This window comes from Pan paniscus, chromosome 3 (genome assembly GCF_029289425.2).
Source record: "Pan paniscus chromosome 3, NHGRI_mPanPan1-v2.0_pri, whole genome shotgun sequence".
Taxonomy (NCBI): domain Eukaryota; kingdom Metazoa; phylum Chordata; class Mammalia; order Primates; family Hominidae; genus Pan; species Pan paniscus.
The window spans coordinates 172,232,662-172,304,750 of NC_073252.2; the positions used below are offsets into that span (position 1 = coordinate 172,232,662).

At 37.6% G+C, this 72,089-nt stretch overlaps 1 protein-coding gene across 2 annotated transcripts; it reads right to left on the minus strand.

Moving 5' to 3' along the window:
* Positions 1-17,122: 17,122 nt before the first annotated feature.
* HPGD (15-hydroxyprostaglandin dehydrogenase) lies at positions 17,123-51,892 on the minus strand. 2 transcript variants are annotated; one of them, XM_055112013.3, is made up of 7 exons: positions 49,402-51,892; positions 48,987-49,110; positions 45,020-45,126; positions 35,749-35,845; positions 22,491-22,567; positions 20,096-20,259; positions 17,123-19,039 (listed from the first exon to the last, which is right to left on the minus strand). In XM_055112013.3, the coding sequence occupies exons 1-7, from the start codon at positions 49,492-49,494 to the stop codon at positions 18,901-18,903; spliced, it is 801 nt and encodes a 266-aa protein (XP_054967988.1). In that variant the 5' UTR covers positions 49,495-51,892; the 3' UTR covers positions 17,123-18,900. The 2 variants fall into 2 exon arrangements, with proteins under 2 accessions (XP_054967988.1, XP_063460070.1); XM_063604000.1 differs by lacking the exons at positions 17,123-19,039; positions 20,096-20,259; positions 22,491-22,567 and adding an exon at positions 35,039-35,166.
* Positions 51,893-72,089: the final 20,197 nt, after the last annotated feature.

Below are 72,089 nucleotides of genomic sequence, written 5' to 3' on the forward strand. Positions count from 1 at the left end.
GAATTGTTTCATCTTTAAATATTTGGTAGAATTCACCACTGAAACAACCATCTGGGCAAGGAATGTTCTTTATGAGAAGGTTTTTAATTATAAATTAAATAAATTGACGAGTTTGCAATCTCTTTAGTAGTTATCTGACTAATCCAATTTTTCTGTTTCTTCTTGTGTCGGTTTTGGTAAATTGTTTACTTCTAGGTATTTGCTTATTTTATATAAATAATCAAATTGACTCATAAATTTAATAAAATAATTGAACTTTTTTAATTGTCTGTATGACCCATTTTTATTCTTGAAATTATTTATTCATAATTTACCTTTCTTTGCTAATAGTGTGAGATGTTTTACTCTAGTTTCATCTAATTTTGACCCCATCAACAGGGTATTTCTGAGCAAAATAAAAAAAAAGGAACAGCTGTAGTTAATAGTCATTTGATAAATTCTAATCTATTGGTATTGATTTCAGTAGGAAACAAATGGCACTCTCAAACTGGGCAATTTTAAGTTAATTTATTAAAACAATTATTTATAAAGTTATCTGCAGGACTCAGGGAAATAGCAGAAATAGCACAGGACCCTGGGACTAGTAACTGCAGGGAGGTGTTACCACTTCTGGACCTGGAGGACCAAAGGAGGGAATGATAACTAGAACACAATGTGAGTAGCTGTGCAAATGACTGCCTGGTAGATGCTGAGATAACCAAACCAGGAATGAAGTCAAGGAAAAATATCTTGATCTCGCTTTTCTCTAGATCTCAAGTCTCTTGAGAGCCTCCTACTGATTGAACTAAATCAGGTGCTGAAAGGCAAAGGAGTAGTCAGTCTTTAACCTGGAGCTCAAAGCAATGTTAAGAGTGAATCTAGAGGGCAAATCAAGCTATCCAATGTGTTTTGGAAAGCCATTTTGTTATATTTCTTAGCAATTGAGAAACTCATAGACTCCTAAGAATAGTAAATCATTTTGCAAGAAAGTTGCCTTCCAAATTTTGCTTTCAAAAATTGGAAACAGATACCACCTGATAAATCACTAAAAAAACTTATTTTGAGGACAGATTACTATGTGTTTTTGCAATATAATTTAGAGGGAGCTCAAAGAACTGAGTAGTACTATTACAACAAAACTTTCATTTTCATCGGCTTACTTATGTGAACAATTTTTCTTAAAACTTATTGCTATAATGAGACTAGAATCGATCCTGATCCTTATTTTATCAATAAATAATATTTATCCTTGACTGTATTATTTGAGGGAAAAGCTCCATTCATATTGGTAAGAATGCGTTTCTGATACATTTTAATTTCTAATTTAAAATAATTTTTCATAACAATGTTAATATTATAGCTATGCTTCTCCCTGGAATATTACCCCAGTGGCCAGGAAACTGCCTGTGCCTGCTCCTGGGAAATCAGAGCATGGACTTGCCTGACCCAGCCCCCACTTGGCTTTGCCCCTCCACACACCTTGGTAGTGTAGCACCATGGACAGGGTCCTTTGGGCTCTCCATGGCCTCACCCATTGCCCAAGGCACTGGAATACCTCCTTTCGGTAACATAAGGCAAGCACAAATTTCACAGCTACTACCACTGGTGCTGTTTTGCAAGTGCCACGTCGTGGCTGGAAGCCAACTGCCTCCAGTCTTTTACAACATCTGCAGGAACAATCACACAGAGCCCTGGAGAAAGAAAACTTTTGTGTGACCTCAGCCTTCACCATTGCCTGCATCACCCTAGCTAACCAGTAGGTCTTGAGTCTGTCCACATGCCCTGTACATTACTACTACTGCTGACATTTGAAAAAGCCAACACACTAAGGCTATTTATAACTAAGGAAATCTCAGAGTCTACGTCACTGCCCTCCTACCTCCATCAGAGCTGGTGCTGGTGCCCACTGCTGTGAGACTAGAGGACATGTCACATCACTGGATCCCTTGCAGACATTCCCTAGTACCAGCCTGAAGTGTGGCAGCCCCACTGGGTGGCTAGACCCAGTAGAACAGCAGCATTCACAGTAGTCTTGTTCTCAGAGACTCCTACTCTTAGAGGGAGGGGGAGTGCACCACATTAAGGAACACCCCATGGGACAAAAGAAACAAGACCGCAGGCCTTGAGTCCCTGAACTTTCCACTTGTGGGAAGTTTCTTTCAGCAGAGGCACAGGTACAGTTCTGGGCTTAGTGAGGAAAGTCTGTGGCTCTTAACCCAACAGTCAGGCAGCCCTTGTACTCATGAAGGGTCGTGGAGAAGGGGACCTCTTCTCCCTCTCATCTACCATTATAGACACAGCTGGGGCAACTCCTACGGGAGCATGGCATGGGTAGATCTGTAGACACCCTTTCTGGAACATTTCAGGACCATTCCTGAACATTTCTGGAGGATTCTTAAAGGAATATTCTCAAAGGAAGAGTGCCATCGAGGCTTGTTTGAAATGTAGAGTCACAACCCCTCTCTACATGGAGCATGAGCCTTCCTGCAGATGAAAAGAGGTGCCTCTCTGATGTGAACAGCTGGAACACTGAGTTAGGGGTGTGATGGGAAGGTGGATCACTTTTCTGCTGGCCTGGAAGCAGAGCTGTGGCAGCTCCCTATCTACCCTTGAAAAGACCTCAGTGCATCTCACTGATAACTTCCCCAGCCACTGCTGTAAAGGCTGGGATCTCTGCCTATACTAGGGTTTGTATTTATCCGCCTGCTTTAGCCATAGCTAGTTTTGACCTGTGGGCACCTCAAACTGGCCAGAAGCCTGAATTGTTCAATCCAGTGAATAAAAAATACTAGGGAAAAAAAATTTTCAGTGCACATCTCTGGGGAATGAGATAAGCTTCATAAGACCCCTGCCATTCCAGCCCAACAGGGGACAACGAACCTGCTCACACACCCAGCACGTCATTATTGCAGCCAGCATCGAAGAAAGCCATCACACAAAGATTCTCCATAACCAAGGAACTCATACAGAGTCTTCACCACTGAAAGCACTCAGAGCTGAAGCTAGGTGACAATAAACTATAAACATTAAAGTCACATCCTCAAGGGGAAACAAGAGATATAAAAAACCAGTCTAATAAAAAAATAAATTCAAGAATAATAATAAATAGTTTACCCAAATAAGAAGGAACCAAGAAAATAATTCTGGCAATATAAATAAATACGGTTCTATAACACCCCCAAAAGATCACACTAACTCTCCAGCAGTAGATCCAAATCAAAATGAAATATTTGAAATACATGACAAAGAATTAAAAAGGTTAATTATTAAGTTGTTCAAGGAGATACAAGAGAAACAAACATAAAGAAATTAAATCAACATAAAGAAATTAAAACCAACTTAAATTTTAAAAGCCAACATAAAAAATTTTAGAAAATCAGGATATAAATGAAAAATTTTCTAAACAGATACCTATTTTAAAGAAAATCCAATCAGAACTTCTGGAAATGAAAGACACATTTAGGAAACTACAAAATGCAGTAGAAAGTCCTAACGATAGAATAGACCAACTAGAAGAAAGAATTTCAGAGCCTAAAGACAAGGCTTTTGAATTAACCCAATCAGATAAATATAAAGGAGAAAAGAATTAAAAGCAATAATCAAAGTCTCCAAAAAATATGGGATTATATAAATTGGCAAAACCTAAGAAATATAGGTGCTCCTGAGGCTGAAGAAAAAGTTAAAATTTGGAAAACTTATTTGAGGGAATGATTGAGGAAAATTTCTCTGGCCTTGCTAGAAATCTAGACATCCAAATATGAGAAGCAATTTTTTGTTTTTTTTTTTGAGACAGAGTCTTGCTCTGTCACCCAGACTGGAGTGCAGTGGCATGATCTCACTGCAACCTCTGCCTCCCAGGTTCAAGTGATTCTTCTGCCTCAGCCTTCCGAGTAGCTGGGATTATGGGTGCCCACCACCACACGGCAAATTTTTGTATTTTTAGTAGAGACAGGGTTTCACCATGTTGGCCAGGCTGGTCTCGAACTCTTGACCTCAAGTAATCCTCCCACCTTGGCCTCCCAAAGTGCTGGGATTATAGGGCTGATTCACTGTGCCTAGCCCAGAAGCTCAATATTAATGTCAAATGCAAATAGTCTAAATGATCAACTTAAAAGATACAGATTGGTAGAATGGATTCAAAAAGGGCATCACCAAGGCATATAGTCACCAGGTTATCCAATCAATATGAAGGAAAGAATTTTAAGAGTAGTGAGACCAAATATCAAGTAACATATAAAGGAAAACTTATCAGACCAACAGCAGACTTCTCAGCAGAAACCTTATAAGCCATTAGGGACTGGGGTCCTGACTTCAGTCTCCTTAAACAGAAAAAAACTGTCAGTCGAGAATTCTGTATCTAGCAATACTAAGTTGAATAAATAAAGGAGAAATAAAGTCTTTCTTAAACAAGCAAATGCTGAGAGAATTTGTCAACGATAAACCAATTCTACAATAAATGCTAAAAGGGGTTCCAAATCTTGAACCAAAAGGTGTATATACACCAGAATGGAAACTCCTGAAAGCATAACATTCACGGGGCTTATAAAATAATAACACAATTATAAAATCAACACATGGCTGGAAGAATATTTCACATCTCAATATTAATGTCAAATGCAAATGCCCTAAATGATACATTTAAAAGATAGATTGGCAGAATCGACTTAAAAAAAATCAAAGACCAAATATCTGCTATCTTCAGGAGACACAGCTAACATATAAGGATTCTTATAGACTCAAGATAAAGATGTGGATAAAAGTATTTCATGCAAATGGAGACCAAAAGTGAGTGGGAGCAGCTATTATTATATCAGATAAAACAGACTTTAATGCAACAACAGTAAAAAAAGAGAAAGAAGGGCATTATAAATTGATGAAAGGATCAATTCAACAAGAAGATATAACAATCCTAAATATATATGTATCTAATGCTAGAGCTCCCAGATTCATAAAGCAATTACTAGACCTAAGAAAGGATATACAGCAACACAATAGTGGAGGACTTTAACACTCAACTGACAGCACTAGACAGATCATCAAGGCTGAAAGTCAAAAAAGAAACACTGGACTTAAACTATACTCTAGAACAAATGGACCTAGCAGACATTTACAGAACACTCTACCTAAGAACTACGGAATATACATTCTTCTCATTAGCACACAGAACATTCTCCAAGATAGACCATATGATAGGTCACAAAACAAGTCTCAATAAATTTTAAGAAATAAAAATCATAGGCCAGGCACGGTGACTCACGCCTGTAATCCCAGCACTTTGGAAGGCCGAGGTGGGCGGATCATGAGGTCAGGAGTTCCAGACCAGCCTGGCCATCATGGCGAGACTCTGTCTCTACTAAAAATTAGCTGGGCATGGTGGTGGGTGCCTATAATCCCAGCTACTCAGGAGGCTGAGGCAAGAGAATCACCTGAGCCCGGGAGGCGGAGGTTGCAGTGAGCCAAGATCACGCCATTGCACCACTCCAGCCTGGGCGATAGGGTAAGACTCCATCTCAAAAAAAAAAAAAAAAAAAAAAGAAAAAAAGAAAAAGAAAAAAAAATCCTATCAAGTGTCTTCTCAGACCATAGAGGAATAAAACTGGAAACCAATTCCAAAAGGAACCCTTAATACTACAAATATACATGGAAATTAAACAATCAACTCCTGAATGATTTTTGGCTTAACAATGAAATCAAGATGGAAATTTAAAATTTTTTTGAAATGAATGATAAGAGTGACATAAGTTATCAAAACCTCCAGAATACAGCAAAAGCAGTAAGAGGAAAGTTTACAGTGCTAAACGCCTACATCAAAAATTATTAAAAGTCACAAATTGACAACCTAACATCCTAGCTAGAAGAACTAGAAAAATAAGAACATACCGAAGACAAATCTAGTAGAAGAAAATGAATAACTTGGGGTCAGGGGTGGTGGCTCACGTCTGTAATCCCAGCACTTTGGGAGGCCAAGGTGGGCGGATGACTTCAGCTCAGCAGTTTGACACCAGCCTGGGCAACATGGGGAAACCTCATCTCTACTAAAAATACAAAAATTAGTTGGGCATGGCGGTGTGTGCCTGAAGTCCCTGCTACTTGCTGGGGCTGAGGTGGGAGGATCGCTTGAGCCTTGGAGGTTGATGGAGGCTGCAGTAAGCTGAGATTGCACCACTGCACTCCAATCTGGCTCACAGAGCAAGACCCTGACAGAATAAATAAATAAATAAATAAATAAAAGAAAAGAAATAACAAAGATTAGAGCAGAGCTAAATGAAATTGAAATAAAACATATACAAAAGATAAATGAAACAAAAAGCTGGTTCTTTGAAAAGATAAAACTGATAGACCACCGGCTAGATTAACCAAGAAAAGAAGAGGAAAGCGTCAAATAAGCTCAATTAGAAGTGAAAATGGAGACATTTCAACTGACACCACAGAAATACAAGATCATTCGAAACTACAATGAACACCTAAATGCACACAAAACAGAAAATCTAGAGAAAATGAATAAATTCCTAGAATCATACAACCCTCTTAGCTTGAATCAGGAAGAAATAGAAATCCTGAACAGACCAATCACAAGCAATAAGATTGAATCAGTAATAAAATAAATTGCCAACAACAACAAAAAGCCGACAGCCAGACAGATTCACAACCAAATTCTACCAGACATTCAAAGAAGAATTGGTACTAATTTCACTGAAACGATTCCAAAAGATTAAGAAGGAATCCTCCCTAACTCATTCTACAAAGCCAGTTTCACCATGATAACAAAACCCAAGAAAGGCCATAATAAAGGAACAAAACTCCAGGCTAATTTCCCTGATGAATATAGATGCAAAAATCCTTAACAAAACACCTGCAAATCAAATCCAATAGCATATCAAAACAAAAATAATTCTCCACCATCAGGTGGATTTCATTCCATGGTTACAGGGATAGTTCAACATATGCAAGTCAATAAATGTGATTCAGCTGGGTGCAGTGGTGCACACCTGTAATCCCACCACTCTGGGAATCTGAGTTTGAGACCAGACTGGGCAACATAGCAAGACCTTGTCACTACTACTACTACTACTACTACTACTATTACTCTTACTACTACTACTACTACTAAACTAGCTGGGTATGGTGGTGTGCACCTCTGGTCCCAGCTACCTGGGAAGCTGAGGCAGGAGGATCTTGAGCCCATGAGGTTGAGGCTGCAGTGAGCTGTGATCATGCCACTGCACTCCAGCCTGGGCAACAGAGTGAGACCCTGTCTTAAAAAATGTGATTCATCACATAAACAGAATTAAAAACAAAAACCATATGATCATCTCAACAGATGCAGAAAAGTCATTCAATAAAATCCAGCATCCCCTTGTGATAAAAACCTTCAACAATCTAGGCACAGAAGGAACATACCTCAAAATAATAAAAGTCATATATGACAAACCCACGGGCAACAGCATACTGAATAGGGAAAAGTTGAAAGCATTTCCCTTAAAAGCAAGAACAAGACAAGGATGCCCACTGTCACCACTTCTATTAACATAGTACTGGAAGTCCTAGCCAGAGCAATCAGACAAGAGAAATAAGTAAAGGGCATCCAAATCGGAAAAGAGGAAATCAAATTATCTCTGTTTGAAAGTGATATGATTTCACACCTAGAAATCCCTAAACACTCCTTCAAGACTCCTAGATCGTATAAATGAACTCAGTAAAGTCTCAGTTTACAAAATCAATATACACTAATCAATAGCACTGCAATACATCAACAATGACAAAGCTAAGAATCAAATGAAGAACTCAATCCCTTTTAAAATAACTACAAAAAATAAAATACCTAGAAATATACTTAACCAAGGAGGGGAAAGATTTCTACAAGGAGAACTATAGAACTGTGCTAAAAGAAATCATAGATGGCACAAACAAACAGAAATATACACCATGCTCGTGCATTAGAAGAACCAACATTGTGAAGATGACCATACTGCCCAAAACAATCTACAGATTCAGTGCGATTCCTACCAAGATCAGTTTTCACAGAATTAGAAAAAAAAAATCCTAAAATTCATGTGAAACCAAAAAGAGCCAAATAGCCAAAGCAATCCTAAGCAAAAAGAATAAATCTGGAGGCATCACATTACCCAACTTCAGATTATACAAGGCTATAGTGAGCAAAACAGCATGGTACTGGTAAAAGATCAATGGAACAGAATAGAGAATCCAGAAATAAAGACAAAAACTTACAACCAACTGAACTTTGGCACAGTGTACAGAAACATAAATTGGGGAAAGGATGCCCTATAAATGGTGCTGGGAAAATAGAATAGCCACATGTAGAAGAATGAAATCGGATCCCTATCTTTCACCATATACAAAAAGTAACTCAGGATGGATTAAACACCTATATTTAACATCTGAAACAAACAAACAAAAAATTCTACAAGAAAATCTAGAAGAAACGCCTCTGGACATTGGACGGGGCAAAGAATTTATGATTAAGACCCCAAAAGCAAATGCAACAAACACAAAAATAAATACATGGGGTGTAAGTAAACTAAAAAACTTCTGCATAGCAAGAAGAAATGATCAGCATAAGCAGATGACCTACAGAATGGGAGAAAATATCTGCAAGTTATGCATCTGACAAAGGACTGATATCCAGAATATACAAGGGACTCAAACAAATCAGCCAGAAAAAACAAATAATCCTGTAAAAAAGTGGGCAAAGGCCACGAATACACATTTTTCAACAGAAGATATACAAATGTCCACAAACATGAAAAAAAATGCTCAACATCACTAGTCATCCAAGGAAATGCAAATTAAAACTACAATTAGATACCACCTTACCTCAGCCAGAGTGGTCATTAAGAAAAAGTAAAAAAAAAACAATATATTTCCATATGAAAATGGAATGCTTATACACTGCTGGTGGGAATATAAATTAATACAACCTCTATGGAAAACAGTATGGAGATTTCTTAAATAACTAAAAATGAAACTACCATTCAATCCAGAAATCCTACTACTTGGGTATTTACCCAAAGGGAAAGAAGTCACTATATCAAGAAGACACCTGCATGCATATGTTTATCACAGCACAATTCACAATTGAGAAGATATGGAATCTAATATATATTATATTATCCACTATATATATATATACACACATATATATTATATATATAATATCTCCCATGGAATACTACTCAGTCATTAAAAAGAATGAAGTAATGTCTTTCGCAGCAACTTGAATGGAATTAGAGGCCTTATTCTAAGTCAAGTAACTCAGGAATTGAAAACCAGATACAGCATGTTCTCACTTATAAGTGGGAGCTAAGCTGTGGGTATGCAAAGGCATACAGAATGATATAATTGACATTGGAGATTCAGAAGGAGGGCAGGATGGGAAGGGCATTTAGTGTGAAAAACTACCTATTGGGTACAATGTGAACTACTTGGGTGACAGATACACTAAAATCTTAGACTTTACCACTATACAATTCATCCACATAACCAAAACCCACTTGTACCCCTAAAGCTATTAAAATTTAAACAATTTTAAAAATGTTAATATCATTATTATTTTGATCAATTGTATATTAATTATTTTAACTATGTCAGATCCACTTAGACCTTATGAAAAACAAAATTCAAAATTCAATGTGTGTGTGTGTGTGTGTGTAGTGTGTATACTTGTTGCAGAGAGGTATAATCTTAAAATTCACAGAAAAATATTTAGAATAAAATTCTGTAGAGGAAGCAATTATGAGTTAAATGATAAAACAAAACAATACAAAATTTCTGACTCTTGAGAAGGACCATGTTCTCGAATTTTAAAGTGGTTCATAAAATGGTTATAGTATTTATCACCCATTGGACATTTTTAAAGCCAATATTGAAAATATACAAAAGTAATTACTTTGTCATGAATTTAAACTTATATATATTATATTTAAACTTAAAAATATGAGAGAGGTATGGCAGAAATAGCCAGCTCTCCACCAAAGATAAATACTTACCTTTCCAAAGGGTAGCGCTGTTGCTGGAAAGTGGGTTTCCAGGCAGAATTTACATTTCCCAGCACTAGAGCCCAGCCTTGCACCCAGGTGGGGCCGTTTAAGCAGCTCTACAAAGTGTATCTGCACCCAGGTGGGGCCGTTTAAGCAGCTCTGCAAAGGGTATCTGCACCCAGGTGGGGCCGTTTAAGCAGCTCTACAAAGGGTATCAGAAAACGCTGAAGTGATTAAGGAGCAGGTGTGCCTTGTCCGCCCTCTGAGTAGATCCCAAGGCTCTGAGTGATAGTGGAGCTATAAAATGTAAAGGACCTGAATCTTTCAATCACCCACCTTGGAATGCTGCCCACTCTACACCTGCATTGAATTCTTGCATCTGAGAGTAATAAATTTTTATTTTGTTAAGCCCCTGCGATTTGGGGAATTATCTCCTATAATACCGAGCATTACTTTAGCTAATACAGATTGATTCCAGAAGTGAAATGCCGCCAAGCAACAACAAACCTAACGTATCCGGCATTGGCTTCCCAGGTGAGTTGTGGGCAGTGAGGCTAGAAAAGTGGAGGACCCTGTTAAGCAAAGATAAAACATTTGGTGAGTATGTTGCCTCCCATGCCTACCAAGACCAATTCCTCTGTGAAGGGGTTCAAAGATAGAATGATGATGGTATGTTTTGGTGTTCTCTGATTACATCTAGCAAATTATAGAACCAAGAGGTGAGCTCAGGCTGGAATTGGCTTGTTTGCAATTAAAACTTAAAGAAGAGATAATCCAAAAATGTGGAGCTTTTTGGGTTGGAAAAGTCAACTGCTTCTAGTCTCTAAGCACAGAAAGATAAGACTCAGAAATGTTTTCCGCATGAATGATCCATTAACCCTTAGTTATGACACAAATTGCAAGTGTGAGTTCTATCCAAGTCTGCTTTTCTCAGTGTACTCCCATTACGTTGAAAGAAGAGAGGAATAATGAGTGGGTAGGGTGCAAAATAAAATATCAGGCTTGAAAATTATGACTATTAATGACTTAATTGTGACTTTAAAAATATTTCAGTGTTTTAAAGCAAATGAAATTCACTAGAAGTAAACAGATCAGAGCCTACTAATTTTTTAATACGATGCAGAGCTGAAGAAATCCCAAGTCAGAATTTAAAAGCTTTTAACTAGGCCCGGTGCGGTGGCTCACTGCCTGTAATCCCAGCACTTTGGGAGGCGGAGGCGGGCGGATCACAAGGTCAGGAGATGAAGACCATCCTGGCTAACACGGTGAAACCCCGTCTCTACTAAAAATAAAAAAAAATTAGCCCGGCGTGGTGGCGGGCGCCTGTAGTCCCACCTACTCGGGAGGCTGAGGCAGGAGAATGGTGTGAACCCGGAAGGCGGAGCTTGCAGTGAGCCGAGATCGCGCCACTGCACTCCAGCCTGGGCGCAGAGCGAGACTCCGTCTCAAAATAAAAATAAAAATAAAAATAAATAAATAAATAAAAAATAAATAAATAAGTTAGCTGGGCCTGGTGGTGCGTGCCTGTAATCCCAGCAACTTGGGAGGCTGAGGCAGGAGAATAGCTTGAGCCTGGGAGGCAGAGGTTGCAGGGATCAGAAATCGCGCCATTGCACTCCATCCTGGGCTACGGAATGTGACTCCGTCTCAAAATAATAATAATAAAAAAGCTTTTAACTGTTTAAGACTTAAGCCTTGGGTTTCAAAGCAACTTGCAATGATAGGACACAGTATGTGTAAACTCCACAACTTCCCAGAAGATTTGGCACCAAAAGATGGAGGATAAGAGACAAAGAAAAAATTCACTAAGTTAGAGAGAGAGGCTTCTGGGCACGATGGTAAAATCACGAATCCCAAACTGAAGATTTCAATATCAGCAAGGAAATTCCCCACTGCCACGGAAGAGAGACCTCATAATGCCTACAAGGTAGGACTGTCTCATTGCTATTGACCACAGACTGGTGTGTATCCCATTCTTTTCTTTTCCAAATGAGGTATTTTATTGCAGTTTTTCTCTTCTCGCTCATCATTAGAGTGTCCGTGTTTGTGTGTGTGGACACACATAGCAGATAAGAGAAATTGCCTTATAAGTTCATAGGTCACTAGATCATGAGAAGCCATGTGCATCCTGACAGGGAGGACTGTGCATCTGTTGGTGATTCTAAATCTAAATTGAGGATAGTAACTACATAGGATTTTGGGATGTTACCCTTGAGTAGGAGTAAAATGTATTCAGTGTGAGGAGCAAGGGATTTATAGGGATATTAAGTGTGGCAAAGACAAATGATTTGTCAATCAAAAACTCAGCCTCCCTGTAGTGTGTAGAGTTGTTTCTGGGAGGCATCACCCACAGTTTCTACATTTCCCAGTATCCCTTGCATTTAGATAGGGCCATGGGACTAGTCTCAACAGAGGACTATGAGTAAAAATAATGCATGTTACTTCCAGGCTGAAATGTTCAAGAAGCAGGTATGCCTGCCCCATTCTTTCTTCTTCAGTTCACTGGCTGGAAGTAAATGATTCGAAAGCTATAGACAGGGGAGCTATAACGTAGAAGGATCCTGAACAACCTCATGAAAAGCTGCTCACTGAATACAGCACTACATTCTTGTGTGTGTAAAGGAAAAAAAAACTATTGTGTTAAGCCATGAATTTCAGGGGTTTATCTGAATTCTCTGCTACTCTTACTCAATGATTACAAAGAATACATAGTTATAAAAATTATTTTGTGGGTATAGGAGCAAAACATTTGAAAGCCATTGATCTAGTTCAGTTCTACACACACACACACACACACACACACACACACACCACACACGAATTTAGGGGCAAATAAAAATTTACGTAAATGTATACATTAAATTTTAAATAATGGTATATCATTAGCATGAAATTACTTTAGGGCAACCTAAATGCAGGAATTTACCAGTTTATCCTCTTTTGATTTAAACCTAGCAGATTGAGCTTAAAAATGTAGTAGGATCTAACAAGACAGTCAACATGTTTTATTTATTTATTGGTTTATTTATTTTTGAGACAGGGTCTCACTCTGTCACTCAGGCTGGTGTGCAGTGGTGTGATCTCAGCTCACTGCAGCCTCTGCCTCCCAGGTTCAAGAGATCCTCCCACTTCAGCCTCCAAGTAGCTGGGACTACAGTCACGCACCACCATGACCGGTTAATTTTTCTGTATTTTTTGGTAGAGATGGGGTTTCACTATGTTGGCCAGGCTGGCCTCAAACTCCTGATCTCAAGTGATCTTCCTGCCTCGGCCTCCCAAAGTGCTGGGATTACAGGCGTGAGACACTGCGCCCGGCCCAACATGTTTTAGTAGCCTTGTTTCCTTCATAGCACTTATAAGTGAGAATGAGACAGTGTTTTTTTTAACACATACTTAAGTCACGGTAGTAAGACAAATGATTTTAAGGATTAGTGATAGGAATTAGTAATAAATCCATACATCTGGATAGCAAAATGCATAGGCTGTTAGTTACATGCAAATGACTACATGACCATTAGCTACTGTGGGACTAGACCCCAGAAACATCACACCATTGAATAACTATGGAGTTAGAGTGATATCTTTACTCACGATTCTTAAAAACAAGCTTTAGGCTAGGCACGGTGGCTCATGCCTGTAATCCCAGCACTTTGGGAGGCCAAGGTGGGTGGATCACCTGAGGTCAGGAGTTCAAGACCAGCCTGGCCAACAATAGTGAAACCCCATCTCTACTAAAAATACAAAAAATTAGCCAGGTGTGATGGTGGGTGCCTGTAATCCCAGCTACTTGGCAGGCTGAGGCAGGAGAATCGCTTGAACCCAGGAGGCGGAGGCGGAGGTTACAGTGATCACAAAGGCCAAGATCACACCATTGCACTCCAGCCTGGGCAACAAGAGTAAAACTCCCTCTGAAAACAAAAGAAAATGAAAACTAAAACAAGCTTTAGAAGGGAGTAAGTGGCAAGTCGAAATCCTTATTGTAGCAGGGAAAAATGTAAAATGTATGTCATCTGCCTGTTTGTTCTCAAATCCACAGCCTTCCCTTGTGCTGCTCTGCTGTGTAACATAAAGGGCTGGCCCTGAAAATGACGTTTTTCGTAACTCCCTTCCTGGCTGAGAGATACTTAATAGGATATTGCAGGGGGAGATTTCAGGGTATTTCCTCCCCCTCCACTCTCTTGGGGTGGCATCTCTGACAGTGGCTGTCTCCTCCAGAATTCCACCTCCCACCTGACAGCCCCTGCTCTGCAGCCCCAGCTTTGATTGGCAGCCTCCCATTGGTTCCTTGGCACTGGTAGTACCCTGAATTGCACCAGTTCTTGAAGTGATAGAGCCTTCCTGCTGTTGCTGGGTTGCCTCATTACCCATGTTTGGCTCTTTAGCTCTTCCAGGATCTTTGTAACTATTAATAGTTCCCCATATTACATTTCTTCAGGACTCAAATGCTGTTTTCCATATTGGACCTAATAATTGATACATGTCTGCCCTAACATCTACATAGAATATAATATACTTAAACATGTATATATAAATTTACCAACAACACAATTTCTCGATAATTATTTGTGTTTGTTTTGTTGTTTGTTTTGAGACAATCTTGCTTTGTTACCCAGGGTGGAGTGCAGTGGTGTGATTTCGGCTCACTGCAGCCTCCACCTCCCGGGTTCAAGCAATTCTCCTGCCTCAGCCTCCTGAAAAGCTGGGATTAGAGGCACCTGCCACCACATGCAGCTAATTTCTGTATGTGTTTGTTTGTTTGTTTGTTTTTTAGTAGAGACGAGGTTTCACCATGTTGGGCAGACTGGTCTCGAACTCCTTGCCTCAAGTGATCCACTTGCCTCAGCCTCCCAAAGCGCTGGGATTACAGGCAGAAGCCACCGCACCCAGCCAATTGTTATTTGTTGAATGAGTGAATGTTATGTGTGGAAATATTACTTGAAAACTGTGGGGAAAAGACAGTTTCATTGTTCAAAGATAACCTTAGAAATCTTGTAAAATTTAATGTAATTGTCAGGCCTCTGAGCCCAGGCCAGGCCATCGCATCCCCTGTGACTTGCACGTATACATCCAGATGGCCTGAAGTAACTGAAGATCCACAAAAGAAGTAAAAACAGCCTTAACTGATGACATTCCACCATTGTGATTTGTTCCTGCCCCACCCTAACTGATCAATGTACTTTGTAATCTCCCCCACCCTTAAGAAGGTACTTTGTAGTCTCCCCCACCCTTAAGAAGGTACTTTGTAGTCTCCCCCACCCTTAAGAAGGTTCTTTGTAATTCTCCCCACCCTTGAGAATGTACTTTGTGAGATCCACCCCTGCCCACCAGAGAACAACCCCCTTTGACTGTAATTTTCCATTACCTTCCCAAATCCTATAAAACGGCCCCACCCCATCTCCCTTCACTGACTCTCTTTTCGGACTCAGCCCACCTGCACCCAGGTGAAATAAACAGCCATGTTGCTCACACAAAGCCTGTTTGGTGGTCTCTTCACACAGACGCGCATGAAAGTAATTATATGCTGACAATGAGATTTTAGTAAGAAGAATTAGAAATGGTACTAATACCAAGGCAGGAGGATTTTAAAAAATACACAAAAACTAGCCAGGCATGGTGGCGCATGCCTGTGATCCTAGCTACTTGGGAGGCTGAGGCCAGAGGATCACTTGACCTCAGGAAGTTGAGACTGCAGTGAGCCACATCATGCCACTGCACTCCAGCCTGAGTGACAAAGTGAGACTTTGTCTCAGAAAAAAAGAAGGAAAGAAGGAAGGAAGGGAGGGAGGGAGGGAGAGAAGGAAGGGAGGGAGGGAGGGAGGGAAGGAAGGAAGGGAAGGAAGGAATGAAGGGAAATAAAAGACAGAAATGAAAGAGAGAAAGGAAAGAAAGAAAAGAAAAGGAAAGAAAGAAGGAAAGAAAGAAAAGAAAAGGAAAGAAAGAAGGAAGGGAGGCTAATAAGCTTGAATGTAATGGTAGAATTAAGGTGGTCATATATTCAGAATCTCAAAAACAAAGCAAGTCTAGAGGCAATGATTGCAGTTTTGCAGTCAATATTAAATCAAGTAGCTTTTGAACCTTTTTCACTGTGATTCACAATGAGAAATATATTTTATATCAAGAATGAGTACAATCATATATGCATGAGATGCCTCCTATATTTTCCATTCATTGTCTCCTCTTTTATCATATCCTATCCAGAGTGATTCAGTTTTTCACACACTTTGAAAACATGGATCTAGGCATGTTATAGGAACCAAGATAGTATGCAAACTTATCCAAAGGATTAAGACATAACTCATCTTTTATCACTCTGTCTTTCTCTACAGTGGCTATTGTTTTTGTCACCTCAGCATGCATTCACCTACTTTCTGGTAATGACAGCATAATTTTCCTTTTGGAAATTTTCCTTCTCCTTGTCTTAGTCCATAGGACTCAGGTCAATGCCCTGCCCACCTCTCCTGTCTCCCTCCCACTCCATAATTCTGCCAGCTCTGGGGAGGCATGCCATCTCCTTCTGGGCAGGCAGAGTAGCTATCTCTCTGACCACAAGGACTGTCTCAGTAGTGGGCATATAACCTAGGCAAGGCCAAATCAGTTCTTGTTTTGGTGGACTGCAAGCTGCTGGGAATCAGGCCTGTAGATCCGGGAAGTGATCATGTGAAAGAGCTGCCTAGAAGGGACACTAACAAGAGAAAAGGAGATGGAGACCTTATGACAGCAACTGTGACCCTGGATCCAATCACCTTTTCCTATGCACCAATAAATTTCCCTTTTGAAATTCTAATTTAAGAAAAACCATCTGATGATGTTTAGTATGTGAAATACCTTGAATTTTTTTCAAAATTTGCATTCTCAGATCTCTTCAGTATGCTAAATTTATAGAGAGCAAAAGGAGAAATTGTCATATAATCACTTGAATGTTAAATGATATTACAAGTGTCTAAATTTATTTTTACATGAGAAAATAAAATTTGTAGGACACTTCAATGTCATTGTCAAGTCTTGACCTTTTTCTCAATGTCTACGTATTTCTAGTGTTGCTGTTCTGAGAGTACCAACTTCATTTTACTAAGAAAAACACATTGGAAAAATATATATACCATTTACATTAGGATATTCACTGAAAAATACAAGAAACCAAGGTCCCCCTCCCCTAACTTCCGTTTAATTATTTTCTCAATCAGTATACACCAGAGATATCATATAACCATATGAATTTATTTAGAGCTACCTATAGAAGGTAAGATTTAAAGTAAGTCTTTAACTTATGTAACTCACATTTTTCAATTCTACTTGATATTTGATTTTAAATGTCTACATAATTTATTGATTTGAAAAAATTAATTCAAAGCAGAATGTATATTGAAGGCTACTAGTCCAAAAAATTGTCCATAAATGAAAAGGTTATACTATTTACACGACAGAGGAAAAATACAGAAGATAAGTGATACTGGGCAAACCGACATCATTTACTGATTGGTCACTGCCAGAACATACAAACAAGCTTATGCCTGATTACAGTTTATCTCTGTCAGATGTTCATTGATGTTCACTACTTTGTCTTTAATACATTATATGAAAATCTAGACCAGAGTTATTAATATTCACATTACTCCTTAAAAGTGAAGGCAATTGTTTTCTATAGCAGAATTAAAATAGGGCAAGATATGACAACATTCCAGTACTTCTAGGAAATCCATATCAATCTCACGTGGAAAGATTTTGCTTCAAGCTGGGAGGTCTGGAGTTAGCAGACAGGATGAGTCACTTATACGATATTTTTTTGAGAAAACGACTGATTTGGAAATCTTGTGCTTTCACTGTTACTAGTGTTAATTACTGCTTGCAAAGAGTGTTACCCAAAGCAGGTGTATTTAATGATTCTTAAGATAGCTGACAACAAAAAAAGCAAAACCTCACAGCTATTTTTATGTCTGTGTTGTTATGAGTTTCAGCATGGGTACAAAAACATTTACAGTTGTGGCTGTGGCAAAATTGGTTTCGTTTCCTTGATAGCTATACATAGAAGACTAAGTAATTTATGGAGATCAGAATAAAAAAGTTTTATTGAAGGGTAGGCACTTTTGAAATTTGGACAAGTCAATAAAGAAGTAATTTGAAAAAAATATTACATTTGCATTTTTTTCTTGTTGAGCATCTTAAATATAATATTTTTGGAGTACTAACTATTCTTTATTGCTGTAACTGTTAAAAGTTTAATTCCTGAGATTTTTGGAGTCGGTAAAAGTTCTTAAAGTGAGCAGAGGAAAGAAATGTCTTTCCCAGATAGGAGGCTGAACTGTGAATCAACAGTATCAATCAGTTACTTTCTGTCATTTTTCCATACAGCAGTTTTCATCTGGGATATGTTTACACTGTAGTTTATTCCTTGACTGCCCCCAAAATATACTACTCTAAGAAGCTCTTGGAAGAACTGAAATGTTCAGTTGAAAGATGGTATATAAGTAGAAATTATTATTGTGAAATATTTGTCATTGTTAAGTAGCTTTCCTCTTTTAAAGTATGAACTTGTATGTGAGTGTTTTACATCTGGTTTGATTTAAATAACAATTCAAGTATCTCCTTTAAAATGATGTTCTGAAGAACATTAATATTTATGAAGCACAGATATACATACACTTTCTGAAAGGCAGAATATTGAATATTCCTTGAAAATCATTTGTTTTGATCATTTTTTAGACTATCAAGATTACAACCTAGCCTTTGGTCCACATCACATTTTTAATAGTTCATAACTTTTTATCCATATACTTAACTAAAAATTTAGAAAACGTTTATCACCAAGTGCATGAAGGAAAACTTCAAACTGTAACATTTCATTTAAAAGCTATATTCAAATGAAGATAGGATCTGAATATAAGCTATTGTGCTTATTTTCAGCTATGGCTAACACATAAGCTGTTCATTGGGTTTTTGCTTGAAATGGAGTTGCATCATAGTCTTGAAAATGAATTCCCTTAGAAGTTGTGATCTTCATAATAGCACCATTTAAAGCATCATCTTCAATGAGTGTTATCAATCCATTGGCAATCAATGGTGGGCTAAAAATAAAGAAAACAGTATTTTGAAATGAAAGAATGAGGCATATTACCACTTCATTTTAAGATATTTTCTGAAGAATCTATTAAGTTGAACATGTTATAGGGAAATGTGTGTCATTAAACTATTGCTACTTCCAATTTTTATTTAATTCCATATTAGATATCTAGATTAGATATCTTATTTATCTAATTTATTCAATTAGATTTCTTTCAATTGGATATTAACTAAATTATTTGATAAATTTAGCTGTAACCTTCCATCATTTTAGCAGGAGGAATTCATACTCATTATTTTCACTGAGCAAATGATCATTTTCTCATCTTTATTGTGTCAGTAGATCTTAGACTTACCAGATATAGATGTTATTAGTGTAGAAATATGATTGATAACAGCTAGCGTTTCCTGAAAATTTTATTTTTTACCAGTTACCGTTTTAAGTACCTTGTATGTATCATTTTATTTAAGTTTTTCAAAGACCCTAAGTCTGTTGTATTATCTCTATTTTATATGTGAGAAAATTGAAGCATCTAGAGGTATGATGGGTAAGTTCATGGTTTGTGGTAGAGCCAAGATTTGATCTCAGGTCTGATTCCTTCAACATGATAACTACGATTCGTGAAATCCTCAGTTGCTCGAATTCAGACATAATTCACTGAGAAAGTATGTGTCCATGTATGTGTGTGTATCAACTATTTCTTATAAAAGTGGTTGAAGTCATGGAAACTTGCAATATTTCACAGCCTATATTTGAATATTGCTTGGAATTTAGGCAGAGAAGGTATCATTGCCTTCAAAGGTGACTAAATATCAACTTTATGACTGAAGGTAGTAATGAAGCATTTTACATATTTCAAAGTAACATTCATAATGTATAAACTTACATTCTATTTATAAACCCAGAAAAATATATTTTCTCCCAGAGAGTTTGCCAAACCAAAAGTTTGAAGCTTGTGTTCATTTCTCAACTGTATAAGCTTATTTCTTCCCTTTTTATAGCTTGTCTAAATAATACTTTGCTTCATCATTTAAAAGAAAATAGATATAGTTTTACTTACTCCAAAATTCCATAGTATTTAATCATATCCTTGATATGATCCTTATATTCTATATATTGTCCCATGTTTTCTTCTTTTTCAATTGATTCAAGGATGGCTGTGTTAACAAAGCCTGGACAAATGGCATTCAGTCTCACACCACTGTTCATAAGATTAGCAGCCAACTGCCAATTAGAAGGTTGTAGGTTTCAGCAGTTTCATAAACATATAGCACAGGACAAACTGATCATTAAAGCATCTTACAATTTTCTGATGTAAAAAATACTAATTAGATATCCTCCCAGCTATGTAACAATGACTGGTAAATAGATAGTAAAATAACACATACATAAAGTATTGTATTAATTCCTGAAAGTCTCACCTAATTAATTTTTTTAAAAATCAGTATTACTGGACAACTCCTGGAAACAATTATGTAAGCTTCTCTTATCTACTGAACTCTGCAGGAGCCTGAAGCTAAGCAGCTGAGACTTAGAATTGATATCCCAAGTGTTATTTCAAATATGGTGGTTGTATAACAAATAATACTTAATTAAAAAGACTTTTAGTGAAAATGTTTAGAACTTTGATTCTAAAGACACTCTTAATAATCTGTCCTATCTGGAAGACAATTTAAGTATTTTCAGACTAACATTATTTGGCTTAATTTACAAACTACTGATTTTATTTGCAATTATTAAAAATTAGTCAATTCTCATTATTCATGGATTACATATAAACAAATTTGTTAAATTTGCTTGCTAAAATTTACTTGTAACCCTGGAAATCAATACTTGTGGAGCATTTGTAGTTATTTGTGGACATGCACAGGGCAGTGAGATATTTGAGTCACCGATGTGCATGTTCCTGCTGAGGTCAAGTAAGACTATACTCTGTCGTGCCATGTTTTTCTAATTTTGTGCTTTTTTATTGGTGATTCTGCTGTTTAAAATGGCTGCCAAACCCACTGCAGAAGTGCTGTGTAGTGTTCTTTAGTGTAAGAAGACTGATGTCCTGTACAGAAAATATTTGTGTTAGATAAATTTTGATCAGGCATGAGTAATAAGTGCTTTAGTAATGAGTTCAATGTTCATACAACATATGATAAATAAGGTTCTTTAAACAGGAATACACATAAAATAAGGTTATGTATTGACTGGTTGATTGGAGTTTTGTGACCAGAGGCTTTCAGGAACTTAACCCTCTATTTCCCCTAAAAGCAATGGTTCAGTAGTCACTAATGTAGTGTTTGTAAGTGACTTCATGGAATGTAACTACCATGCATACTGAGAATTGACTGTAGAAGTTTCCAGTCTTGTAATTTTAAATATAAAATTTCTGGTCTTTCAGGTTTACTTTGCTTTGTAAGAGAGCTTTATGTGTTTATAAGAAGTCTGTCTGAAGATTATGTCTTTGCAAATTAAGCAATAATTTCCAATCAATTTAAGAGTGTGAGAACTACTTATCTTCCATTTTGACTGAACAGTTAACATTTGTGCATCTCTTTTCTCTGTCTCCTACTAATTCTTTGATTACTAATATTTTTCTCTTCATCTCTCTAGCTGCTCTCTTTGTCTCTCCTAGATGAACCACCCAGAGACCCCCTACAACTGTTCTTTCCGCTTTTACACTTGTCTTTTGTAACACAATTTGCAAAAGCAGACAGAATGGTCTTCTTAAAAAGGAAATCTGATCTTATCACTCCTGTGTGTAAAAGCCCCATGGATGGTTGCCCTTGAAATAAAATCCAAGCTCACAACAGTGGCCCATAGCTGCTTTTGGTCTAGCTCCTGTGCTGGTGTCTTGAGTCATACCTCAAACTACATTCCCTTTGCTTGCCAGGCCCCTTTCAAGCCGCTCTTTTGTGAGTTATAAAAAGGCAGGCATTCTCACCTCATGCTGTCAATGCATGTGATCAATTAGGTCTAAAGTATTTTTCTAAGGTCTGTGCACCTTTCACCCTAGGCCTCCATGGAGACATTATCCTTGACCACTCTATCAAGTAAATGCCTGGCCCCACCCCTCCTTCCAGCTCCATGTTCTCACTCATTTTCATCGTATCTCTGGTGACAAATAATGGCTGGGGCCTATTGCATCTTGCATTTCAGAAAAGCTGAAGTTAATAATATTTCCATTTGGGGTCATTTTTGGAAATAAGTACTATCTCCCCATTACTTATCCTTAATACATTTTTTTAAAATAACACATCTGTATTTAGAATCCACTTCATTTAAAAATGATCTATTATTTATTTGGTTCTTTATGTGATCTGATAACTTTTTATAATTGAGATGGAGGTATGTCATTTTTCCACCTTTCATCCAAGTGATTTCTCAAGTGATTCCTCTCTACAGAATTCATGTTTTATAAATGTGTACAAAGAGAAAATGAGATATGACGGTTGTTGTAGCCTCACCGCTGCTGAGCGTGTGAATCCAACTATGCCATGCTTTGAAGCACAATAAACCGGCTGCTGTGCAACGGGCATGAGTCCTGAAACAAACAAATACAACATTTAAATGCTTTGATGAAAAAATAAGTAGACTATACCCAATAATGAAAATGCAAATGAATATTTTGTGATAATTTCAATTTAAGATGAATCTGAATAACACAGTAACATAAAACCAGATAGCTTTGTGAAACTCAGTAGCCTAAGTGTAGTTTATTTGCTCCATGACCCATGCCATCCAGAATTTGTACTAGCTAAGTTACACAGAGATACAGCCAAGAGTTATATGTGTTTTTCTGCCTCCCCAGGCCTTCTGGAAAGTCAAGGAAAGTAAATGGTATCTAAAACACAAAGAAAATCATCTTTAAAGTCAGTAAATTACCACCTAAGTTTCCATTTTTAAGTCTGGATTTTAAAAAGTATATATTCTACATTTTTAAAGCTTCCTAATGGCTGAAGGAATTTGAATCTTCAGAGAGTCTTGGAGATTATTAGTCTTCACTACAAATTAGTATGCAATTTCCTGTCACCAATCTGTCTTGAACAATGCCTCCAAAAGTGTAAGAAAATTAAAAGTTAACTTCTTTTTATTTGATCTATTGTAGATGCCTAGATCTTTTTGTCCTATGACTTAGGAAGACAGAAATAAACATTTGTGGTCCTATTTTATTTCCTTTCATAATTATGTAGTCAACTATGAAATTCAATCAATTACAGAATGTTTTATTTTGTAATTTTCCACATATGCACAACAGTAACTGATTAAATTCACGGTCTGGAGAGAAAAAGCAGTATTATAGCATATACCTATAGCATCTCTTCTCCCCCAACTCCAGCCTAGCTCAGCTCTCCAAAAAGACACAAAACAACAACAATAAAAACCTATTTTACTGTAGTAACTATTATTATCAAGCTTATTTCTCATAATTGTTAATTATCTAATCAGCAATCAAATTGAACCGGAGTCATTCTTGTATTTGTTTTTAACTAATTTGGATTAACTTGTTTTAATGCTTTTTAAGTTTGTGACTTCTCTGAGTCAAGTAACAGTGATCCCTGATTATTATACTATATTTAATATCAAATGTAATGCTAATAATACCAAATTATTCTGCTGAGACATGCTCATCTCCACCCAGCTAACTATTCCCAGAATGCCACCAATCATTTGAGGGTGTTGGGCCAAAGTTCAGCAATAAATGCAGACCATAACCACTCCCTGGGTGCCTGCCAGGTTTCAATTTATAAAGTATGTTTGCACAAGGGCAGTTTAAATCCCTGAGGATGGTAGATCACACCTAGTGTGTCCACTCAATGATTTCAAAGTATTGTTAATATGTTGCTTCTCTTGTCATTGTTGTTGTTAAGTAAAATGTGTAAGTTAATTAAGTTTGTCAGTGTCAGTCAACAAGAATTTATGATGTTTCCACAGGCTACATAGGTATACTAGGAGTGGAAGATAAAGGGAATAAAAAAGTATAACCAGGAGTTGCTGCTTCTGGTTCTTGTTAGTCCCTGCTTTACCCATTCCTTAAATGTTTATGAGACAAAGGCAGTGGTTTCAGGACAATGTTCATATATAGCAGGAAATGCAGCATGAACCTTAATCAGAGATAAACTAGTTCACACAGCCGCAAGAACTACAAAGACATTGTTCATAAGAGTTGTCAAAGATGAATTTGAAATGAATTTTTGTTACATATGCAGAGGTGATGAACTTTGGAACCCTAGCTAGTTCAAGGTGTCATAGAGGCAAAAGAAATATACTGCTTTGTGGGTTCTGGTAATAAGCAAAGACAACATACATACTTTCCTTAAAGGTAGATTCGTAAATGCAACTGGAATGTGAAAGAAATTGCTTGCAGTTTTTAAATGGCAGTTGGTTTTATGAATCTTGTAACATTCTAATCACATTTTCACTGCTATTCTGCAAAATGTTTACCCTTGCATTGCTTTCACTTTCTTTTCTTTCTTTTTCTTTCTTTCTTTTTTTTTTTTTTTTTGAGACAGAGTCTCGCTCTATCAACAGACTGGAGTGCAGTGGCCTGATCTCTGTTCACTGCAACTTCTGCCTCCTGGGTTCAAGGGATTCTCCTGCCTCAGCCTCCCAAGTAGCTGGAACTACAGGTATGCGCCACCATGCCCAGCTAATTTTTGTATTTTTAGTAGAGATGGGGTTTCACCATGTTGGCCAGGATGGTCTCGATTTCCTGACCTCATGATCCACCTGCCTTGGCCTCCCAAAGTGCTGGGATTACAGGCATGAGCCACCAGGCCCGGCCTCACTTTCTCTCTCTCTCTTTCTCTCTCTCTCTCTCTCTTCCCCCCGCCCCATACCTTCCCTCCCTTCCTTTCTGCCCCCTTCTCTCTCTTTTGAGACAGAGTCTAGCTCTATTGCCCAGGCTGGAGTGCAGTGGCAGGACCATGGCTTACTGAAGCCTTGACCTACTTGGCTCAAGCAATCCTCCCATCTCAGTCTCCTGAGTAGCTGGGACTGCAGGCATTTGCCACTACGCCCGGCTAATTTTTGTATGTTTGGTAGAGATAGGATTTCACCATGTTGCCTAGCTGATCTTGAACTCCTGAGCTCAAGCAATACACCTGCCTTGGCCTCCCAAAGTGCTGGGATTACAGGCCTGAGCCACAGCACTGGCCCCTCACTTTTTAGTATTAGATGAAAGCCTACACAAATCAATTTCAGACATTCAGAAACCAAGTTTCCTTTTTTCATTTTTTTTTTTACAGCTTCATGGAGATCTAATTGACATACAATAAAACTGCATGTATTGAAAGTATACAGTTTGATAAGTTTTGACATATCTATATACCAATGAAACCATGACCAGTCAAGATAATGAACATGTCCATCACCCTAAAAGTTTCCTTGTGCCCCTTGGTAATCCCTTTCTGCTGCCCCTCTCCTCCCCACAGGCAACCACTGATCTGCTTTGTGTTACTATACTTTGCATTTTCTAAAATTTATATAATGTAATCATATAGTATAAATTATATTGTTGTCTGACTTTTCACTCAGGATAACTGTTTTGAGATTCATCCATGTTGTAATGTGTAAGGAACATTCTATTTTTTTCAATTGTTTCATTTAGTCAAGTTGTTAATTGAACAGTTTTTTTTTTCTTTTTTTCCCTAATATAGGTAGATTTTAACTGGTGCTTCTTATGTTTTGAACAGGCAGGGTGGATTAGTGATTTGCAGTGCTTTCTCTCCAACTTGCAAACTGACTCTCAATGTAGAAATTTACTACCTATACTTCAGTTTGTTGCTTTGAAAATGAAGCCTAAATGGAGGGAGAAAAGCTCTTGTTGTTTTATTATTTTTGACAATGATTTTAGTTGGGGGTGGACATTTTTTAGGAATCCAACATTTTCTACTGCATCTGATTCATTTTTCTTCTGTAGGTATAGTATTATTGCTATTGTGGTGTAGCTTCAGGATTGGTTAACCATGCTTCCACTACTTACTGTAGGCCCACAACACCAACATAGATTTTGTTTCCATGTGCTTCAAATAAAAATTGTGTTCTGGGGCTGGTAATAAGGGTCAGCTCATAGAGTTAGACTAAGTGTGCACGGTATGACTCTGGGGACACAATTTACAAGGTAGTTGGTGTAAACTATGCCCCTTATGTTCCTACAATTTACAACCTGCACAACTATACATGGTAGTCATCTCTTGGAGAGGAGGTGACTGAGCAAAAGGACAGAATAAACCAGCACAGGTAGGAAGAGAAGCAATTAAGTGTTGTGTAACAGAAATTAAGGATGAAAGTATTTTAAGAGACTTAAAATGGTCACTGATATCAAGTGCAGAAACAGAATCACTCTGAGATATAAACATATCTCAGTTATTACCCATCTAAAAATAATACTTCTTTTTTCTCCAGCTACCACCTTGTTTCTCTTTCCAATGGAAAGTCCTCAGAAGAGTTATTATATGCCTTGCATTGTCTCCACTTTCTTGACCTCCTATTTGCTCTACAACTCATTCCAATCAGGCTTTCATCTGATCACTCCAGTCAAACAGATCTTATGGAGGTTGCCAATGAGCAACGGCTTGCTAAGGCTAAATCTCTGTCTCATTTTCCTTGATCCCTTCCTCAGCAGCAACTAGCACAGCCATGCTTTCCTTGAAACATCTCCTTCTCCAGGCTGGTCTCCTATCTCACATTCACTGGCAGCTTCTTCTTCATGTCTTTGGCTGGCTCCTCTTCCTTGACTAGACCCATAAACATGCTGGAAAACTCCAGAGATATACCTGGTCCTCTTTGCTTTTCTATGAACACTCTTTCCCTACATGATTTTATTCACTCCTGAGGATAAAAATTAATTCTCTCAATTTGTCTCTCTCAATCTTTTGTATGACACACACACATACACACACACACATACACACACACACATACACATACACACAAACACACTCAAATTTAAAATACTTATCTCAAGCCAAGACCTCTTACTCTGCCTTGAACTCTAGAGAGGGAGCCTTGGGTTACTTCTTGTAATATTTCCTAGCAGTTTTCTCTCCTTAAACTATAGTGGGTGCTCAGTCTGGGCAACACAGTGAGACTCTGTCTCAAACAACAAACGAAAATGAAAATATGATAAATATCAGATGTTATAGGAAATTTCAAATTAAAACAATGAGATTCTACTACACACATTAGAATGGCTAAAATTTAAATGCTGAAGACACCAAATACTGATGAATATGTCAAGAAAGAAGAACTCTAATTCATTGCTGGTGTGAATGCAAAATGGCACAGCCACTTTGGAAGACAATTTGGCAATTTCTTTCAAAAGTAAACATGCAATACAATCCAACATTTAGTTCCTTGGCATTTACTCCAAGAACTGAAAACATGCTTGCACAAAAATCTGTGTGTGGATGCTTATAGCAGCTTTATTAATTGCCAAAACTTGGAAGCAACCTAGTGTCCTTTAGTAGTTGAATGAACAAATAAACTGTGGTATATTCAGATAATGGAATAATATTCAACTCTAACAAAGGGCTATCAAGCCATGAAAAGATATGGAGGAAACGTAAATGCATATTACTAAGTGAAAGAAGCCAACCTGAAAAGGCTACATACTGTATGATTCTAACTATATGACATCTGGAAAAGGCAAAACTATGGAGACAGTTGAAAGATCAGTGGTTACCAGGAGCTGATGGGAGGAAGGGATGAACAGGTGGAGAACAGGGTTTTTAGGGTAGTAAACCACTCTGTTTGATATTATAGTGGTAGATATATGTTATTATACCTTTGTTCAAACCTACAGACTGTATAACATCAAGAGTAAACCAGACGAAACACCTCAAATAATTATTTTATTGACCTATTTATCGGTTCATCCACATTGTACTTTTTAATGAAAATGTATCTTTTGCACTAAAATGCCACAAATCTGGTATAGTGTCCTAACTTGGTTTGATTTCTGAACCTTGGCAAACTGGACTGTTTCTAATCCTAAATCAACAGGCTCTACAGAAGTAAATTCACATAAGAACTATGTGTTTAGTTCCTTTTAAATGCAAAGTATAATGAAGTAATATTTTAAATATACTCAATTGAAATGTGTAAAACCAATGGGAGGAACCCTGTTGCAGGACGAAGGTGGAATTTTACCGGTTGAAGAGCCAGATACCAGTATAATGACTATAGGACCAGTTACTGTAATGAATATGGGTTTTTTTTAATCTTGCCAATTAATTCTCAAAATTAGGGAGCACATGGAAATATTCTGTCACAACATTAAGTTGCTATTAAGAATAGCAACAACAATAAAACAAAGGATTGTGACCATGTGAGAGCAGTCTCTGCTTTTAAAGAAATGGCATTTTGTTTAACATTGTGAGAAATCCTGTGTGCTTAAAAATAGATACCTTATATTAAAATAGTTAAGAAGAGTATTTTTCAGTACCTCTGATAGGCCCACCATTGTGCAAGTTTATTTATAGAAATACACAATGGCTCTTTTTAAAATATACCAAGTATAATTAGTAGCAGATTTATGTCTGTCATAACTGTAAAGTTACAGAAAAAAAAAATCAGTAGAGGGAGAAATTCTACCCACAAAACAAAGAAATATTTTCTAAAACCACTCAGGATAATAACAGTAAACAATTAGACTGACGAGATAATATATATAGCATTTAAAATACCTGAAAGCATTTAAAATATCTGAAAATTACATGTGTACTAATAGAACAAAGAAAGTCATTCAGAAAAATAAAATGTAAATTCCATCTCTACATTAGTTCTTCTATTCTTCATAATCTTTCTACCCATATTTACAAAAGCCAGTTTTAATCATTTCACAGAAGGTAAAAAAGCTCAAAAAGATTTTTTTGCAAAAACAGAAACCTCCTCAGACAGGGCAGTCATACTAAATCCGCAAACAGGATTTGCTTTTAAGGAGAGAGAAACCATGTAAAATGGACTATATAAAAATGCTGAAAATTCAACTTAGGGAAATAAATTGTGAATCTAAGGATGCTGATCCTCGTATGATAACCTGGAGTTCTGTAACTACGCTAAAAAAGCAGGAATCTAAAGCTGTCACATTTTCTTTACAACCAACAACAACAAAAAAATGTGTACCCGTCTGTCTGTTTTAACCACCACTTCTCCAACTTGAAGAAAAAAGGGAGAACTAGCAAGAAATATTTATCTATGATTCGTGCATACACCTGACCAAAGTAACTGGTGAACTTCCTCATTTGTGATTTTCCACATAATGGAACACCTTATCTGATGGCTGTTTTTTTTCTCATTCTTATGGGTGCCATTAAGTTATGCTTTAGAGTGTGACACGACATTAAAAAGTGACACATGCGGCCGGGCGTGGTGGCTCACGCCTGTAATCCCAGCACTTTGGGAGGCCGAGGTGGGCGGATCACGAGGTCAGGAGATGGAGTCCATCCTGGCTAACACGGTGAAACCCCGTCTCTACTAAAAATACAAAAAATTAGCCAGGCGTGGTGGCAGGCGCCTGTAGTCTCAGCTGCTCAGGAGGCTAAGGCAGGAGAATGGCGTGAACCCGTAAGGCGGAGCTTGCAGTGAGCCGAGATCGCGCCACTGCAGTCCGGCCTGGGCGACAGAGCGAGACTCCGTCTCAAAAAAAAAAAAAAAAAAAAAAAAGTGACACATGCTTTCATAAAACCACTATATATTCTATAACAAAAATCTTCCCAGAAAGATATGTTTAATAGCAATTCCTAGTGACTCAGACAGTTGCTACTAGTGTTCAGTCATTGCCTAGGCTGTGGTCAGAGGAAACTGACAGAAGCTCCCTTACCCATTCAAAGAATATCCATCCCTATGCATACTAGTGGCTGGCTTCTTAAAGTGTGGTTCAAGGAGCGGTATCACCTGGGAGCACAATTTCAGGAGCCATCTCTGTCCTACCGAAATCAGAATCTGCATCTGACAAAGTCCCTAGACATATTAAATCTGAGAAGCACTGTTCTAGAAGACTATTCGTTTCTCAGTAGCCCTCTCATTCCTATGTTAAGAAACCTCAAATCTCTCATCTATCCTTCAAAATGCCTCATTTACAAATATTTAATCATTCCTACTGATTACTTCTACTATGTGTCTTTTTAACTATTTTAAGCCAAAAGAGAGCAAAATGGACTCCGCAGAGTCCATTTGGGAGAACTTTGCCAGCACTAAGCAGGAAGGGTGGCTCCCATACTCATGACAGTTGGCATCTGAGCACTTATGAATCACAGCATAGGAACAGTACATGCACTCTATGACACAGGCTAAAATGGAGCAAAATAAAATTGCTTTTATTACCACTGCTAATTCCCACATTCTTCAAGATCTGTTTGAGATTCATTGTTCAACTATAAATTGGAGATAATTAAATTGACCTCTATTGTAGAGACTTGTAAAAGTTAGATGTGGATGTCATAAAGCCAATAGTTTACCACAATGCCTGGAGCTTGGCAATTGCTCAATATGTGTTAGGCCTGCTTCCTTATCACGAGAGCAGTAGTAGAGGGTGGTGCCATGCGATTTTCTTACTTTTGGCCCAGAGATAGAAGAAGATGATCAATGTTTTATTTCACCTGGAATTTCTGGATATTCTAGTCCATTCTTCGGCTATTGGAGTCCCAAGGCCTTGCAACTTAAATATCATGCTTCTGGGTTTTTTGATTTTTTTTTTTTTTCTTTTGAGAGACAAGGTCTCACTATATTGCCCAGGCTGGAGTGCAGTAGTGCAATCATAGCTCACTGCAGCTTTGAACTCCTGGGCTGAAGAAATCCTCCCACCTCAGCCTCCTGAGTAGCTAGGAACACAGGTGTGCACCACCACACCCAGCTAATTTTTAAAAATTTTTATACAGATGAGGTCTCATTCTGTTGCCCATGCTGGTCTCTAACTCCTGGCCTCAAGTGATCCTCCTGCCTTGGCCTCCCAAAGCATTGTGATTATAGGTGTGAGCCATGACACCTGGCCAATGCTTCTGTTTAAACAGTTTATGTCATGGAAATTATTTGGTTCTGTCATCTTGATAAGAGACACTGATATACAGCTCTTGGGGTAGAAACTTTGCCTAGTTACTTTAATATCTCCATTTCCCTTCTGCAAATGCTCAACATATGTTTGATTAAGTTGAATTTTTTATTTAAGGTAGTAATTTTAGCACTTCTACCTTAACACAAATTATGAGCTAATTATATTATTGTAGATAAAACTTATAGCACAAGCGGATATGCCACTGGGTTGTTACTTAAGACATGCTGAAAATTTTGTATGATTTTTAAATATTTTCTGGAGACTCCAATGTTTTGACTTCTGAGTAAATAAGACCCTCATGGTATCTCTCACAAAATGCTACTGAGTGACAGAGCATGTCCCCAGTGAACACCACAGCCTCACTAACTGAATATGTAGCAGGGTCGGTAGGTAGGCTCCTTTTCCTGTGACAATAACTTTTCCTTTCCCACAGTCTGAAGCAATTAAATACTTAAGAACTGTGCCTGTAATCCCAGCACTTCGGGAGGCTGAGGCAGGCAGATCACCTGAGGTCAGGAGTTCGATACCAGCCTGGCTAGCATGATGAAATCCCGTTTCTACTAAAAATACAAAAAAAAAAAAAAAAAGCCAGACATGGTGGTGTGCACCTGTAATCCCAGCTACTGGGGAGGCTGAGGCAGGAGAATTGCTTTAACCTGGGAGGTGTTGGTTGTAGTGAGCCGAGATCGCGCCATTGCACTCCAGCCTGGGTGACACGAGTGAAACTCTGTCTCAAAACAAACAAACAAACAAACAAACAAACAAACGGAGTGCATTTGACTCATGAGATGTTTTAATGGAGCATAGCTGTTTGATTATCTGCATTAAACCAGACTTCGTTCTTCTATTGTTCCTTCCAACTTTGTTTTAATAGTTCAGGATGGATGTGGCAAAATTAGTGTCTGTTTGTATATTATGTTTATAAATAAAAACTCGTATAGAAAAGTCCATGTGGGTTAACCACACTCAGAACAACTTGTGGAACTCCAGACTACAGCATACCCATCCCATAATCTGCTGAGGAATCATTGTCTACTTAACAACTCCTGTTTATTAAACCTATTAATTGCATTTGATACTCTGTCTGCGTCAGTGGTCATTACTCATTAACTTCTCTACTCAAACCAGTGTGCCAACTTAAGGTTTTACTGTGACAGTGAAGGACTCCACTGTATCCACGCTAGAGATCATGAGGATAGGCCCTGTTGAGTTGAATACTGAATATTACCCACAGCCATTCCTTCAATAGAGTAAGCAGTACAGAGAAAAACAGGAAAAAAAAATCTGTGAGGAAGCAAGGTTTGGAAAACACAGAGTAGGCAAATATTAGAAGTACTCTGATAACTCCTTAAAGATTATTTTTGTGCTCTCACCTCTTCCTACATGCTATGACTCAAGGGCATAAAATTGTTGATACCATTTCTGAGGGAATGATGAAGACGGAGGGGTCCTCTTTTGCCTTCTCCCATTATTACAATATCCTGAATTTTTATCAAACTAATTTCATTATGGGAAGAATTGGAGGCTGTCCGTTGGTGGATAAAATACAAGGCAATTCATTTGAAGGCTTTGTGAGTTGAAGGCATGTTAGTGGGAGCCCTGGATGGGAAAGGAAGTAGACTGTCCACATTGGCCAGTGGCAACGAGGAAACAGTATAAACACAAGAGGTGCAGAGGCTGGAATTACGAAGGGAGGGTGCCAAGGACAACTTCTGAAAATGGAGAGAGTAATAAGCCAAGCAGAGGGAACAATGACAAACTTAAGCTATTTAACCGTTTTACATAGTGTTGCCTTGTACATGTGGAGGAAAATCAGAGGGAGAAGCAGTTTGTAATGCAATATTATTCATTAAATTGTACCAGTGCCAGGAAAGTAATTTAAAACCAAAGCAATCTTATCACTGAATTTATATCAAGTCATCGTTTTCTCTGCATGAATAGAGAGAAATGCCCACACATGATTGCAAATGTTGTATCTGACATAGGTAAGAAGAGGATTAACACCCGGGGTTGGGGTGAGGTGGCGGTGAGCGGGATGACAAAGCAAGCTCCTAGCCAACAAAGCAAAGTGGACATCAAATTGCAAGCCTTAAACTGCTCTGCTCAATGGCATGTTTTGACTTGTGACACTGGTAAGCTCCCCAGATATTTTTAGGACTTTACTGGAAGTGTCAAATGGGGCAAAAGCTTAAGATTTCACTGAAGGTTATTAATGCAGCCATGAGATTAGAGCTGTGCCCATGAAGCCTGAAGAGACTAGCAAATTGCAAGGGTTTATTCAATTGAAACGATTTCAGTTGCTTTTACTTTTCTGTTAGGCTGGGATAAATACAGGTAGATTAACAAATAAATGCATAGATATTAGAGATAGATAAATAATCTAGTGGTTAAAATTCTAAGAAGACTTGTACCAGGCTATTTGCATGTGAATTCCAGCTCTGAGGCTTACTTGATGTATAAGCTTAGGCAAGATATTTCACACTTCTCCTGCCTTAGTTTCCTCATTTTCAAAACGGAAATTATAGAATTTACCTCCCAGGGTTGTTGTGAGGATTAAATGAGATAATGTACAGTGTTTAAAATGATATCAGGTAAACAGTGCTCAATAAATGATATTATATATTTGAATATTTTAATCAGATAAAAGGCAGTAATTCTACATTGTATTTCTTTATTCATGCTCTTTGGGGCAAGGAAGCACCCTCTTATGGTAAAGAATTTCTCCCAGATCGTCCTAAATTGTTCCAACTCTGAGGCTTTCAGCCTTGTAAAGAATGAAATCAGTGCCTCCAGTGACATAAAGGCCAGGGGCTCCCTGTAGAATATTCATGGTACTGACCCTCTTAGCTTTATAGAAAGAATACAGAGAATTATCAGTCTTGATCACAGCCCCAGGTTTTTAAATATTTAAACTTTTAAGAAAATACTAAATATCTCTTTTTAATTCTCCAGTCACTTGTTTTTTTCTTATGATTTTATTTCAAAATAGTATAGATTTAGCTTTGCCAATTTGCTTTTAGGGTTTCAGTCTCCCACAGCTTAACATTTGGCCCTCTCTGGAACACATATCCCTTTCAAATATTGCCCGTGCGCTCACCTTTTAAAGTATCATTAGAATTAAAATGTTATAATTTATAAGTAGTTGGTACCACTAGGAAAAAGAATCTGATTACCCTGAAAATTTTATAGAAATAGGTTTGTAATAGCTTTAGGGACATGATTTTGACTTTAAGCGACCCAGAAAATGAGATGCTAGTCTATTTTTGAGAACTTCTAAAGGAGATTTCTAAATCTCCTCTGGTGGCAGCTTTACAGTGATATAAAAGAACATTTGATAATCATTCCTAGAGGGATGAGACAAATGCTGAGAATCAGACAGAGGTTCAATCACAGGTACCTCCAAACCCAACTTCCCAAATCACTGGAGCTGAGATGCCAAGGTTGGGGTGGGGCGTGGGGCTGAAATTTCTATTCTGAAATCACCACATTAACTAAAACCAAACAGATAATTTTTAAAAGTCTCACTTTTTTGGACAAGATAGCTTAGATTTGCTGTCCATGTTGATCAGACTTCTTAAACTTCACAATTTCACTTGAACTATTGATTTTTTCCTAGAGTTTTAAAAAGTAAAGTCACTTGACTCAGTTGCTCCAAAAAGTCCAGTCAGAGGTTTAAAGCTAGTATTGAAGGATAAGATATCAGCTGATACTAAATCACACTACTCTGAAAATACTATAGTTTAGGATTGCATGCTGTGGAAAAGATGATTAGCTGCCCTCTGAAATCCATTCTTCTCTTAGGCACACAGCTAGACTGCATTTCCCAGACAGACTCGCTTATAGTTAGGTGAAACATGAGCTCAAGTTCTATACTGAAATGTGAGCAGAAGGTCTGCCATTACTGGGCTGGGGTTCTTAAAAGAGTAGCCATGCCTCCTCCATGTTCTTTTTCTCTTTCTGCTAGAGAAAAAGGAATCCAGCAGTTCTAAAGTAACCCTGGGAGCTCCCTGCTGAAGATGGCAGAACTTCTGCCAGCCAGGTTTTCAAATGTCTGCATACAGAAGAGGTACCCGCAACAAGGATCTTGCCTTGGACTGATGTACGAGTAAGGAATATGCTTATACTACATGTAAGTTTGGCTTTATTTATTAGTTTAGCATATCTTAACATTATATATATATATGGCTTTATTTATTAGTTTAACATATCTTAACATTATATATATATGGCTTTATTTATTAGTTTAACATATCTTAACTATGATATATGCCATATTTTAAAATTACACACTGTTACTAAAATCACATGGGAGCAGAGACATCTTAACTTCACTTTAGTGCTTTTTACTTTGCCAAAGGTGCTTTCACATGCATTATTGCTTAAGAGTCTCACCACAACCTTTGAAAAATATTGGCTCTAAAAAAAATTATATATATTTTTTCAAATATTACTGCAGTAAGATAACTTTAAAAGCCACAAGTTAAATTAAGAGAAATAAACATATTTTTCAAACTTTTGATATTTTGCAATAGAAAATTCCATGGAACTATAAAACGATCAGATTTTTAATTTCAAACTTGAGCTGATAATAAATATGCTTTGAAGATTTGTTTTTGTGGTCCAAATTACCAATAAGAAAATGTTATATTTAATGTAATAATTGCCCTTACCTGCTAAAGATGACATATTGATAATGATGCCGCCTTCACCTCCATTTTGCTTACTCATGTAATCCAAACCAAGATAGGTTCCACTGATAACAGAAACCTAATCCAGAGGCATAAGTGAGAAAAGGAATATAGTCATTATCCTTTCCCATATTTTCACACACCAAAGGTTTTCCAGATACCTAGGGAGATTTCTGCAAATATTATAAATGAAAGGTTTTAAAAGAGCTTTGTTTTTAAAGTTAGTCATTAAACCTGGATTCTCTGGGTTTGCCTAATCACTGTGGAGCTTGTCATATATCTGCAAAACTTCACTTAGTTGCCCAATATGAGATTTTATGCTACAGGTTGTATTCCAAAAATGTCTATTACTTTCACTCAATTCTCAACATCTTCAATAATTCCATATATTCTTTTTGTTTTCTAAATGTTGGATGCAAAATTTATTTACCCTTCTTCTCTGCATATGGTTCTCATGTCTCAGTATTCCACACTTAACTACTCTGTTCAATTCTCTTGGATCTTGGAATATAGAATAGTGCTTACTCTTGATTTCCTAGAGGTTTTATTTTCTCCTTTTTTCTTTCTAATAAAAGTTCTATTTTGCTCCTGTATCTACCTCCTCTCCATATAATACAGAGGAAGGTGATCTCCCCAAATTTAATGTAGACACTGATTAATTAATTTAATTCAGTCATGGAAATCCCATTCTCCTTGACAGTGGCTGGTTTCAGAGCCAGCAGGTGACCCAGTTTTGGTCAGTGAGACCTGGGAGGCAATCAGCTAGAGATGGGAACAGGATGGATGCTGCTGAGAAATTTTTTGTTGCTCTTAAGAAAACCTGAAGAAATGGTTACATTGCCTGCTTTATATGAATGTTGTAACTTAAATGGACAACCCCTATTTCCTAGTATCCTGAAGATGAAACCAACATAAAGAATGGTCGGTGGGAGGGATGACACAACCCTGGGCCCGATATCATTGACCTGTAAGATCAAGCAATCCTCAACTCCGTGTTGTGTGAAATCACATAAATGTTTTATCCAGTTTAAGTGGTGATTGTCAGTTAGCTGGACATCTGGTCTTTAGTAATGTCTATAACTAAATTTTATTAATCACTGCTTACAGCTATCCTTTTGATAGTTTACTGTTTTGCCACTTATATCCATGTGTAGGCACTTTTCCTGTTTTTGTTCAAATCACTACCAAAAAAAAAAAAAAGAAAAAAAAAACCTGTGCAATCAAATTGATATTTCAAACCTTACTTTTCCTTTTGGATTTAAGAATTCCTATCCCTTCCAGCTCAGACTTTTAAAAAAGGAAAATTCTTTTTTGACATCTTAATTCCTATTTTTTTCATGCTTTACAATACTGCAAAGAAAACGATACAATAGGTAATGCGTCTGAAACGGAGGTTACACATGTACTTACCTTCTTTTTCTCTTAAAAATTTCCTTTTGAAGTTTTCTTTTTTTTGCAAGGATTCAGATATACTTCTCCTACCTAACAGTAGCTCTTGAACAAAAAAGGAAATTGGAGGTTCTATTCACTTAAGCCATGTGTCAGTTTGACAGTAAGTAGGCTTAGGGAGAATGAATAAAATCTCCACATGATTTTCTTTAGAAAGGAAAACCAAAACATTAATTGTTTATATAAGAAGAAAGAGATGTAGATGGCTGAAATTAATGAAGCCAGTTAGATTCTGTTAGTTTCTGCAGAAGGCTTCAGCATGTCTGAACAGAATTTCTGTTTGTGCGTATTGACACTATGCTTTTATTCTCAGGTATTACAGCTTTGCTGACACCCCACTGTTGTGTTTTCGACATGAACAAGATGAAGCCAGATAGAAAATTTGGGATTTTTTAAGATTTATTTTTAATTTTTTAAAAAAGCAATATTTATCTTTAGGTCTTTGGTGGAGAAAGGCAAGGGATTATTTTTCTCATCCATTATCAGGTTAAGAACTGGGTAATTTTTCAAATGAAAGAGTTCAAAAGATAAATCTACAAGACAGGGTCTAATGCTTTGGCTGTGTAGAAATGATATTTTTCACTTTTCCTCCTTTACTATAACAATGTAGTCCTTATTCTAGATTATATATGCATGTGTGTGTGTGTCTATATATTATATATTTCACCATGTTGGCCAGGCTGGTCTCGAACTCCTGACCTCAACCAATCCGCCCACCTCAGCCTCCCAAAGTGCTGGGATTACAGGCCTGAGCCACCGTGCCTGGCCAGAAAATGTAGATTTTGATGCTCTGGAAGGGAAGTGTAATTTATTGAATAAATTCTATGCAGTGGCACTGTGCTGGATATTCACATAAACTATGGTTTATTTAAGCATAACAGTCCTTAGAGATAGGGAGTTTACCTTCCTCCCTGGGAAGCTCAATATGAGAGAAATAAAATAACAGTTTATAAATTATAGAGATAAGACTGGATTCTAATTTTGACTAATCCCAAAGAAATGTATTTCCCAGGGCAAATCTTTAGTCAATAAGTGCATTTCAGGAAAAAAAAAAAAAAAAAAAAAATGACTAGCAACATTCATTTATTTTGTTTAAATCTTATTTGAATATATTGACCCACTTATGCCTAGTGTTCCATTATTGGAATACTAAGCACGTGAGAGTTATTTATATCCCACTGTTCAAGGTCTAATTTTTAACTCATGCAAAAATTCAAAATATTGCACCCTCTGGCATAAAGGAGTTAAGGAATTCAACATATATTAGTTAAATGTCAAAATTAGACTGTAAGTTCCACATCAGTGGGGATGAACATATTTAGGTTTATAGAAACTTCAGAAAGTTACAAAACTACATGACAGAATTACCATTCCAATCAATATTCAAAGTTAAGTTTACCTCTGCCCAATTGCCAGCATGAGTGTTGATAGTTTTGCAAAGACTCATTCTTTCCTGAACATTTCTTTTTTTTTATTTTATTTTGTTTTTGAGACAGAGTCTCGCTGTGTCGCCCAGGCTGGAGTGCAGTGGCGCGATCTCGGCTCACTGCAAGCTCCGCCTCCCGGGTTCACGCCATTCTCCTGCCTCAGCCTCCTGAATAGCTGGGACTACAGGCGTCCGCCACCACGCCCGGCTAATTTTTTGTATTTTTAGTAGAGGTGGGGTTTCATCGTGTTAGCCAGGATGGTCTCAATCTCCTGACCTTGTGATCCGCCCGCCTCGGTCTCCCAAAGTGCTGGGATTACAGGCGTGAGTCACCGCTCCCGGCCTGCTGAACATTTCTTCTGTGTTCTGAACAGCTATAAATAATGCTGCTGTTGTTGGCTTCAGACTAAGGAGGAAGTATAAAATAGCCTAATGGAAACCAAAGACTGGGAAAAGGTTTAGTGGGAAGAAGGATGAGATCAGCAAAGTGAAAAGTAGGGAGTAAATTTGATAAGGAGTAAAAGTAGAAGGACAGATGATACTGTTTGGAAGAACTAATGTATTTGGAAAGCAATGTACTGAGACATAGAAGTGAATACTCTCATGTATGCAAAATATCATATACAGGTAATGGCAGGTGACCCAGTAACTATTAACTAACATCTGTAAGGACACAAGACAGTAGTTTTCTGCCTTGAAAGAACTTGTGGTTTACTAGCATGAATAGCATGAATTATGTATATATTAAAATAATTCTAATAAAATTAAAAAACTGGTAAGCCCTATGAAAATGGTATAAATATGTTGTATAATATTTTAGAAGAAGGAGATATATATGGTAAAGTCCTTTAAGAGGTTACTCTCTGACATGAGCAGTAATACAGAAAAACATGCAAAAGAACAAACATGGAATTGTATAAGACCCAAGGAGGCAAATTAAATCCAGAGCAGAGTTTCAAAAAAGAGTTATATAAACTACACACAAATATTTGCATTACAGTAACAGAGATAATCAAGTTGGAAGTTAAATTATTGGTCAGATTCTACTCTTGCAACGGGTTTAGGTAGGAGGGAAAGTAACATATTTTTAAGTAATACATTGGTAACAAAGGTTCCATGGTGTTTTCTCTATGTAAACATATATCATCAGTTCCTGATGTTAAGCTAAAAAGTGGCCTATGTCAGCAGAGTCCCAAGAAAAATAAAGGCTGGATAAATTTCAATGGAGAAGGAACTAGGCCTGTTAGTTATAACTAAAGGATCACAGTAAAATTCCCCTGGTCTTCCAGAATTTCCTATTTGCCCATGATATTGGCACTTTCCAGCTCAGAGCAGGTATTCACACAGGCTACATTAAAGCAAACATGCCCTCTCAGCTGGATGAAGACATCAGTCGAATTCTGTAACTTTGTAATATTTGCCTCAATATTTCCATGTTTCTTTACGTTAGCTGTAATCATTGCACACTGTTTCTGACAGCTGATTTCTCAGAGAAAAGACACAGCAAGTGTCCATTAGGAAGTCACCAAATACAGGAACTATATACTCTATTAATTTTATCTGTAAAAATATCTGTAGATATTACCGATGAAGCTATTACAAATATCAGTAGTAATGTTAAAGAGAGAAAGCTGTTGTGCAATTTGTGCTTTTTCACTGGGATAGCCTGGTTCAAAGAAAATCTCATCATTTAATGTGGTTTTGGAAAGTGGCATGAGTCTATATTCTTAAAAATCCTTGCAGTTCCCAATTAGCTATATTTTCAAAATTTTTGTTTTATCAGGCTACCAAAAGATGTAATGAAATACAACTCTTAATAAGTCAGGGATATCCTCCAAAGAGTAAATATAAAATGCATAGTTTTTTTTTTTTTTTTACCAGCATAAGAAAATTAAAGCTATATAATGCATTTAGGTAAGGAACAGAAAAAGAATAAAAACAAAAAGAAAACAGTAAATATTAAAGTATAAAACGGAAGAGTAAAAATAAAGATAAATGGCTTAAACTCACAAATATTAAAAAGGCAGATGTTCCCAGTTGTGTCTAACTACAGATTAGAGGATTCTAAGATCTCACAATAAACCATCAGCAACAACAAATTTAACATAAAAGGTTACTTATATTTTTAAAATAAAGTAATGGAGAAAGGTAGGTGAATGTGAATCCAAAGAAAATGATAGGGTATTAATTTTATATCTGAAAATATAGAATAGATTAAAAAATCACAGACAGCAAATCAGAAGTTTAACTTTAAAAAAATTTAAAAATCAATAAATTGCAATCATTAGGAACTTATGCTCTGAATATTATAGATTTATACTATATAGAGTCTAAACTTACAGAATTACTAAAAGAGGTAGGCAAACTGACATTTGCCATTTGAGATAAGAATGCCTCTGTTGAGAAACGAACAGATCAAGGACATAAAAGGAAGCCAAGATATAGATGACACCCAAACCAAATAAGAACATTATAAGAAAAGAAAATTAAGGATAGTACAATTTGTAAGTACAGAAGCACAAATACTAAATTAGGAATTAAAAAAATTCAATGGTATATTAAACATTCATATACCATAATAATGGAAGATTTAGCCAAGAGATGTAAGTATGATTCACAGACAGAATATCTCATTTGAATACATTTCTACCCTAAAGTAGAAGAAGATCACAGAACTGTCTCAACTCAGGAAAATCAGCTATCAGGTCTCTCCAAACACACGTATGTATATTTGCAATTAGAATCCCAAAAAGATTTTGAGGGAAGCCTGACAGTTTCAAGTTATTTTCAAATATAATGAAAGAGGTACACTGGAGAAAAAGTTTTAAAAGAACTGCAAGGAGGGTATCCATACTGTAAAATAGAACCTTCTTTCTTAATTAAAAGATTTTAGGTAAAATTCAACATCTTTTCATGTTAAAAAATCCTCAACAACATAGGCATCGAAGTAACATAAAGCAAACATCTTACTGAGTGGGAAAAAGCTGGAAGCATTCGCCTTGAGAGCTGAAACAAGACAAGGATACCCACTCTCACCACTCATATTCAACATAGTACTGGCAATCCAAGCCAGAGCAATCTGGCAAGAGAAAGAAATAAAGTGCATCTAAATAAGAAGAGAGGAAGTCAAACTATCTTTTTTTGCAAACGATATGATTCTATACATAGAAAACACCATAGTCTCTGCCCAAAGGTTCCTAGAACTGATAAACAATTTAAGTTACGTTTCAGGATACATAACCAATGTACAAAAATCAGTAATGTTTCCAAACACCAATAATGTCCAAGCTAAGAGGCAAATCAAGAATGCAATCCCATTTACAACCACCACAAAAAGAATAAAATACCTATGAATACAGCTGACCAGCAAGGTGAAAGATCTCTACAATGAGAATTGTAAAACACTACTGAAAGGAATCAGAGATGTCATTATTAAATGAAAACACATTCCATGTTCACGGATAGGAAGAATCAATACTGTTAAAATGGCCATACTGCCCAAAGCAATTTACAGATTCAATGCTATTCCTATCAAACTACCATCATCATTTCCACAGAATTAAAAAAAACTATTTTCAAATTCATATGGAATCCAAAAAGAGTCAGAATAGTCAAAGCAATTCTAAGTAAAATGAACAAAGCTGGAGGCATCACACTACTCGACTTCAAACTATACAAGGCTACAGTAACCCAAACAGCATGGTACTGGTACAAAAACAGATATATAGACCAATGGAACAGCATGGAGAAGCCAGAAATAAGGCTGTACACCTACAATCATCTGATCTTTGACAAAATTGACAAAAACGAGCATGGGGAAAGGATGCACTATTCAATAAATTGTGCTGGGATAACCAGGTAGCCATATGCAGAAGATTGAAACTGGACCCCTTCCTTACACCATATATAAAACCTAAAACTATCCAAATTCTAGAAGAAAACACAAAACACCCCATTCTGAAGACATGCCGTGGCAAAGATCTCATGATGAAGTCTCCAAAAGCAATTGCAACAAAACCAAAAATAGACAGATAGGACCTAATTAAACTAAAGAGCTTCTGCACAGCAAAAGAAACTATCAAAGCAGTAAGCAGATAACCTACAGAACTGGAGAAAATATTTGCAAACTATGGATCTGACAAAGGGCTAATATACAGATTATAGAAGGAACTTTAGCAAATCAACAAGCAAAAACCAAACAACCCCATTAAAAAAAGGGCAAAGGACATAAAGAGACTTCTGTGAATACTTCTCAGAAGAGGACAGACACATGGCCAACAAACATAAAAAATGCTCAATATCACTAATCATCAGAGAAATGCAAATCAGAACCACAATGAAATACAATTTCACAGCAATCAGAATGGCTATCATTAAAAAGTAAAAAATAAATAATGGATATTGGCTTGGCGAGGTTGCAGAGAAAAGGGAACACTTATATGCTGCTGGTAAGAAAGTAAACTAGTCAGACACCATGGAAAGCATTTTGGAGCTTTTCTCGAAGAACTTACAACAGAACTACCATTCAACCCAGCAACCCCATTACTGGGTATATACCCAAAGGAACATAAATCATTCTACCAAAAAAGACACAGCGCTAATATGGTCATCACAACACTATTCACAATAGCAAAGACAGAATCAACCTAGATGCCCATCAACGGGGGACTGGATAAAGAACATGGGTAGGTATACAGCATGAAACACCACACACCCATAAAAAAGGAAATCATGTTGGTTGCAGCAACATGGATGCAGCTAGAGATCATTATCCTAAGCAAATTAATGCAGGAACAGAAAATCAAATACCTCATGTTCTCACTTACAAACAGGAACAAAACATTAAGCACATATGGATACAAAGGGGAACAACAGTCACCAAGGTCTACTTGAGGATGAAGGGTGGGAGAAGGGTGAGAGTGGGAAAACTATCTATGGGTTGCTATGACCACTATCTGGGTGATGAAATCATCTGTACACCAAACCCCAGTGACACACGATTTACTCAGGTAACAAATCTGCACATGTACACCCTGAACCTAAAATAAAAGTTGAAAAAGAAAAACCAACAAAAATAATTTAAAAATTTAAAAAATTAAAAGAAAACTGTATTTTAGTTATCTGTCAAGTTTAGGGAGCAATTTTGTACTCTTCTCAAGGTAGGACTTACAGATTTGGCTTTTTTGTGAAGAAGTGTCATCCTCATTGCCTCTATCAAGTTATTATAGCAGTTAGGTAATTACTCATGGGCATTTCAATTTAAGTAAAAAATGTATTGACTAAGCACTATCTTCAAGATATTATGTTGATTACTGAGAGAGAAACAAAGAAAAACACAACCCAGTTCTTGTTTTTATGGAGTTTATAATCTACTAGGAGGATATCACGAAGTAGGAGGTCACTCCCTGTACCTTTATACATACACAGTGGCCAAATTGTACTCTACAATTACCTGCCTTGTAAGATTGGTGAGAATGACCTTAGCAAGGTCAGGGAGACCCCAGGCACAGCCTATTTGACATTTAGTTTTAGTTAACGTTTGATTTTTACTAAACTCCAATATCTTATGTCAAGGGTATTTATAGAATGAGGTAACCCACAAACTCGTGACTTAATGGATAAAAGAGAAAATTTTATTTCTTAATTCTACCATTTTTAGGAGCTAAGTCATTATCAAACATTATGGAAATCACACACACACACGAACCACGAACCTTCAGGATAAAAAGTCCTACTAATTACAAAGTTCAATTGTCACTTTAATTTTGTTTTCTGTTACATTCTGGCATTTAATTAAGATTTACTTTTAAATAAATAAGTCAGCGGTTGACCAGCTTTTTCTGTAAAGGGCCAGATTGTAAATATTTTAGTCATTGAATGCCACAGGATCTTTTACAAATATTAAACTTTGCCCCTGTAGCATGAAAATAGCCAATGACAATTCTTAAATGAATGACTGTGGCTGTGTTCCAATAAAACTTTATAGACACTGAAAGTTGAATTTCATATAATCATATTATTCTTCTTTTGAATTTATCCACCATTTAGAAATGTAAAATGGTATTTTTAGCTTGCAGGTCATACCAAAAGAGTTGGCAGGCTATTTTGGCCTGTGGGTCATAGTCTGCCAATCCCTGAGTTAAGCAATCACTTATATTTTATTCATGCTTCTTTCTAATATTTTAAGATAGACTTACTTTCATAATTAAATGTCTTCCTTTTTATAAAAGAAAATGCTTTTATCCAGCTTTCTGTAACTTTCCTTTTTCAGTATTGTAGGTCATTGTTTTGTTTCCTTGACTCCAAGAACCTTTTTTTCTTTATAAACATCATGTTATTAAATAATTATAGACAAGAAACATAGCTAAGATAACTTACCAAATTAATTTGCAGAGTTCTTTCCCAGTTTTTCTCATTATTCACTCCAGCATTATTGACCAAAATGTCCAGTCTTCCAAAGTGGTCTACAACTTTTCTAAAAGTGTCTAATTATAAAACAAGATATTAGTGATACATTCTTATTTTCCATGTATACATTTAAATCATGTCCTATGCCATGAGAGGAATTTCAGTTTATTTACCCTCATAGTGAAAGTTACTAAACTCATGGGCTGAGTGTAATTAATTCCTTGTTTCTCAATGTGTGGTTTGTGGACTAGAAGCATCAATCTGGCAGCTTGGTAAGAATGCAGAATTTTGCAGACACCACAGACTAACTGAATAAGAATCTTAACTTTAACATATTCTTACATGATTTGTATGCACATTGAAGTTCTATAAGCAGTAACTTAATGGGGTACATTTTAGAGAACTGAGCTAAGATCCTAAGCTAAGAGCTCGTTGAAGTCAGTTAGGGCAAGCAATGTCTCTTAGTCCCTGAGAAGCTACTGAAGCTCTGTAGCTTAGACTATTGGTAAACATCCTTTTCCATAAGCCATATTAAATTCATCAAGTGTTATGTTAATACAAATATTCTTGTGTATTCAGATCTATTATGCATGTTTGGGGGAGTTTTTATATCTTAGTAAAAGTCTACTTTTCATTCAGTTGATTTTATTTGATTACTGAAACTTCGATGTTTACTATTTCCTTCTTCTTTCTCACTATTATTACTACTTCACATTACTAGGATTACTAGTTTGTATAAAACTATGTTCAAACAGGATAAAGTTGGCATGGATTCTGAGGCCTGAATGTCTTTCATTACACTGTCCAATCACATGTCTATTGTTTCTCAAAGCAGCCTTTGACATAGTTCTAATTGATTTAAACTGTTTCCCTGGGCCTTTGATCATTCATTCTATTATTTTACACTATGGATAAAAATTGTGGTTGTTTTTCTACATGACGGAAATATATTCTCAGGTGTCCAGACCAACATATCAAGTCCTTTAAAAAAAGTAGGTCAGCATAAGCTTTATTTTGATTGAAATAAATTCATATAATCATTAACAACCACCAGACATATTGGGGAAGACATGGATTAATCAGTTGCCATATAGAGAAATTACTATGCTAGTTGTTTACTAAAAACATTTTCAAGATTTCCTAATATGTACCTTTTACACTCACTGTACGGGAATGGAAGAACAACAAACACAAACTGTTTATTTTTCATGGATTTTTTTTTTTTTTTTGAGTCGGAGCCTCGTTCTGTCCCCCAGGCTGGAGTGCAGTGGCCTGATCTCAGCTCACTGCAAGCTCCGCCTCCCGGGTTCACGCCATTCTCCTGCCTCAGCCTCCCGAGTAGCTGGGACTACAGGCGCCCGCCACCACGCCCGGCTAATTTTTTGTATTTTTAGTAGAGACGGGGTTTCACCGTGTTAGCCAGGATGATCTCTGTCAGGCCTCTGAGCCCAAGCTAAGCCATCATATCCCCTGTGACCTGCACATATACATCCAGATGGCCTGAAGTAACTGAAGAATCACAAAAGTAGTGATACTTAAATGGCCTGTTCCTGCCTTAACTGATGACATTCCACCACAAAAGAAGTGAAAATGGCCGGTCCTTGCCTTAACTGATGACATTACTTGTGAAATTCCGTCTCCTGGCTCATCCTGGCTCAAAAAGCTCCACCACTGAGCACCTCGTGACCCCCACTGCTGCCCACCAGCGAGCAACCCCCCTTTTTCCTTTACCTACCCAAATCTTATAAAATAGCCCCACCCCTATTTCCCTTTGCTGACTCTCTTTTCCGACTCAGCCCGCCTGCACCCAGGTGAAATAAACAGCCTTGTTGCTCACACAAAGCCTGTTTGGTGGTCTCTTCACACAGACGCGAGTGAAAGTCTCGATCTCCTGACCTCGTGATCCGCCCGCCTCGGCCTCCCAAACTGCTGGGATTACAAGTGTGAGCCACTGCACCCGGCCTTTTTTCATGGAATTTTAAAAATGTTTCTTAGAATCTCAAATTGGGTCCAGAAAAGGTCCCCCAGTATTTTTTTTTTCTCCTTCCATTCTGAGTATGTTCTAACTCTTCATAACTCCACAGAAACAACCTTCACCTTTTGGAAAATGAGGGTGTTAAATATGTATGTCTAATTGCTGGTTTAATTTTCTTTCCTCATTCTGTTCTCCACCGTATTCCTTATACTCTGCCCTTACCAATGTATAGTATACCATCTTGTTTTCTGACATCCCATTGAATTCCAGGCTCAAGCAACGTACAGTCTACCTCTTGCTGACATTTATATGCTATGGTACTCTTTGTAATTTACCTAAACTCTCTTGGCTGTGATTTGTTCATTTGGAAAATAAGTTATGTTTAGATTATCTCCAAGAAACTTTTCATCTCATATTTTTATAATTTCCACACTGTCTAAACAATTTTAAAAGTTATAGGCAACATTAAATCCTGAAACTGGAAGAATCAATGTCATGTTTTCTTTAGATGCAAGCAAATGCTCATGTCCAGACAACATGTGGATTTCTCATGACCAACATGCCTTCCCGGGTCACTTATGTGTCTGAGTTTTTTTCCTCCTCCACAATCATTTATCCTTAAGGAATGTGTTTATAGCCAAGGTATTAATTTTAAATACTGGGAAAAAAACAATTGTAGTTAAATGTCATTTATGAAACTATATAAATTGAGACAGAAATGGCTTTCAGATTGTTTATACTGTTCCTTATTCCATCAGCATGAATGTTGAGATCTGACCTGGCTCTATCCTTGATGCAAAATATCATGTGCAATCAACATAATTGTCCTCTGGTACAATATGTTCCTCTTGCATTGTGTTTACAAATCTGTTCTGCTCATGCTTGTCATCTGTGTTATAGGTCTTTATTAGCATTTTCAGATTTCGGTGATGTAATTTCCTTTACAATTTCTCTTAACTGTGGGTACACCACTTCCTTCTAACACGTCAGTTCATTTTCATTCTCTTACAGAATATTTAAAAATTTTAAAATAAATGTACATTTGATGTCCCTTTAAGAACAGGAGCACTGGAATAAGATTTGCAAAAGTTTTCAGACCCCTTGATTAAAAAGTGCCTTACAATTTACTCAGTCTCTTTGAATAAAACTTTGTGAAATACAAATATCTTACTTTTCTAGTTTTTCTCCAGAATTTTTGTTTCCTGTAAGTTTATTGGGGCACTCTCAAGTTCTCCAATAGATGTACAAAAAAAAAAAACAGCTTTATAATCAAAGCTGTTTATTGTGTATGCCAATATTGTCCCTGATACTTCACAAGTAGATTGGTCTATTTTAAGTGAGTAGCCGGAAACAGGAAAGCATTGAGGAAAGGCTGATAGAGATGTTTCTACTACAATTCTAACATTGTATACTTTATTATGATTACTATTATTATTATTTTAAAGTACTGTCTCATTGGGGAAAAAGCCGGAGAAAACATATGGTCAAAAGCATCTAGCACTTCTGTGATGATGCTCCTTGAACTTGTATTCTGATATGTTTAAACGAAAAACACTGCCACATTTGATTGTCATTGGACTCCAGCTTTCTGGGAGAAGTTGTTTGTCAACAGTACCTTACTTAACCTACTTTAATTTTCCAAGTTTTGTCTGCAATTTCAATCATTTAATAATTACTGCAGCAGCACTGTCTTTGAATACATAAAGGAATTTTGATTACATTAATGCTGCCAAATGACTACAATAAAAGGATTTCTCCAGCAGTCTTGCCTTTCTTTCGGTTTTACAGCTATTGGGCTGTCAGAAGGAAACGTATCAGTCCAAATTGTCTTTTGGAGCTTCAAGGTAGCTGCCCTCGAGGAGGCAGCGGAGGCGGCACCCAGGGCCCCCTGGCCGGGCTGCCTTCAGGTTGTTGCTTGTTGAGAGCACGTTCCCAGTTGACAGATTGATTCCCCTGTCTTACCTCTCAGTTGTTGCTGGTCAGCCACATCGCACTGGATGAACAGAGTCTTCTGAGGTTCAAATTGCTCATCCAGGGCAGCTTTACACTGTACACCTGCTTCAAGATTCCAATCCACCAGCGCTACCTATAGACAAGAGGAGAGGAATCGCGGGCCTGCGCAGCTCACGAAATAGACGGACAAACAATAAACACACAAGAGGCTCCCCTCCTGGACCTGAAATGTGGCAATTAGGTTTGGGTTCCCTCCCAGCCACTTCTGAGGTGTGCTCACAGCCTCAGCTTCAGCAAATTTTGGAAGTGGCAAAGTGGGCACGCCGGGCGCGGCCTCCCTGTCTCCGCCAGTGCACCTCGGGCGGCGGGGCGAGTCTCGGAGTGTGTGGGCAGAGAAATTTCCGCGGCTGGGCGCCGGGCTTACCTTGGCGCCCTTAAGCAGCAGCGCCTCTGCAAAGGCTCTGCCTATGCCCTGAGCCGCGCCGGTCACCAGCGCCACTTTGCCGTTCACGTGCATGGTGCAGCCACTGCTGGGGCGGGCGGTGGGCGAGCTCCGCGTCTCCGCGCGGCCGCGGCTTTTATGTCCCCCCTGCGCGCGCGCGCGTGCAGCCCGGCGGGGCGCTCCCCTGCCAGTGGGCGGGGAGGAAACTGTCAAGCCAGCGCCCGCCGGGTAACCCGCGACTGTGTCACCTGCCCCCTGAGCGTTCTGGAGCGCCAAGCTTCGCGATCTTTGCCTTCCGGACTCGCAGACCGGCTCAAAGCCTCCCCTCAGCCTCTGGCTCCGTGATTGGCAGGCAGCTGACAGAAGAAAAGTTAAAAGGTTATTTCTGAAGAAGAGTTTCCTTCAGTAACTGGATAGAAGGAGAGCGGAGCAGAGGCTTGGAAGCTTGGATTCCTCCTCCTGCACTCCCTCCCGGCTCCGGAACAAAACAAGCAAACAATAAAGCAAACTCGTTGCTCTTTTGTCTCAAAGTTTTGTGTGAGTTCCCATCTCGTAATCAGTGGGGTTGAGGGTGACGGGGAGCAGAAGTAACTAATACCATTGTGTTTTCTTAGTTACATTTTGGACACATTTTTACGGATACTGGAGATGAGAAGTGGACTCTGCTCTGTCCTGAAAACCTGGAATCATAACATTTCATGGCTAGGACTAGAGTGTCCTTGGCGCTGTGTTTCTGATCAGTGTCAATTGTGTGTCATATTGAGATGCCCCCACAAAAACTGTCACCATCAACAGGCGCTCCAGAGCCGCTGGTAGCCTACCAAATTGTTGGCTCAATGGAATGCTTACTTGTTGAAATACACCAACTTTGGAAGCTCTGAGTCAAGTTTGGGACAGAGGTTCCTTGCTGTCCAGGAACTCCAGGGCTAGCTGTATGCGGACTTGCATAAATAGCAAGGGCTATTCCACTGACTTTGTCTCTTTTTCTCAGGTTGTCAGCGGCAGGCTGCAATTTTAATTCTGTAAACGTAAGTGGTTGCCTTTTTTTTTTTTTTTTTTTTTTTTTATCTTGAGACAAGATCTCGCTCTGTCTGTTTGGCTAGAATGCAGTGGCATAATCCCAGCTCACTGCAACCTCAATCTCCAGGGCTCAAGCGACCCTCCCACCTTGGACTCCCCAAAAGTGCTAAGATTACAGGCATGAGCCACTGTGCCCAGCTGGCATTTATTTTCTTAAAGAAAAAAAAATCTAAATACTTGGGAGAAATGGGAGTTGAGCAAAAGACTGACACTAACAGCAGAACGAATCATTTTTATATCTTCTTTACCTTCTTTACTGGGAAAGGTGGCTGGCTCAGCGGGGAAGGAGTGTATGAGGAGACTGTGTAAAATGTGTCTTGTCGCGTTGTTGGTAAGCCGCCAAGCAAATGTCTTTAACATTAATTTGAAATTAGGTCTTGACAAAATCTTGAGAAATTAAAACAGGAAAATAGATATTTGTACTCTAGGATGATAATTTAAATTGTAATATGAAGAGTAAATTGAGGGGCCATATTGAAAGGGAATAATAGTAGAAGACAAAAAGAAAACAAGGAACCAAAGAAAACTTCAGCTCCTCTAATGGCATGCACAGGACATAGAAGCTTCTGACGAAGGAACTGGCAAAAAAGACAGAAAAGGAACTGCTGAGGTAAAATGGCAACACGCTGGGAGAACACAGGTTTGCAGCTCTTGTGGGAGAAACAGTTTCAAGAAGAAAGAAGTAGTTAATAATGCAAAATACTCAGGTGAGCACCAGGGAATAAAGGATGGAGAAATATTTTGAATTTTTCAGGACAATATTTAGTGTGAGTAAATTTAGAAGGCACAAAAACTGAACAGCTGAAATGATCTGTGAGAAGATAGACATTGTCATGGACTGAAGACCAAGGTTACATGGAAAGAGAAATGGACTGGATAGTAGTTGAAAAGATTAGACAGCAAACATGTTTTTCTTTTAAGAAAAGATAAGAAGATTGATTGAGGTCAAAGTGCAATGAGTCAAGGATAGTGACAACTGGAAGAACAGGAAGCAGTTTGGCGGTGGCGGATAGGTGAGGCACAAGGACGTCAGCACTGGATTCAGACAAACCGGGTTTGGATCTTGTGTCTGCTACTGACCAGCTGTGTAACCTTGGGCAATTTGCTTCAACTCTGGGTCTCAGATTCCTTATTATAAAGTAAGCTTTTCTAAAAAAAAAAAAAAAAGGTGAAAATTAAAATAGGTAAAGCGTATTAAACACTATTACAGAGCCTGCCACAAAGTATTAATACATTAATATTAGTCCCAACATATTGCTTCTGAAATATTAATGAATAATAAATGTGAGATAGAGAAAAATGTGAAGAATAGGTTTTTTTAGTAGATAGCAAGGACTGAGGTCTAGAGAAAACTTAGTACCCCTTCATCCCTTTCCCTCCTCTCAATTTCCACTGCCACTGTCCAGATTCATATTTTCTCCTATGATAGCAAACAGCAGTTAGCTTCTCATTACCTCCAAATATGCCCCCCCCTTTTTTTTGCATTGTGAGATGCTTTATTACAGTGAATTAAACTGCTTACCAAACAGTGATCTTTGTAAGGAAGGATTTTTTCCCTTTTTAGTTGACATGGAATAACTGTGCATATTTATGTGATCTGTATATACACAGTGATATATATGTACGGAGTGATATATCAATACATGTATACAATGTATAGTGACAAAATCAGGATATTTGATTATTAGCATATTTATTAACTCAAATGTTTATCATTGCTTGTGTTGTGTACATTCAAAATCCTCTCTTCTGGCTTTTGGAACCTATACACTAAATTATTGTTAACCATATTCACCCTACATGTGTTCTAGAAAACACTAGAACTTATCCTCCAATCTAGCTGTTTCTTCGTATCCGTAAACCAGCCTCTCCCTATACACATCTCCCCTTACCCTTCCCAGCCTCTGATAACCACAATTCTACTCTCTACTTCTATAAGGTTTTTTTTCTAGCTTTCACATATGACTAAGAACATGCAATATTTATCTTTCTGTACCTGACTTATCTCATTTAATTGCTCCACATTTCTTAAATCCAATTTACCTTCCACACTTCTCCTAGGAAAATTTCTAAAACTGATGTGATCGTGTTTAGATATTCTCATGTTTAAAATCCTTAAAATTTCTAAACTCCTGGGCATCACATCTGAGGTGTTCCATGCCCCATGTCTTTCTTGTGGCCCTTCTTTACATGCCAGGAAGCTGTGTGTCAGTCACAGGTTTAGCATCCCTGATCTAAAAATCTGAAATCCAAATTGCTCCAAAATCTGAGCCTTCCTGGACTGTGATGCAAGCAAGATATAAACTTCTAATCTGTTGAGCCTTTGCATGTTTGTTTCTATTTGCTATCACAGCCTAACCTAATATATCTCCCAATAGAAAAAATCTTCCCAAATGTCCCTGATGACTAAATCATGTAGAACACGGGGCAAATTAAATCTTTTTGGTAGATAGCAGTCAGGGCAACCAAACTGGCTAACCTACTAGATCATTTATTGCCATAAAGTCTCCAAATAGACATAAATTACTTACTTATCTAGCAAAATAAAGATAGTGTCATTATACACTGCCTCCCTGGCCCCCACTCCTAAGCAATAATCTTTTTTAAATGAAAGTTTTTGTTAAAAAGTGCTCCAACAATCTGAAACATGACAAGTGGAAAATTCCACATGTAAGTACTAGATACAAACTTGGTTTCATGTACAAAATTATTAAAATGCATAAGATTATTTTCAGGCTATATGTATAATATGTATGTGAAACAAATAAATTTTCTGGTTAGACTTAGGTCTCAGCCCCAAGATATCTCATTATGTACATGCAAATACAAAATCCCCCCAAAATTCTGAAATCTGAAATACTTCTAGTCCTAAGCATTTTGGATAAGGGACACTCACCTGTATAGCCTATAAATAAGAATGTTCTTACAAAATTATATGGATGATGGTTTATCTCAAATTTAACTTTGTTTTAGCTAAGAATTATGTTTTTAATAACACAAATCACTGTGATGACAGAAATATATAGCTGATGTAATGTCCTGAACATAGAAGCTGAGAAATGCATATAAAAATCAGAGGAGTGGGGAGATGTTGACTGGGTAAGCAGCCCTTTTTTGGTTTTATAATATACCACATATAATGTTCTATAGATATTTTAAATTCAAAATAGACTTTTAATATAAAATATGGGAACATTCGTCTCCAAAAACCCATTATCAATATATTTCTGTTATATAAAAAGATAATCACAACATATGGGAAATCTCACCATCCTATTAAAATTTTCCATCTTCTCTTGAACACATATCTCATATTTATATATACTTTTCTTTGGTCAGCGTGTATTGCGCGTGTACTTTGGGTGGCCCTGTGCTGCATCAGCTGGAAGGGATCCAGAGAAAAAGACAGAGCCCTCTTTGAAGACATCCAGAGAGAGTAAGCTCCTTATGATCCTGTGATTGGTATTTCCATGGTGGAGATCTGATAGCTGCATAGGAAAACAGTTGAAGAAAGTGGGAGGGCAAAGATACTCAAGAGGAGCGGGTATCAAACGGCAAAGGCCTGAGGGCATGGAGAGTGGGTATGTTTTAACTGACACATGGCTTCCTAGCATGTAGAGAGCTGTATTTGATTTAGTTTTGCAAACGAAGTTCTCTTAAAAACAAATGCAGCACAATGATGCAAAGTTACGAGAGGTATTATTCCTTTAATGAAATTACAAGTGTTGAGTGTTGAACATTTACTCAGAAGCAGCCATCTCTTACTGTCTACACATACAGCCTCTGGAATCAGACCGCTTGGGTTTTAATCCAGCTCTACCATCTACTAGCTCTGTGACTTTTGGATAGTTACTTAATTTATCTGAATCTCAGCTTCCTCATCAGTAAAATGAGGATAATAGCAGCACCTATTTCATCAAGTTGTTGTGGAGACTATACTAAGTTAGATACAAGTCAAGTGCTTAGACCAGTGACCGGCACATAGCAAATGTTATATAAATGCTATTATCATTAAGCACTATACATATATAATTGCATTTATTATTTACAACCAAGCTGTGAGGTAGTTATTATTGTGGTCATTTTACAGATGAGCAAAACACGTTTAAGGAGTTTGGGGAATCTGGTCAAGGTCACTTATCTAGAAAATGAAGGAGGAGGCTTTGACACAAGGTGTGGCTGACTACTGAGTATTACTTCTTTTTTGAAAATTAAACTCTTAATTTTGAGATAACTGTAGCTGAGCAGTACTTTTAGCCCTGTCTGAATGGCGATTTATTTAAGAAATACAAGTTGAATATAGACTGAAATCAGCACTCTTTGAGCAAATATATATTTTCCCATACCCTAGTGTCTGTCAGCTCAGTTCTGACCTGTTAGGCCAGGCTAGTCTTAAATTGATTTTTCCTTCATCCCATGCACACTGGTGAGCACAGACATTCCAAGAAGCACTCAATCACAGGCCCAGGCTCAGAGGCAGGCCAGTCACTCACCTGATAGACATGTTTACTGAATTTTGAAATAATGACATATAAATCAATACAAAAATAAGCTTTTTCTTTATTGAAACAAACAAACAAACAAAAACCACTGCTGGCATAAGACAGTTACTGCTAGTACTGGGGTCTGGGGCTTGTTTTGACTTTCCTACCACAAGCTACAATAGAGGAGTTGACTTTTTAAATAGCTACTATGTTTTTGTTCCTTTGTAAGTTATTTCATTTAGTTTTCTTGCTAACCCTGCAAGGTAAGTAGTAGTATCCTCATTTTACAGTTGAAGAAAATGAGCCTCATGGAAGACAAGGGACTGATACCAGAACTTAGCAACAAACTTGGGTACACATCCAAGTCACATGGCTCCAAAGCCTTTGCTTTGTCTACTCCACTGAATTCTCTTAGATCTACATTCAAATGCTGTCTCATCCCCTTTGCTAAATGTATGATCTTTGGGTGATTACATAACCTCTCTGATCCTGTTTCCTGAGCTGTTAAAAGGGGAACAAAATGACATTCCTTGAAGCACCCAGTACAATGCCTAGCACAAATTTGGTGATCAATGAAATATTCTTATTAAGTTTCTTCCTTAATATTCATATTTATTTCTGGATTAAGAGATACTTAGTTGAAAATGGAGAAAGAACAATGATACAGATAGATTTTCAACTCCAGAATATGGTGAGATATTTCTAACTTTTCTTGGTGTTTCCCAGGGCTGCTATAACAAAATACCATAGACTTGGTGGCTTAAACAACAGAAATTTATTGTCTCACAATTCCTGAGGCTGGAAGTCCAAGATCAAGGTGTTGGAAGGTTTGGTTTCTTCAGGCCTCTCTCCTTGGCTTTCAGATGGTCACTTTCTCGCTGCGTCCTCACACGGCTTTTTCTCTGTGAATGTGTGTCTGTGTGTGTGTCCAAATTTCCTCTTCTTATAAGGACACTAGCCAGGTTGGATTACAGTCCACATGGCCTTATTTTAACTTAATCACCTCTTTAAAGGCTCTAACTTCAAATAGAGCTACATTCTCAGGTATTAGGTGGTAGGGATTCAATGTAAGGATTTGTGGGGGAATACACAATTCAGCCCACAAAACATAGATTTTCCAATCTGGAAATGGAATTCTGTTTATTGACTAAACTATATTGGGGAAACCAACAGATGGATGCATTAAGGATTGAGCCAGTCTTGTGACTTGTACTTAACAAAACACACATTCCCGCAAATGGCAAGAACAGAAAGGCTGTTCAGTTCAGTAACGGGAGAAGAATCTAATGGTCAAAGTTATTCAGTTGCCAAATGGTCAAGTGGTGGTAATCTGTGACACAGAGAAAGAGGAAAAGAAATTCATCACTTACAGGTGGACCTGAAGACTGAGGAAGAATTTTTGAAAAATTTCTACACATGCGTTCCAATATTGGGTGGTATCAGTTATAAACAACTACTCTAAAGTAACTTCTACTTAATAGGTTGTGCTCATATAATTTGTACAATTTATTCAACAAATGTGTTTCGGCCACCACAGATATGTCCTGTACTAGGGCATGAGTACATGCAGTAAATAAAACCAATGATCTTACCTCCATGGAGCTTGGGGCCTCTTTGGAGATGCAGACAATAATTTGGTCCCAGGCAGGTATATGGGAGCCCGTGTCAGAGGGGCTTAACATGGTGAGGTAGAAGAGGCAAGTCTCCTGTAGGAAGTGCTATTTCTCCTGAAGTCTGAAAAATGTTTATGGGTAGAACAGAAGTTAGGAGAAGGGAAGAAGGGGTAGTGCAAACAGAAGGAGCTGAAGATTCTAGCATCCAGGAGAAAGGGAGAATACTGTGTATGTGAACAATTAAAAGAAAGGCTAGAACATGGGATGCTAATGCAGGATGAGGGAATGGCAGAAGATGAGGCTGGAGAAGAAGAAAGGAGGCACATCACTACGAACATTTTAAGCCATAAAATGGACTTCATATTTCACTCTCAGACAATGGCAAGTCACTGAATGGCTTTAAAACCTAGGGAGACCTCTAAGCTTTGGGTGTTTGAAAGATTATCTTGGTTTAACTTGGAGAACGAATTGCAGTCAGGGGCAATGGAACCACAGCAACTGTATTTTGCCTGTTTTATTGTTATAGGATCTAGGATGTTGGGAAGGAACAAAGAAATTCAGGCATCTCTCCTGAGAACAGAAAGGGAGTAGAATGCTCCATCATGATGCTAACCACAAGAATTGACTTGACAGGACAGAATCAAGGGGAAGAACGTCAGTGAAACTTCTGGTGACAATCACCCACTTAGGTCTTTATTTTCCATTTTTGCATTTGTCATACTTTTCATAGTAATGAAACCAAATATGTTGTGTATAATACTGGATGTCAGCCTATACCTTTGGTTTTTAAATTTGGGGAAGGAAACTTCTTTCCACTCGATTGAGCAGTTTCATCTTTGCAATGTATTTATTCTTTCTGAACTTTTGGGTAGTGTCCTCGTATTAGTCTGTTTTCATGCTGTTGATAAAGACATACCCAAGACTGGGTAATTTATACAGAAAAAGAGGTTTAATGGGCTCACAGTTCCACATGGCTGGGGAAGCCTCACAATCATGGCAGAAGGCAAAAGGTCTGTCTTGTGTGGCGGAAGGCAAAAGACCTGTCTTACGTGGTGGCAGAAAAGAGAGAATGAGAGCCAAGTGAAAAGGGAAATCCCTTATAAAATCATCAGATTTTGTGACACTTATTCACTACCACGAGAACAGTATGGGGGAAACTGTCCCTGTGATTCAATTATCTCCCACCAGGTCCCTCTCACAACATGTGGGAATTATGGGAACTTCAATTCAAGATTATATTTGAGTGGGGACACAGCCAAATCATATCAGTCCTAGAAAATTCTTCAGGACTGGCTCTTTTTACTTTTTGGCAATTTAGCCCTCCTGGTCATGAACGAGTTGTCAGATTAGCTTCTCCTAATTTCACACTATGATGGGGAGAAGGAAATGCAGGTTTTCTGCTCTTAAAAGATTCCACATACTGTTTGGACCCTCCCGTGCATAGTGGAGGGAATAACTTTATTCATTCTGTGATTATCCACTAGGAAGTCTTATCAGACAGGAGGCCCCCTGGAGGGTCCTAGCAAAACTGACCTAAACCTCAGAGCACTCGAGTGAACACCCAAAGTCCTCTGTGGAGAAATGAGGTAGAGTCTTGAATGGGAATATGTTGCTAATGGGTCATTAGTAATTTGAGTGTCTTTTCAGCTGGCGTCAAAACAGGCCCTATTCCTCAGTAGCCGGTATCAAGAGAAGACAACTTTCAGAAGCCCATTGCCTAGACTTGGAGGAGGCTCTTAATATGTTTTTTTCCACATTTCATAAATTCTTAGGATTTTTAAAATTTAATATCCTTTATGAACTAAGGTCAACAAAACTTTAATCAGTGAATATATTTTTGGTTCTGAGAGTTAGAACACTCCTCCCTTTTAAAACAAAAAAGTTTTTAGAATTTTGTTTTTAAATATATCTGGACATATGAAGAAAACTGAAGTTATCAGCCTTTTCAATTGAATCCTGACACTGAAATTGTCTTTTTAAACTTACTTTTGTGTAACTATCCTGGCTCACTGGCACTCTGCTCTGGAATTAAATTTCCCTAATTTCTGTCAACTTTTTGAATCTGCAACAGTGGGAGCATATAATATGCTGTATGAGTAACTGCACAAGTCATTGTTAGAAAAATTCCTACTGATGAGCCCTATGAGTTTTATCTGTAACTGTGCAAGTAACCTAAGTATCTTGTGGAATTAGAGGCAATAGTCTGTTTTACAAAGAGTAGGAGAGAGAGAGAAAGAGGTAGAGACAAAGACCAAGACCAGGAGAGGAAGAAGGAGAGAGACAGAAAGGGAGGCAGAGGGAAGAAAGAAAGAGGAAAGAAAGAAAACATTAGCATAATTTTCCAAGAATAGGCATCTCAGTGTCTTGCCTAGAAATCAAGGTCTTCCTCTCTGCTCAGAAGCACAGAAACTGTCCAGGAGGGGAAGCTCTAAGTAACGATAACAATAGAAACTGATTGGCTTGACAATGAGATAAGACCAGGTATGTTCCTGGCGACCCACAGTGAAGGAAAATTCAGTTTTTGCACAGTTTCACTGTGTGGAGAGAATATAGCACCATTACAAAACTTCTTTTAAAGAAAAGACACTTTGGGAATTGGCCTCATCTGTTTTTTTGTAGGAAGTTCAGATAGGAATAAAGGAAAGAAGAAAACATCTCCTTCCTTATTCCCCATCTGTTTATCTCACTATTTCTCATCCTCCTTACAGACAGCTGGAGGTTCACAGATCCAGTTTCTTGTAGATTGCTCCTCAATGTTGTGGGTAATTTTAGGCAAAATATGCAAATTTCTTGTTTGGCATAAGGTTTTTCTTTCTCCTGCTAAAACAAAAATGTTTCCGCTACAAACCGTTTAAATACTTCGTAGGGATTTTGTCAGGATTAATGAGGCAACAGACAGTCACAGGTGATTATACTTATTTCAAGAATGCGTTATTATAGTATGTCTATTTGGCATTACATTGATTTTTTTTCAGGTCATTAGCTTATTAATTTCTACTAGACAGCAGAGCTGCTGTGTCTTGTTATTTTTGGAGTTAAAATGGTGTAATATTCTCAGAGAGCTAGACATCAACTTAGTGAACTGGAACTGCAGAATAATTTATTCTTTGCTACCATAGATGTTAATTATTTACCACAAGACAGAGCTGGGCAAGAAGAAATCTCAGAACTTTAGTTTGGATACAGACTTTGCTTTTTATGGTCTGTTTCAATCCCTTTATTTTACAGATAAGTAGATTAAAACAATTATGATTAAGTATCTTCTCTTATGTCACACAGCTGCTATTGATTGGTTTATACTTAGGAGCTAGAGCAAGTGTTCCCAGGGAGTACATTTTGTACTGAATATAGCTGTCTTTGTGAAGAGAAAAATAACAAGATTTATAGGTACTGAAAGTTACCCAGAAATCTCACATTAGTCTAGGAAGAGGTATGTATTATGATGCTCAGGGTTACTGTGGCTTGATATAATTAAACAGATGTATATTCGTCTCCTAGAGTCTTCAAAATAATGATAGTGGTGATGATGACGATGACGATAGTTAGCAGTTTTTAAAGGCTTACTCTGCAACAGGAATTATACCTAGAGGTTTACACACATTATCTCATTTATTTCCCAAAATGATGCCATGAGGTTGGATCTATTATTTCTTCCAGTCTACAGAAGAAGAACCTGAAGCTTAGAGATATTTGGTAAATTGTTCCAACTTCACTCTGTAAGTAAATGTCAGATCTGACCAATATGATGCCACCCTATGCCTTGTCACAGTATTATTCTGCTATACGTTTGAGAATCTGCCAAATTTTCTTAGGCTCATTATCCACTACCACCATATTCTGACTTGTGGTGGAATTAATAATATTTCTAGAAGAAATATTTGCAATATTTAAGCAAATTTTAGAATTTTTATACTAGAAATAAGATCTTGGACATAACATAACTATATGTCTAGGTGGTGCTAAGTAACAAGACTTTCTGCACTGAGTTTTAGAATGAAGAATGGGAAGGAAAGCTCTTCCTAAATAAAGCAGGAAACATGGATACCAGCTTACCATTTGTAACCAGAGGTGTTTCTTAATCTTTTTCAGATCAGTTGTACAAAACTTAAGACAGCAATAATGGTTTTTATAGAATGTTCTCATGACGGTTAAATATTAAGATGTATGTGAAGTACATAGCCCAGTACTAGAAAGATATGGCAACTCTTCTGATTATTTATTGCCTGTGCTGTACCAGTTCATGTTTGGAATATCAGTACTGTATTCAACAGATATCTATTTGATATCTAGTATGTGATTGGGTCAGTAATAGGCCCTAAGGGGACAGTACTATTTTTATCTTCATGGTGCTCACTTTCTAGTTGAAGGAGGTAGAAAAAATAATTATTGCAGGTAGTGATAAGTGAAACAAAAATAATAAGACAGGATTGGGGTAGAGTGACATGAACTGGGGAGAAGGAAGGATTCCATGAGATCAGTTGTGAAAGGAGGCTTCTAAGGAAGCAACACTGGAGTTGAGAAGGGAATAAGAAAGAGCCAACTACCTGGAGATTGGTAGAAGGATGAAAAGACATGCACAAGATTTGAAGAAGAGTTTATGAAGGTGAAGGCTTCCAATGAACTGAGATTTCTACATCATGGGGAGGGTAATAAAAATGCTCTTTAAAATATGTCAAACAAGATATCTGTATCTATGTCTACATGAAAGTAGAGAGGAGACAGAATAGCTGATGCAACAGATGACAGTGAATAATCGAGTATCTACAGCTTCTACAATGATCATCAACCAGGTTCTTTCTGCCCAACTGCAGCAAGTCAATCACTGAGATAATGGATTTTGCAAAAGAGAAGACTATTCATGAGGCAGCCAGTGAGCAGGTGAAGAACAGGTCTCAACTCCACCTCCCAGAAGTTAAGGCTTAGGGATATTTATAGGTTATAGAAGTGGGGTCAGCTAAGATGTGGGAAAAGGTGATTGTCAGTGGGGGAAAAATGAAGCAATCAGTGATCTATGCAAACATAGTTGGGATTTACGGCATTTCATAGGACACATTTGCAGAAAATGATGGTATTATGATCTGAGGGTGGAATTTTTGGTCCTCTGATGTCAAAATGCTCTCCGGCATTTACACAGGCCCAGCTGAAGAGTCAACCAGTTTGAACTGGTCAGGAGCTGTCCCACATTCCTGAAAAATAACTGAAGTGACCATTACCATGGTGATTTATAAACGTTCAATTTATTATGCCGCTAATGAAGGTTAAGTTTCAGCGTTCAGTGGTGCAGCCTTCACTTACTGTGGCTTTCAGCTTCATGAAAAAAAAAAAAAGAAAAGAAAAAGATAAAAAGCAGGTAACCAAAAGCAAGCAGGGCATGCTAAATTTGGCAGACCTAATCAGATGAATCCTCTGTTTCACAGTGCTATTTTGTTTATAATCTTCTTTATCCAGGAGAACATTATTTGAACTAAAAAGAACAAAGCAAGAATGGTCTGAAATCACAAGGGGTTCAGAAGAATGAAACAGATGATCTGGATACTTTTAGAATGAGTAATAATTATTAATCCCAACAAATGACATTCTTCAGTGTCTAAGCATTTTCTTTTGTGATTAAAGAGCTGCCGTGAACAAACCTGGAGGAGAACGTGATGGGTACCAGAGACCAGAAATTTACACATGGCTATGTTTTCAAAGGACAGGTCAAGATGGTGAGGGGAATGGGGCTAAGGAAGATGTTATCATACATAAATTCCAGAAATTGTACTGAGGTGACGTTGATATCCATCTGCAGCATAATTCTATGCTTAAATATTGAACCAATTATTTTTGAGCTCTTAGTAAGGCAAGGTGGTGGAGCCAGGATGGGTTCAATAAGAATTTCTCATGCTAAACTAACCTCTTTTTTGATAAAATTTCCAGACTTTAAAGTCAAGTAGACAAAACAATTCTAGATTTGAGTAGGGCATATGAAGAAAATATGTGGCTTAATAACTTGCTTTTTAAAGTTAACATTTTGAAATGGAATCTAAAAAAAATGTTGATCTTATAGAATTAGAGAGTAGAGCAGTGGTTACTGACACTGGGGAGAAAATGAGAGATTGGGGAGGATGGGAGAGGTTGGTCAACAGGTACAAAGTTACAAGAAGATAGAAAGAAGTTCTGGTGTCCTTTTGCGTAATAGGGTGAAAATAGTTAACAGTAAGGGATTGTATATTATAAAATACCCTGAAGAGAGGTTTTGGAATGTTCTCATTACAAAGAAATGAAAAATGCGCAAGGTGATGAATATGCTAGCTACCCTAATTTGATTATTATACAACATATACATGTATCAAAGCATCAAATTGTATCCCATAAATATGTACGATACAATGTGTCAATTAAAAAATAGAAAACAATATAATTATGTGGTCTACAAAGAGAACATAATTGACTAAATGTTGATTGGGATTCACAGAATATTGCCAAAATATTTGTGACTTTGCTAACCACATGAAACAAAATGTTCACATTTAAATATATAAATAAGTTGATCTTAGTTGTATTTATGTAATAATTATTATCATCCATAATAAGCCATACATATTTTGCTAATTTTATTATTTCTGTCCATGACAAGTGAAGTTATTAATAAGATATTATAAAATTTGGCACATAAATTAAAATGTATTTGTTATCCTACTAACAGTATTATTTTAAATGGCAAAACTGTATTCCATATGTATTCCAACATGCCAAAATTTCATAAGTTAATTTACCAATATCCGTTTTTTGGACATTTAGATTATTTGCATTTCTTACACTTTTTTGAAGTATTCTAGTATGTCCTTAGGTTAAATTCCTAAAAGTAAAATTTCTGAGTTATGAGGATATGCCAAATTACCTTCCAAAAATGTGGTGTTCGCCGGGTGCAGCGGCTCATGCTTGTAATCTCAGTGCTTTGGGAGGCTGAGGTGAGAGGATGGCCTTGAGGCTTGGAGTTAGAGACCAGGCATGGGCAACATAGTGAGACTCTGTCTCTACAAAAAAATTTTTTTAATTAACTGGGCATGTTGCTGTGCACATATAGTTCCAGCTACTTGGGAAGCTGAGACAGGATATCTGCTTGAGCCCAGGAGTTCGTGGCTGCAGAGAGCTGTGATCACACCACCGCACTCCAGCCAGGGCAACAGAGTGAGACCCTGACTCCAAAAGCAAAAACAAAAGAGCAAAAACGAGATTCCAATGTATACTCCCACCAATTAATTTGAAGGTGACCATATCCCTTCTAACTATCAAATACTGTCACTCATTTACATCTTTGCCAAATGTGGGGAACAAAAGAAATAAATAGTTTTTTTATTTAAATGTGTATATCTTTATTGTTAGTGAGGTTGAATATTTTTCATATGCTTATTGATCACTTATAGTATTTTTATTTGGTTATCAACTCATTTGCTTATCTGTTTTTAATATTTTAAAATATTTTCATTTTGTATGAGAATTATTAGAGTTATGACAGAACACTTACATTATAGAAGTGCATCCTGAAAAAATTATGCATTAAATGACATGATGTCCGGAATTGTAAGTAAAGTCACCTAGTAATGCGGTGGAGCCTGATGAAACAAGAATGGCTATGAAATGATATAATGATGGAAGATTGGGGAAGGGCTTCTAGAGTTTCATAATACATCCCTCTCTATTTGTGTCTACATATAAAATATCCATTACAAAAGGTAGACTAGGTCCTTGTAAAAATAATTTTATATGTTGCAAGCGCAGGAAGAAACTTTCAGTTTCAAGAGTTTAAGCATGTCAAATTGTATACTTCAACTATGCCATTTTATTTGTAATAACCCAAAACCAGAAACAGCCCAAATATCCATTAACAGATAAATGGGTAAACAAATAGTGATAATATCCATAGAACAGAATGCGACTCTGCAAGAAAAGAATGAACCATTCACATAAGCAACATTAATGAATATTAAAATAATTACGCAGCATGAAGAAAACAAGAATAATAAAAAACACTTTATAATTAAAATCATATAAAATTCCAGAAAATATTAATTAATTTATTTTGAAAAAAGGTAAATCAAGGGTTGCCTGGAGGGCAAGTGAGAGTAGGGAAAGATTATTAGAAAGGTATACAGGAGTAATGGATATTTGGATATGTTCATTAGCATAATTGTGACAGTTTCATGAGTTTATATGTATGTGGAAAGTACCTCAATTGTACACCGGTTTTTGTTTTTTGTTTTTTTTTTTTTAAAGAGACAGTGTCTCACTGTGTTGCACAGGCTGTAGTGCAAGGCTGTGATCATAGCTCACTATAGTGTTGAACTCCTAGGATCAAGGGATTGTCCCCCCGAGTCTCTCAAGCAGCTGGGACTAAGGGCATGCTCCACCAAGTGGAGCTAATATTTTTAAATATTTTTATAGAGATGAAGGTCTTGGTATATCATCCAGGCTGATAATCAACTCAACTGTACACCTGAAATATGTGTAGTTTATAGCACGCCAATTATGTTTCAATAGAACGTTAAAAATGACTTAAAGTCTGGATCTATTTTTTAAAGGAAAACATAAAGTTTCGCAACCCTATATTGACTCCGCCATGCCTTGGGAAAGGCAGCCCGCATCAGTGGCAGGAAATATTGGTAAGCAATAAACATCATCTCTATATGAGTCAACAGAAATGTTAGAGGGGTGACAAAAGCCACAGCCCTGGACTATGAGATCTCTCATTTCTCTATTTTCATTTTCTTGACTGGGCAGCAATGGCCTTGAGGTCATTACATGAGTAAACAAAACCTTATTTGCTCTGACAGTTATGTCAGTTCCAGGAAAAACACCAGCATGGAGTGCACCCACCCATGCTCATAGCCTTAGCCACTGAAACACCTATGGAGACACTGCAGAAGAGGTACCATTCTCGACCTTGATGCAGTCTCCTCCAGACCTCATTAATCACACTCAGTGTTTCTGCGCCAATTATGGTTTCAGCCTGGCCTCTTAACAAATGACACCAGAAACTTGAGTTTTGGACATCCAGGCACATGGTTCCTCTGCAGTGCCTGGAGTCTTCTCAGGGGTGCTAGGAGTTATGTGACATCCCCCGAGAAAAAGGGATTCATCCTTCTCCCCAGAGTCCTACAGAATGTCACAACAACTTTCCCCTCCTCAGGGTGAACTCTGAGCCTACAAAGAAATCCTGGCATTCAGGCCACAAATTAGGATCACAAAGTGAAATACTCTTTCCTAGGTGGGTTTTGACAGCAAAGCAAATTAGACCAAAATTGGAAGAAGGGAAAATTATTTGCAAATTGCCGGTAATACCCAGGCTAGAACAATCTTCTTAGACAAGATTGGGTCAGGATCGTGCCTTAACTAGTCAGAGAGGAAGGAATGACATTCCCCTAAGGGCACAGACTATTTGTGATTTTCTCCAGGGAATGAGAGAGAGAACAGAAACATCTGCTTTCCTTTATTACACTGAGGTGACTAATATACACTATGGGGAATCTGTCAGGTGGTAGAGGTGAAATGGCTTATGCCACAGAAACTGGCAGTGACCTAAATCTGGCAAGGGTCCTGGCCTGCACAGGTTAGAAAGTACAATGCAGCTCCTTAAAGCTTCCCACTTACCTGGAATTTGTGGGGAACCTCTCCACTGTGGATGTTCAGATGTATGGAGTTCGATGCCTCCTTTACATTCACAGAGGCTTTCCTCCTGAGTTGTTATAGTGAATATGGAAGCCTTTCTCCAGCAGGCACTCTCCAGTGTTGATTGAGTCCAGGGCTTTCTGTTGAAGTGATTTCCCATATTTACCAAATTCACAGGGCTTTGCTCCAGTGCGAACGCTCTGTGATTAACTAAGGATGGAGCTCTGGCTAAAGGACATCCTATATTCACCATGCACATGAGGCCTAGCTCTAGTGTGAATTCTCTAGTGTTCAATGAAGCCAGAGCTTTGGCTAAAGAAATTCTCCACATTCACCACACGCATAAGCCTTTCTCCAGCGTGAATTATCCAGTGACAAATGAGATTGGAGTTTTGGCTAAATAATTTCCCACATTTGCCACACTCCTAAGGCCTTTTCTCCATTGTGAATTCCCTGATGTTGAACAAGTTTGTATTTGTACCTGAAAGCTTTCCTGGTTCACTGCACTTGTAATGACTTTTTCTGCTGTGAAAGGCCTCCCCACATTTGGTGCTGATGTGTGGCTTCAATCCAGTTGTGAGTGGCCTATGTTGGAGAAGGTACAGTTGCCAGGAAAATCCTTCCCAACTTTCCCACAGGCGAAAGGCCTTCCTGACACTTAAAATCTGCAGCCTTTCACAGAGAAAGCATTGTCCACGTCTCTATTCCATTGTGTTCCTTCTGGTGCTGGTGCATGTTTGCACTAAACCAGAATTGTTTCCCGCATGCCTCACAAGTGTACTATTTCTGCCCAGATAGCGTTCCTTGTTGCTCAGCCAGATACAAAATGTCCCTTAAGACCAGAACACACATCTCACAGGGATGAGCCTTCTGGATGAATGGACCTAGCTGTGACACTTTCTACTGAAACACTTCACTGAGGGTGTCTGCTCTCCCTTTGCTCCACACCAACAACCTGGCGAGGTTATACAGGCAAAGTTCTCCGCATCACGTGGCACAGCTCTCTCTGAGGCTCATCAAGGAAACTCCATTCCTCTCAGAAGTCATTAAAGGTCGGCTAGGTTCATAAAGCTCATACTGAGATGGCTTCTCTTTCTGTAGGTGGAGCGAGCTGGGACTTGCAGGTGACCAAGAAGGGGGATCCTGGAACCGGAATTGTCTCCCCTGGCGTTCCGGAAGTAGAAGCAGAGTCATTGCTGGGTGGCGCCAGCCCTCAGACTCGCCTCTTTGCAGTAGGAAGAAGGCCTCCCCACATATCTTCCCACACTCATCACCTTAAGCCAGACTCGGTGTCCAGTGAATATGACCATCTCTTGCCCATTTTCTAATGAGTGTTTTCATTAATGAGTTATAAGAATGTGGTGGGTAAATCTATGGGCTTTGAACTAGTGAATCAACTTGGTTTCAGAATCTGGCACTGCTACTTACTAGTGAATTTAAGCAAGTTATTTCACCTCTCAGAGTGTCAGTTCCCTCATGCATACAAGGAAGATAAAAAATAATGTATACAAAAGTATTGGAGTAATTAATACATGGAGGACTACATGTAAAGGGTTTAGCATGATCTCTGACATATTAAGCATCCAATAAATATTAGTTGCTTGCAGAATTATTAGTAAAAGAGATTGTTTCTGAAAGCCATTCCAATTCTTAAATTTTATAATACCACATTTGAGGTCACCTGAAGTACGTGTATAAAATGTGTACATTTTTGCGATTTATTTTTTCAATTCCCAAATTAGAGGCGTAGAGATATCCTAGCAAGGACTCCAAGTGTGTAGATCTGTCAAAGATATGAACATGAAAGAACAGCTTATTTCAATAAACCCCCTTTACATACCTTGTGTGCTTGTTTTTAACAACAATAAAAATTGGAAAGATGATTAAGGAACTGAAAAACTAGAGGGTAAATTCTACAGTTTCCTTAATTTAAAGAGTAATTGTTTTTAATTCTGATTCACCTAAGAAGAAGGCATTTAACATGTAGGGCTTTCTGTATTTACATGTATTATATATTAAATCCTCACAATTGTTTGCAGTCATTATTATTATTATTATGCCCATATAATATGTTAATGTGGAAACTGAGGCTCACAAAGCTTATTAAATTGCCCAAGTTCCTAAAATTAATAAATGTATTTTGGGTTTGAACCTGTCTTCCGACCGCAAAATTCATGATATTTCACCACACTGTTTTCATTCAGCCTAACCTAGTCAGCCATGACCACATGGTGGTGTTTAAAGAAACAAAAAAATCTGAAGAAATAAAACAAACTTTTAAAGGTTTAAATCGACTTTCACTTTGAAAGAAATCTAGCCTACCTGTGCCTTAAAAGATAAAAAAGTACAATGGTAAAATGGAAATCTTTTAGAGAAAAAAATTACATAAGCTGATTGTCAATTAAGATTCCTGAATTGGCCTCTGTACTCTGGTTTATTAGCAGTGTTGAATAAGTGCTTTTGGACAACATTTAGATGTGAACATAGTCTTAAATTCTCTTTATTCCCATTTTTAAAAAAAAGTTCTTGAGAGTATTGCAGTACAAATTACATATTGACTAAAATTTTGTCCCTTTTGAAAATCAAGTTTATTTTTAAGTTTGAAAATTCATACCCATGATAGTAAAAGAAAGAGACTATTACAAGAGATAAGAAGACATAGTTCCTAAAATAGGTTATCAGTTAACTAGCACAGGGATTTTATGCTGGGAAGTTACTAAGCAAGGAAATGGCATGATATGCCTTAGTGTGATTTTGAAATAATCACTCTGGCTGCTGTGGAAGAATGGGTGTAAATGGCAAGAGTGGACAAAGGAATACCAGTTAAAAAGTTATTGTAGGCTGGGAGCAGTGGCTCATGCCTGTAATCCTAGCACTTTGGGAGGCCGAGGCAGGTGGATCACGAGGTCAGGAGATCGAGACCATCCTGGCTCACACGGTGAAACCCCGTCTCTACTAAAAATACAAAAAATTAGCCAAGCGTGGTGGCGGGCACCTGTAGTCCCAGCTACTCAGAAGGCTGAGGCAGGAGAATGGCGTGAACCCGGGAGGCGGAGCTTGCAGTGAGCTGAGATCTCACCACTGTTATTGTAGTTGCCTAGCAGAAACATACACTACATTGTAGTAAAAATGACGATGGAAGGAAGTAGATAGATATGAGAAATATTTATGATTAGATAAAGGACTCAAAAATATTTTTGAAATGAGTGTGGTGTCTTGGTGTTGGTGAGGATTACTATGGGGTAGAAAGAAATATTGAAAATAAATCCCAGATTATTAAAATGGGGAAAATACAAATACCTGTACTCTGTTTTCCCCATGGATATGTGGTAGTCCTTGGACATCTGCACACTTATCAAGAGATCTTCATGTATTTCTGATCCAGTTAATAAAATGGACTGGAAAGCACTGATCTACTGCCTAGCATGGCAATGGTGCCCAGTGCCTGGTCCTCTGTAAATGATTCCTCAGACATTACTGAGGAAAGAATCTCTGAGCTTAGAGATATTTCAATAAAAAAAATTTCCAAAACTGAAAAGCAGAGAAAAAAAAAAAAGACTGCACAACAAAAAAGAGTACCCAAGAACTGTGAGACAACAACGAAAGGTTTAACTACACATAATGAGAATACCAGAAGGAAAAGAGAGAAAGGAAGAGAAGAAATATTTGAAGCAAAAACAATAATGACTAAGAATATTTTCTAGACTAATGTCAGATACCAGACTACAAATCTAGGTAGCTCAGACAGTTGCAAAAAACAGAGAGAGAGAGAGAGAAAAAAAAAACCAAAAGCAAAACAAAACAAAAAACCCAAAACACAACAAAAACTACACGTAGGCATATTATATTCAAATTTCAGAACATCAAAAATAAAGAAAAAATTTGGAAAGGAGCCAGAGGAAAAAACATCTTACCTATAGAGGAGCAAAGAATTACATAGTACTTTTTCTCAGAAACCGTGCAAGTAAGAAGAGAGTGAAGTATTTAAAATGTCACAGAAAAAAGCCCACCAAATTAGAATTCTGTACTCTACAAAATTATCCTTTAAAAGTGAAGCAGAAATAAAGACTTTCTCAGACAATCAAAAATTCATGGAATTTGTTGCTAGTAGACCTGCTTTGCAAGACATGTTAAAGAAGCTCTGTAGAGAAAAGTACAATTATATAGGTCAGAAACTTGAATCTACATAAAGATAGGAAGAGAATGAAAGAAGAAATAAATGAAGATAGAATAAAAACTTCTATTTTTAATTCCTAATTCATCTAACAGATAACAGTTTGTTCAAAATAATAATAGCAACAATGTATTTGTGTGTATATATACACATATATGTTTACGTATGCTTATGTATAAGTGTAATGAATGCCAGCAATGATATGGATAAGAGAGAGGAATTGGAATTTTTTTTATTATAAGGTACTTACACTACCCATGAAGTGGCATAGAGTTATTTGAAAGTGGACTCAAATTACTTCTAAATCTCTACTGGAAATTTCATCTAGCAATCTTGCTCTTTGGTATTTATCCAAAGAATATGAAAACTTATGCCCACACAAAAGCCTGCATATAGATGTTTACAGCAGCTTTATGTAAATGCTAAAACCTGGAAACAACCAAAATGTCTTTCAGCAGGTCAATGAATGAATAAACTGTGATACAGCAGACAATGGAATATTAATCAGTGCTAAAAAGAAATGAGCTGTGGCTGGGTACAGTGGCTCACGCCTGTAATCCCAGCACTTTGGGAGGCTGAGGCAGGTGGATTACCAAGTTAGGAGATCGAGACCATCTTGGCCAACATGGCGAAACCCCATCTCTACTAAAAATACAAAAATTAGCTGGGCGTGGTGGCACATGCCTGTAATCCCAGCTACTCGGGAGGCTGAGGCAGGAGAATTGCTTGAATCAGGGAGTCGGAGGTTGCAGTGAGCTGAGATCATGCCAGCCTGGCGACAGAGAAAGACTCTGTCTGAAGAAGAAAGAAAGAAAGGAAACAAGGAAGGAAGGAGAAAGAAAAGAAAAGGAAAGAAAAGAGCTGTGAAGCCATTAAAAGACGGCGGGCGGGGGGAACCTTAAATGTACATTTCTAAGTGAAGTAAGCCAATCTGAAAAGGGTACCTTGGTTCCAACTATGACATTCTGGAAAAGGTAAAACTATGGAGACAGAACAAAGATCTGTAATTGCACACAAGATGTTTAGGGCAGTGAAACTATTCTGCTTAAAACTATAACAACGAATATCTGTTATTATACATTTGTTCAACATCACAAATATTGGCTTTGATATAGTTCCTCGTGTTGTACAACAAGAGGAAACCCTAATATAAACTATGGACTTTGGTTAATAATGACATGGCCATGTAGATTAATCAGTTTTAACAAACGTACCACTGGTGAGGGATGTTGATAGTTGGGGAGGCCGTGCATGTGTGATGGCAGTGGGTATATACAAAATATCTGTACCTTCTGCTCTCAATCTGTCTCCCTCTTTTTTTTTTTTTCTGTGAACCAATGCTCCAAAAAATAGTCTGTTAAAAAAAGAGCAACTAAAACAAGCTCCTTTCATCACTTTGTTTTATCTCTCTGAGTATTACTGGTGAATACCTCCCTAGCACCCTAGAATGTATCTGTAGTTCTATTGATTTTGTTCCCAAAGTTCTGTTCTTTTCCCTAACAGATAAACAGCAGAGAAGCTATGCCACCAGTACCTCCAGTCATCTTCTAGCTTTTTCTGTAAGATTTCACCCTAAGCAATGAATCAAAAGTCTACTTCCAAATCTTTTTCATGTTCTGTTAATTTCAAATAAGTCCACTATTTTCTTTGAACATAATTCAATTTCTTGGT

Coding starts and splice junctions, on each gene's coding strand:
- HPGD (XM_055112013.3), bottom strand. CDS start 49,494: ATGCACGTGAACGGCAAAGTGGCGCTGGTGACCGGCGCGGCTCAGGGC. Junction 22,568..35,748: donor CAATATGTCATCTTTAGCAG/GTAAGGGCAATT, acceptor TGTTTGTTTCAG/GACTCATGCCCGTTGCACAG. Junction 19,040..20,095: donor AAATACTATGGAATTTTGGA/GTAAGTAAAACT, acceptor CTTTATTTTTAG/CCCACCATTGATTGCCAATG.